Here is a 60,948-nt window from a genome sequence, read left to right as displayed (position 1 = left end):
TTCTAAAAGCTGTTTATTCTTCCTCTTTACCACACCATTTGTTGAGGGGTGTAAGAGCAAAAACTTTGATGCACAATTCCTCTTTTCCAAGAAAAACTGTCACAAAATTTTATTGAAATATTATTTCCCATTGTCACTCATAAAAATCTAGATTTGTGCTCAGAATTGTTTTTGTATCATGGTGTAAATTTTTTTAAAACAGTCTCTACCTCAAATTTCTCTTTTAACAAATATACCAAACTCACCCTCATATGATCATTAATAAATGTAACAAACCATTTCTTTCCTAAGGGTGTAAGAATTCTAGATGGGCCCAAATATCACTAGGAATTATGGAGAATAATTTCGACAGCCTGTAGGTTTGTGAGGGAAAATTGGTTCGATGATATTTAGCTAATTCACACTGAAATGAAGATCGACCTTTATTCAAAAACAACTTTGGGAACAAGAACTTTAAATATTGAAAACTCGAATGACATATCCTATAATGCCATAATGTAATATTATCATCCTTACAAACGGTAACAGATTCAAAATAGCTACCCTGAACTTGTTCTATCTTTCAAAGAAATGGAGTCCTCTACTTTTTCTAGCATTACCAATCATCCTCCCTGAGGTCAAGTCCTGAAACTCACAATGAAATGAGAAAAAATTAGCTTGACACTTCAGATTAGAGGTTATTTTACTAATGGGGCAGCAAGTTACAAGATAGCTTTGGGACAGAAAGAACATTACGAAATGTGAGGGCAGGTGAGAGCTTGATGGATCCTGTTCTAGCTATAGCACTAGGAGAACCATATGCAATTTTGATTTTTTTTTCTTACACACGAGCTATAGGTTGAAAAGAGTTTTGAATAACCTATCATATAATTGGTTGGTCCTAAATTGAGAATCCATAGAGTAATTTGATGGGAATTTTCTATGAGGAAAGCAATAGAAAGATAATTACCTTTCTTGGATAAAGAACAAGATGGCTTTAAATAAGGTTGTTGAGGTTGAAGGAATTGTACAGGTGTTCTAACTGTTTCTTTGTGAATGGAACCGAATGTAACTTGATTTGCTCTTCCTCATTTGTTGCTTGGAATGCATGAGCATCACTATTGTTGCTCCTTCTCTTCCAACCTTCTTTCTTCCAATTATGCGGTTTCCCATGAATTTTCCAACAAGTCTCTTTGGTATGACATGGTTTTCTGTAATGTTCACACCATGGTTTCTTCCTCCTGTCTTCCTCAATATCAGGCCTCCGAGATACAAGTGCAGGATTTTCGGATATAGAGTTGACACTTGTTTCCGAATCACATAGCATGATTCACCTCCGAGATTCCTCCCTTCTAATTTTGGATGGCAAAGTTTTTCGACCAAGGATTCTGCCTCTCACCTCAACCAAGCTTCTATTAAGGCCTGCTAGAAACATGTATACTTTATCATTTTCTTCTCTCTTCATTTAGCCGTTGCAATCAGCCGGACTTCCCCATGTATCATCATAGCATTGATCTAAAACCTGCCACAAGGTTGCCATTTCATTGTAGTAAACAATGACCTCACGATCTCCTTACTTTGATTTCCATAGCTTTGTCTTCACTTCATAGATGTCGGAAGAATTTTCCAAATCATAATATGTTTCTCTCGCAACGTTCTACACATCTTTAGTGGTCGCAAGGAATAGATGTGGTTTTCCAATTATTGGCTCCATAGAATTGATCAGGCAAGCAATTACTCGGGAGTTCTCAGGTCTTCAAGTCTTCCAATACGGATTGCTTTTTGTGGGTTACTTCACCTCGCCTGTCAGGTGGCTTAGCTTCCCTCTGCCATCAATTGCTAGTTTCACCGATTGAGCCCGCTCCAAATAATTTTGGCCATTCAATCGGTGATCTGTTAATAGCTCGTTAGAATTCTGGGAGAATTGCTCTCCGCCACTACTCGATTGTGCAAAGAGATCAGTTGGCTTGTTCTCTGGCATGACACCTGAAGAAGCAGTGTCCTTACTAGCTCCGGTATTCGCTGTTTCCACCATAGTAGGAGCCAAATTCAAACCTTAGCTCTGATGCCATGTAGATTTCAAAGGTTTCTTCTGTTTTTTTATTACTTATCACACATTCAGAGAACAGAACATTAAATAGGCCTAGGACAGCTAAAAAACAAAAAGAAAATAGGAGCAGAGATAGTATCATTTCCTACTTCTAATTCTAGTGATCTACTTCTTACTTATGAGGATTCAGAAACAAAAGGAAATAAAATAAATAGAAACAAAATAATTTCCTATCCCGATATTTTCTCTTAATTCTTCGACACCTCCAACCACCAAGTATTAGTTTTTTTCCTCGCCAATTGAGCAAGTGAGTGAGAGAGAATGACAATGGTTGAGTGAGTGACTGAGTGGAATGCAAATGATACTGAACAAGTCCAATTCAATGCTAAAGCTGTGAACTTGCTTTTTTGTGCTTTGACGCTGATGAATATGGGAGACGTTAGAAGTGACTTATAAAGGGACCGGCAAAGTCAAGAAGTCTAAGATAAGCATGCTCGCACGCTCGTATGAACTTTGCACTATAAAAGATGATGAGTCTAGTGTCAATTACCATATTCATAATGCAAGTCACGTGCTATATAAGATTGATTCGAAAACTAAAACTAAAAGTGAAACTGAAAGACATTGCTACAAACACAAAGGAAAAAGACTCTGAGACGAAAATTTGACAGAGTTTTGACATAGCTCGAGCTTCTATGCTCCTTCTGCATTCCTTCTGTTTATAGAGCTTGAATCCCCTTCGACGGTTACTTGACTTCTCCATGTGAGCCTCCATCATTCAATTGCTCCCGTGTCTCCGTAATTTTTTCTACTTCCACGAGCTTTAATAGCTGCCCTGTTTCTAAGACTTCCTCATTGAACCGCTCCATCGTGCTTGAATTTGCTCGCATTCAGCAACTGTTCCCGCTTTTGAATTCAAACAGGCCGAACTCGTCCTGTTCCACGCCTTGGTAGATCGAACAGCTTTTACAGGCTCTAGGTCAGGCCCTGTGACTTCTCATTTTTTTATAATCCATTCCTTTTGTCTTCGACCTAATACATGAACAATTTCTCTCCTTAGCTGACAATCATGCTGCACAATTTTCCCATAAGAGAAAAGCTCTTTCAATGAATAGATGAAAACATCATTCCCTCGACTTGGTTTTACACAGTAATTGAAGCTGATGGCAACATCTGCAGCCAAAAAGGGATGGCATCCAGCATAATTTTTCAAACCGGGCACTTTCTGAATCTTCTTACGCGTAAAACTAACTCAAAGAAACAGGTACGCATCTTCAATCTCGAGACACACAACAAGATTAATTTGACCTCATTTCCTGGTGGTGCACCCAATCGAAACCGATAACGCAAGCCTTCGAATTCTATCCAACTACAGCCGAATAACAGCTAAATGTTTTTCGCAGGTACTAGCTTCCGTGTTTTGCATATACCTCCTCCTATATTCATTAAGTTGAAACTCTTGTTGCCCTAGAGATCAATAAATCAGCCCAAGCTCATGAAGATCACGACTATTATTAGTCTATATTGATCTCCAGTAGGACTAATTTATTAGTCTATTCCATGTTTTGCAGATACCTCCTATATTCGTACGGTTGAGAGACTCATTGCCATAGAGATCCATGAATCAGCCCATGCTTGTCAAGATCATGAAATTATTAGTCTGTATTGATCTTTAGTGGGACTGATTAAACTGTAGGTTATTCATGCACTATAGCATAGCCTCCAGGCATTACAACAAATGCATATAAGGTAATCTCCCTACAAGGCCCTGCATAAGACGCTAAAATAACATGGGCAAGACATGCAAATAACCATAACTGTTTAAGTTTAGTTGGGAAGGTAGTGCTAATCAAACCCCATAAAATTGGGCATAGATCCAGATCAAGGAAAAGATATATGTTACACCTGACAGTTACAAGAAGCTGGAGAAAATCAGGTGAAGGACATAAAAGGATATTATTCATGTCAATTGAATAAGCAAATCATTTACAGGCAACACATAGGTAATTCCAAAGTCAAGTTGGCTTACCTGAAGCGATGGTGCAATAGCAGCAGAGATCAACATCAGGTCAACCCTTAATAAGGGGTTACTGGCATAGGGCAGTTGAACAATGTGCAATCTCAAGGATCCAGAAACTGCCTTGCATTTCATTGAGGCCATCCCAGTGATCACAAAGCTAGGAAGCTCATACCATCTTGCATTGCTAAGAAGCCTTTAAATATAGTGGCAGTAGAATGAACATAAAACACATGTATCATTATGAAGGCAACAGGTTACAACCCTTTGCCTTCAATTTTCTTTCCAGACCAAAGAACTTCAATCCTGATAACACTAGGTCTGTTGTCTTCTTCTGCATGTGATCAACCAGCATGTTGTCGTATACAATCACATCTGATTCCTTTAAAAGCTTGCGTTCTTGCATACTTGAAAAGACTATTCTAGCTTCTTCTATTGTCCCGTGTTTACACAATCCAGAGATGACAGCATGCACCATCACTAGGAGGGAAGCCCTCTTGCACCATCTCATCCAGGACTTCAACCACTTTCTCAGCCTGCCCTGACTTACTCTCATGGAGAATCGTCAGAGAGTATTTAAACTCCATGGGTCCACTCGTGATATTGGCCAGGCAATCACGAACAAGCATCATAGTAGCATCAATCTCGCCTATTTTGCTAAGTCCTTTAGCGAGAGCACGATATGCATCTACAGTGGGAAGACTACACATTCCCATTATCTTATTATAGCATGTGCATGCCTCTTTTATTTCCCCGATTGCAACAAGACATTCGATGGCAATACTGTAAGTCAAGGAATCGGGCTCGATTTGTGTGTTCTTCATTTCATCAAATAGAGACATTACCAATTTCACATCCCCAGACTTTTTCAAAGCCCCCATCAAGATATTGTAGATCGACACATGGCAGTAACCTTTTACTTTCAAGTCCCTGAAAACATCTAAAGCTATTGGTATCCTCTCTTCCTCACAAACAAAAGATGAGAAAAAACTAGAGAGATCGTTTATCACGGAAACACCAAACTTCTCCATCTGCATCAGCAACTTGCTGAAATCCTCCATTCTTCTCATCTCGGCGTAAGAAACCAGAATGGGATTGACTGTCCCAAAATCTGGCTGGAGATCCTCCTGCAACGTTTTAAAGAAAAGCTTGTGAACCTTATCAACCTGCTTGACGTTACACAAGCCTTCAATGAGAGAGTTATAGATCTGCAAGTCAGCTCGATACCCTGAGTCAATTAAATCCTTCAACAAGCCACAAGCAGATTCAACTTTGTCACCTGCAACAAATGACTCGACTAACACGCCATAAATTGCCCGATCAATCAAAAATCCTTTTGCTTTCATCTCCTTAAATAGCTCAAAGGCCTTGTCCATTCTCTTTCCTTTACACAATCCCGTAACCAAGGTTCCATACGCCATAACATCAGGCTCGACACCATCTCTCTCAATTTCTTCCCACACCCCTAAACATCCGTCTAAATTCCCTTTCGAAACCAATATCTTAACCATTGCCATGTATGCAAAAACATCCGGCTTGCACAAGTTTGCTATCATTTTGGCCAAAATCTCCATCATTTCATTAATCCTCCTCGCCTTACACAATCCTTTTATCAAGATCATGTAAGTGACACGATCCTCAACCAGCCCGTCATCCCTAAAATCATTGTAAACTGACAATGCCAGATCCAAATGATCAGTCCTCACCAACCCATCAATAATCTTGTCATACAAGAACGCACGTGGCTTCACGCCGAACTTCTTCATCTTCTCATACACATAGTAAAGCCTCAATCCCCTGTTGGCATCCGCATGCATCCTAATCAAAATCTCGAAATGCTTCTCACTAGGCGGCTTCCCCTGCAAGTCCATCAACTCGGGCAGCTGGTCAGCTGCTCAGAACTTCTTGTTCTTATTCAAGCAATAAGCAAATGCATTGTAGGCAGCATAGTTATGCCTATAACCCTTTTCCCTACCTGCCCAAGCAAATAACTTGGAGGCAACCGCGGGGTTATTTTCCGCCTTGAGCACCTCCGCAACAAGGCCGGGCGTCACGCGGCGGAGCTTGCCTAGCTTGGCGACGACGGGCGGGCCCCAGTCGCCGCGGTTCCGGCTGAACACATCGACAATGAACCGGGCGATCAGAGAGAGGCGGCAAGGGAGGAGGGAGGCTCCGGCGCCACGGGCGGAGACCGGAGGTGGCTGCGGTGGTCTGGGTCCCATTTGTGGAGTTGGAAGGGAGGCGGGGGGTTTGTGGGTCTGGGGCTTTGCCGTGCGGGGATGGTCTTGCGGGAGGAGAAGAGGCCGCCGTAGACGACGGGGCGGTTCTGGGAGGGCTTGCGGTGGCCGTAGAAGAAGTATGGTTTGTAGGGCTTCGGTGCCGTAGGCTGGTTGGGTGGCATTCGGAGTCTTTTTTTGGGGCGTCGCCGCCGTCGGACGGCGGAGAGACCGGCGGAAGAGACGCGCCGCAAGTGTCGATAGAAAATAATGACTGAATTAGAGGGAGAATAGTATTTTTGGTTATAGCCATTTGCTTCTTTATGTTTTGTAGTTTCTAAAATTGCAATGTGCACCCTATATTTTGGAGTCCGTTTCAAATGTACCCCTTGACTATTACTTTTGGCCAAATTCTCACCCATATTTCAATCATATACTTTCTCGTCAATGGTGTTTGTTGCGGAGGCAAATCCATCCAGCAAATTCGGCAAACTTATATTTTAGGTCCGCCACCGACCATCATTACCATTCAACCATTTTTCCTCCTCTTGTCTAGTTTGTTTCCTTGTTAATTTTTTTCTTTTCATTTTTCCTTCGTATTATGATTAATTTTTCGGATTTTACAATCAAAGTAAGGACATTGCAAAGAGTTTTTAAAGATCAAAGGCACGATGGGTGTGTTTGGTTCGACATTTAGGAAAAGTTTTGGAAAAATGCAAAGACTTTTAGATCAAATGTGCTTTTCGAAATGCTAGTAGTATTTGATTGATTGTAAATTTAAAAGTGCATTAAGAAACAACTTTAAATCACACTCTGTAAAGTACTTTTTCTTATAAAAAAAAACTCAAAATCGATGAAGGACTTGGTGATCGTCGGGCACACGGCGAGGCCAAATCTAGCCGTCGACAGCCTCGCCTTAGGTCACCCGACCTCAGGCGATCGTCACTTGGATTCCTCGCGGGACTCAGGTGAGGCTGCCGCCGCCGCTAGATCTAGCTCGCCAAGGAAATTGGCCATGGCAGCAATCATGCTCGATTTCCCCGTCCTGGGTGGGCCGTAGAGTGGTAGCCTGGCTTCCAGGCTCGACCCATCTGTTGGTAGAAGCCCTTCCCAACCTTGAAGTCGCGAAGGTCCTCCATGATGTCCCTTTTCCTCTTTGGGTTCATGGGCAATTAGAGGTGAGCGATTTCGTGTTCCATACAGGTTCCACCTGGAACCTACTCACGAGGTCAGGTTCTTATTTTTTGAAACTTAAAACCTACCCTACATATCTTGCAACCTAAAAATTACCCTATCACAGGTTCCAGGATTGGTTCTACGATCTATCCAGATTCCACCTGTATTATTAATTGAACAATTGTAGTAAATTGTCACTTTTAATGACCGCCACTTGCTTCTATGATCTACTGACCACAACTTATATTTAAACACATGAAGATATATGAAACATTAACAAGTCATAAAATGAAAACTCAAACTAATGATTCTAGATTATACACTCATCATCTGACATCATAGAACATCGCAGGATCACGCGAAGACATAACCAAGAAAAGCACAAAAAACTCGTTTGAGGTTTTAGGTTCTAGGTTTCAGGTTCTACCTATCTAGAACTTGAAACCAAACCTAAAACCAACTCGTCCAAACAGGTTCCACAATTTTTGGAACCTAGAACCTACACTGCATACATTGGAACTTGGAACCTATAGGTTTTTACCGGTCAAGTTCTCAGGTTCAGATTCTATCCTGGAATCATGCTCACCCCTGTGGCCAACGCGTGGAAGGTACTCGGGTGCTTGAACGACACTAATTCCCATGGGTGGCCCTAGGAGTAGTTTCTAGAGTTAATGCCATGAAAAACCTTAAACTGATACACTTATGATAAATTTACCCTAAATTAATTTTTTGACCACTAAAAACCTCAAGCTAGTACACCTACGACAAATTACCCTCCGTTTGTTTTCGTTAAATTCTACTATTAAATTTCTGAGTTGAATGACACATTACAGTTGACGGGTGTACCAGTTTAGGGTTTTACCCTCCATTTATCACTAATGTATCAGATTGTGGTTTTTCATAATATTAATCCAATTTAACGGAACTAAATGAGGGTAAATTTATTACAAATATAACAGTTTGGGGTTTTTTGTGATCAAAAAATTAGTTTGGAGTAAATTTGTCACAAATGTACCAGTTTGAAGTTTTTGATAATCAAAATTAATTTACAAAAAAATTATCTTAAGTATAGTAATTTATAGTTTTTCGTGATATTAATTCTAATTTTTAGGGCCAGCCCTCACTCTCAAAGATGAGAACAGTAGCCATTAAGGCCAAATCCATAAGTACAAAAAAGAGCAAGTCTGTACTAACCCGTGTGGGTCCAATTAGCTTCCGCTTTCGCACCTCGTCTGTGTCAAAACCGCACCAAGTGAGACCCATTCATTCGATTTCTTGTATATAGTATTAATATATCCATGTCTCCGCCTTTTGCGGCTTTTGAAAAAAAAAATTGAAAGAAAACATCTCAACCATCACTCCCAAACACTACAAAAAAAACATGATTTTTGCGACGGGAAATTTTTCGTCGCTAATTTGCGACAAACTTTGCGACGGATTTCTAAATCCGTCGCAAATTAGCGATGAAAATAATCCGTTGCAAATTTCCGACGGAATTTGCGACGAAATTTGTGATGGAAAATATTTCCGTCGCAAATTTGCGACGGATAGGAATTCCGCCGCAAATTCTATCGCAAAATTGCGACGGAATTCTTTTCCGTGGCAAATTTCGTCGCTAATTTGCGACGAAATTATTTTCCGTCGCAAAATTGCGACGGAATGTTGGTCGTCGCTAATTCCGTCGCAAATTAGCGACGACAAATTTTCCGTCGCAAATGTGCGACGAATTTTGCGACGGATTTATTTTCCGTCGCAATTCTGTGCGACGAAAGTCGCGGCGTATATTATATCCGTCGCAATTGCGACGGATTTTGCAACGAAAGTGGATTCGTTGCTAATTTGTGACGGAAAATTAATTTCGTGATATGCACCCCACCCGTCAATTTCTCTCTCTCAGTAGTGATTCATCACGTCGCCCGTTTTTCTCCTGCCTTCTCCCTCTTTCGTTTCTCTTAATAAGCAGTGCGCGCAGAAATCAATCTCGGTAAAGCTTTTCCACCCTAAGTATCGTAGCTAATTTCGTGACTAAACATGCGACTAATACGGTCCTGTCCTTTCTATTCATCGCTTGATGCGAAAAAAAAATTTATTGACTTTTTTATTCTGTTTTTGTTGTAAATTGGTGGCCGGTCGTCGGACCGGCGACGGCCACCAATTTGCGACGGACACACCTGGGCAAGGCCGCCGGTCGACCTCACCGCCATGGCGGCCTCGCCCAGATCTGGCGGAGGCCGACTGGCCTCACCATGGCCGCCGGTCGACCTCGCCGTCGCCCAGATCTGGGCGACGGCGAGGTCGACCGGCGGCCATGGCGAGGCCGCACGGCCTCCCCCAGATCTGGGCGAGGCCGACCGGCCTCGACACATGGCCGGCGAGGCCGCGCTGGGCGACGGCGAGGTCGACCGGCGGCCATGGCCAGGCCGCTCGGCCTCGCCCAGATCAGCCGGTCGCCGGACCGGCGGCCAGGGTGAGGCCGCTCGGCCTCGTCGGCATCATACGGTCGCCGATCGCCGGACCGGCGACCGGAGAAAAATATAAGAAATTTTTTTTTTTTAAATTCGGAAAAAATAAAAAATTATTTTAAAATGAATGTTAAGTGATTTTGCTTTTATTTAGGTACGTGTCCAATTGAAGGTCTCGCAATCCAAGTGAACGTTGCAATTCTCTTCAAATTGACCACTTTCTGCTACCAAGATTTCAATCAAATATCTGGGTAAGTCTTCTTTACATGGTAATTTTTTCAATTTTTTAAATTTAAAAGTAATTATTGCGTGAAAAATAAAATTTTAATTTTCATAATTTTATGGTTTTAATTAACAACAGTAGATATGATATTTTAAATATTTTACGAGATTTTTTTATTTTAATACAGACACAATGCAAAGAGACAGGGCTTGGATGTATAATAAGAACTTACTTGGACGTCGAGGATTGACCGATGAGTTTCGTACTGGGTTGGAACTATTTTTAGACTTTGCTAGTAGTAAATATGAGTTCATGGATGGAAATAAGTTAAGGTGTCCGTGTAGAAAATGCAGTAATGGTAAATTTCATGTGTGTGATACAGTTAGAGAACATCTTTATAGATTTGGGTTTACTCCGAATTATTATAATTGGACTTGCCATGGTAAACCATTTATATCTGATGAAGGATATCGAAGAAGTGACCAATTTTTAGTTAGGGAAGAATGTAGCTATTATGACCAATTGAACCCATACGAGAGGATGGTGATTAATGCAGCTAGTCAGAATTTTGTTTCAGATTCGAACCATGCAAGTACTAGTTTTACTCCTACACCTGAACAAGTGGGTACTAGTTATGCATCACAATTGGAAGAGATAGGAGTAACGGGTTTTGATGAGAATGTGTGTAATGGAGCTTTTTCATCTAATCAGTTCTGGGAAATGTTGAAAGCAGCAGATGAACCTTTATGGCCAGGTTGTGACAACCACACTAAGTTATCAATGACAGCAAGACTGTTAAATATCAAGGCAGAGCATAATGTGTCGCAAGATTGCTTCAACTCTTTTGTTGAAGTAATGCGGGAAACAATGCCTCGTGATAACAGCATGCCAAGTGATTTTTACGATATGAAAAAGCTAGTGGATAACTTAGGTCTTCCGGTTGTAAGGATTGATGTATGTAGTAGGGGTTGTATGTTATATTGGAGAGATGATGAAAATGCAGAATCTTGCAAATTCTGTAGCCAACCTAGGTACAAGATTAACAGGAGGCAGGGTCGTAATCAGAAACGTAGACCATGCAAGCAAATATTTTATCTGCCCTTAATCCCCAGATTGCAAAAGCTTTATGCGTCTCAAGCCACTGCTGAACACATGACTTGGCATGCAAATCATGAAACAGAAGAGGATCTAATGTGTCATCCTTCAGATGCAGAGGCATGGAAACATTTTGATAGAATGTACCCTGAGTTTGCAATAGAGCCTCGAAACATCATGTTAGGTCTCTGTGCTAATGGATTTGCCCCATTTGGGAAATCAGGAAAAAGTTATTCATGTTGGCCAGTTATCTTAACGCCGTACAATCTTCCACCTGGTATGTGCATGAAGACACCTTATATGTTTTTGACATTGATCGTAACTGGCCCGCAAAATCCGAAAAAGTTAATAGATGTTTATATGCAACCATTGATTGAAGAGTTACAACGGCTATGGGAGGAAGGTGTCCTTACATATGATGTTTCTACCGATCAAACATTTGTAATGAAGGCTGCTCTTCTTTGGACGATAAATGACTTTCCAGCTTACGGAATGTTATCTGGATGGAGTAATCCTGGGATCTTAGATGTCCGATATGTTTGGAGAGATCAAAGTCATTTAGATTAAAACATGGAAAGAAGCCCGGCTATTTTGACTGTCATAGACAATTTTTACCGATAAATCATACATTCAGAAGGAATAAAAAAGAGTTCATCAATAATAGGACTGAAAGAACATGTCCACCATTGAGGTTGACCGGCGATCAAATTTGGGAGCGGGTGCAGGACTTTCCAACTGTTGTTTAGAACCCTCACGGTACGACTTTTGCGTACGGAAGTACACATAAGTGGACAAAACGCAGTATATTTTGGGATCTATCGTATTAGAAGGTCCATCTTATTCATCATAATCTTGACGTCATGCACATAGAAAAGAATGTTTTCGACAATGTCATAAATACTGTGATGGATGTCACCGAAAAAACAAAAGACAACTTGAATGCAAGAAAAGATATGAGAGATATTTGTGATCGGCCAACACTAGATGTGGATGCAACCAGCAGGGGACCAAAACCAAAAGCAGTTTATACATTGGATAGGGAGCAGAGGCGAGTTGTTTGTCAATGGTTGAAATTTGTGCGGTTTCCTGATGGATATGCTTCGAACCTCGGGAGATGTGTTGATTTGAATGAATGCAAGTTGACAGGTTTGAAGAGTCATGATTGTCACATATTGATGGAAAGACTAATTCCAATAGCTTTCAAGGAAGTTCTACCGAACTTTGTATGGGGCGCCATTACAGAGTTAAGCAATTTCCTGCATGATATTTGCTCGACAGTGTTAAAAGCATCACACATGGAGAAACTGGAGAGAGATATTCCAATTATTCTTTGCAACTTAGAAAGGATATTTTCTCCATCATTTTTTGATTCGATGGAGCATCTCTTAGTTCATTTGCCTTATGAGGCCAAAGTTGCAGGTCCCGTCCAATTTCGATGGATGTATCCATTTGAGAGGTAATTTTTTTTAAAATAAAGTTAAAATTACTTTATTATATATTATGTTCCGATAAGTTTCTTTCTATTGCAACTAGATTCTTATATCATTTGAAGAAAAAAGTGAAGAATAAGGCATGTGTTGAAGCTTCAATTTGTAATGCATATATTGTGGAAGAAGTGACAACATTTGCGTCATACTATTTTGAGCTGCATGTGCAGTGCAAGAGACGGAGAGCAAGCAGAAATGATGAGGGCCCCAGTGATCCCAATTGCAAAGCATTCTCTATTTTCAATTATCTGGATCGACCAAGCGGCGCATGTCAGTTTCGTTACTTAACAGGCGAAGAATTGCATGCAGCCCATACATATATTTTACTAAACTGCCCAGAAGTCGAGCCATACTTCGTGTAAGTGTAAATTTGCAAATATATGTATTGTGTGTCAAATATTTGCTAATATATTATTGGTATTTATTACTATGATTTTCCAAACTTCAATGTGTAGACTACCACCAAATGAGTTTGACTGTTTGTGCGATGAACAATTTGCAGCATGGTTCAAAACATATGTAAGTTGCCTATGGCCCAAAACCAAGTTATTTAAATTTTATACATCATTTATTAAAATATATATTATTGACTTTGCGTGCGTAACCTTAGGTTCATAGTAATCATAATGAACTTGGAGAGCAAGGATTGCTACATTTGTCATGGGGTCCATAGTTAAGAGTACGAAGTTGGCCGGCATACTTCATAAATGGATATAATTTTCACACTCAAGAATATGGAATGGGAAAAGCCACAATGAATAGTGGTGTGTGTGTTCGGTCATCCAATGGTGGCAGTTCAAAAGATGATTTTTATGGCTTGTTGGATGAAACAATAGAGATAGAGTACCCTGGATCTTTAATGATGCGGGTTGTGTTATTTAAGTGCAAGTGGTTCGACCCTGTCAAAGGAATGAAGGTGCATACAAAGTTTAATTTGGTTGAAATAAATCACAAGAAAAGGTATATGAAATATAAACCATTTGTCTTGGCACAACAAGCAATTCAAGTATGTTATACATCATAGCCTAGTTTGAAACGTGACAAAGCTGATTGGTGGGCTGTATGTAAAATCAAAGCACGGAGAAAAATCGATGAACACTGGAAGGATAGAGCCTATCAACAAGAGGAAGTTTGTAACACGGTTGAAACTGAGGAATATAACATTCCAACTTTACAAGATCCATGTGGAGGAATGATAGATGTGGATCCAACTGAAATTTGCAAATTAAATGTACAAGATGGTTCAGAATCTGATTTTGAGACAGATGATGAAGATGAAGATGAAGATCAAGACGAGGACGAAGACGAAGACGAAGACGAGGACGAGGACGAAGACGAAGACGAAGACGAAAATGAAGATTAAAATTGTTGTGACAAAACAATATGAGTTAAATTATTATTGCGACAAGTGTTATTTTGGTTGTCATAATTATTATTATTGTTTTTGTTATTACTGTTATTGTTGTTATTATTGTTGTTATCGATTATTCTTATTAATTTAATTGATTGTCGGAAAATTTATCGCTAAATGACGACAAGTCAAATATTATTCGTGCGATAACATTTGCGATATTCTATTTTCCATTGGATTTGGATCGTTGCTAATTTCGTCGCTCATTTTACGACAACAACTTATTCGTGGTTACTGTTCATTGAAGAATTATCGACGGAAGTGAAATTCACGATAATTTTCCGAATCTGTCGCAAATTTGCGACGGATTCGAAAATGTCCTTTATTTTTGGAATCCGAAATAAATCCGTCGGAAAATTGCGACGGAAAAATATTGTCTGTCGAAAAATTTTGGATAGGAAAAAAAAACGTCGCAAATTTGCGACGGACCAAAAAAACTCCGTCGCAAATTTATGAAGAACAAAAAAGTCGGTCGCAAATTTGCGACGGACAAAAAAAATGTCTGTCGCAAATTTGCGACGGACCAAAAAAATGTCCGTCGTAAATTTGCGACAGACAAAATTTCCGTCGCAAATTTGGGACGGAAAAAAATCCCTCCCAAATTTGCAACGGATCAAAAATGTCCGTCGACAATTTGCGACGGACCAAAAAATGTCCGTCGCAAATTTGCGACGGACAAAATTTCCGTCGCAAATTTGGGACGGAAAAAAATCCCTCCCAAATTTCCGACGGATCAAAAAAGTTCGTCGCAAATTTACGATGGACCAACATTCCGTCACAAATTTGCGACGAACAAAAAAACTGTCCGTCGAAAATTTGCGACGGACCAAAAAAAGTCCGTCGGAAATTTGTGACGGACAAAATTTCCGTCGCAAATTTGGGATGGGAAAAAAATCCCCTCCCAAATTTGCGACCGACTAACATTCCGTCGCAAATTTGCGACGGAAAAAAAATTCCCTCCCAAATTTGCGACGGAAAAAACGTCCGTTGCAAATTTGCGACGGACAAAAAAAGTACGTCGCAAATTTGGGACGGGAAAAAAATTCCCTCTCAAATTTGCGACGGACCAAAAAATGTCCGTCGTAAATTTGCGACGGACAAAAAAATGTCCATCGCAAATTTGCGACGAACGAAAAATGTCCGTCGCAAATTTGCTACGGACAAAATTTCTATCGCAAATTTGGGACGGGACAAAAAGTCCGTCCCAATTTTGCGACGGACAAAAAGTCCATTACAAATTTACGACTGACAAAAAAAGTCCGTCGCAAATTTGGGATGGAAAAATATTTCCCTCCCAAATTTGCGATAGACAAAAAAAGTCCGTCGCAGATTTGCGACGGATCAACATTCCGTCGCAAATTTGCAACGGACAAAAAAATGTTCGTCGTAAATTTGCGACGACTAAAACAGTCGTCGCAAATTTACGACGGATAAAACAGTTCGTCGCAAATTTGCGACGGACAAACGCAAATTTGCATCCGTCGCAAATTTGAGTCGAACAAAAAAAATCCGTCTCTCTCTCTCTCCCCCTGCATGCGCACGTGCCCCCGTCAGCTTTTCTTGTTTTCTGACTGTCACGGACTGTTTTTCTCCTCTTCTTCTTCTTCTTCTTCTTCTTCTTCTTCTTCTTCTTCTTCCTCCCGTTGTCTTCGCCGAGTGCCCTGGACCACCGTCGCCGTCGTCGCCTGCCCGCCCTGCAGCTCGCAGCCGTCACCCCCGTCACCGTCGCCGCCGTCCCCGTCGTATCCGTCGACCCCGTCGCCGTCGCCGCCGTCCCCGTCAACCCCGTCGCCGCCGTCCCCGTCGTCGCCTGCACGTGCGTGGGGTCGCCGCTCGCCGGCGGAGCTCGCCGCCGCGCGCGCGCCGCCCGCGCCTCGCCGCGCGCCTCACACGGCCGCTGAAGCCGTCGCCACCCGGCCTCGCCAAGCTCGCTATCGCCACCGAACCGCCGCCCGGCCGTCGCCGCCCAACCTCGCCCGAGCACTTGCCATCGCCGTCGCCGTCGCCGCCCGAGCCGCTCGACGCCGCCCGAGGCCGTAGCCGCGCCGCCGCCGCCCGCCCGGCACCGCCCGCCTCCGCCATCGCTCGCCCGCCGACCCCGCGCCGCCGCTGCCTCGCCCGCCTGACGCCTGCCGCCTAGCCCGCCCGCCGCCGCCGCCGTCGCCGCCCGGCCTCCACCGTCGTTCGCTCGGCCGTGGCCGAGCACCCAGCCCGACTAGCCACCACTTGGGCCCACGCCCGCGCCGAGCCCGCCACTGGCCGACCGACCAAAATATAATTATTGTTTGGTTTTTCTTGGCCTTGAACCAAGTAAGCAACTCCATAAACCCTACCTACTATAATGAGTATTAATCGGATTTGTTTAGGGATTGTTTAGTGTCTGATTGGTTGGCTAAGTTAGGGGTCGATTTCAGGATTGCACGTGGCTTTGATAGATGTTCGACTGGTTAATTGTCCATTATATCGCCGATTAAGCGTTCAATGATGATCGGGTGGTTGATTAAGCGTTTATTCAGAAAATGCATTAAAATTGAACAAGTCTAGAAAAATTCAGAAAAATTTCATGAAAATTAAAAAAAGTCATATTTTAGGAAAATATTAAATTTGTTGAATTTTTTTTAAAAAATTAAAAAAAAAACCAAAATTTCAAAAAATCACAAAATGGCAAAAAATAACTGTGGCCACCCACTTTGAGTGAAATTTAAATTTTTTTAGGTGCCCAAAAAAAGAATTATAATAAAAAATTCAAAATTTTCAAAATTTTATAAAATGACTTAAAATACCTGTGGCCACCCATTTTGAGAGAAATTGTAATTTTTTTTAGGTGCACAAAAAATGTAAAAATAATAATAAAATAAAAAATTTCAAAACTTCACAGAATGGCTTAGAATACATGTGGCCATCCACTTTGAGTGAAAAATAAATTTTTTTAGGTGGCGAAAAAAAAATTAAATATTTTAAAAATTTCAAAACTTCACAGATGGCTTATAATACCTGTGGCCATCCACTTTTAGTGAAATTTTAATTATTTTACGTGGCCAAAAAAATTAACAAATACAAAAATAAAAAAAATTTAAAACTTTACAGAATGGCTTAGAATACCCGTGGCCACCCACTTTTAGTGAAATTTACCTTTTTTTAGGTGCCCCAAAAAATTAAAAAATAAAGAAATAACAAAATTTCAAAACTTTACATAATGGCTAAGAATACCTGTAGCCACCCACTTTGAGTGAAATTTAAAATTTTTTAGATGCCCACAAAAATTAATGGCTTATAATGCCTATGGCCAGCCACTTTGATTGATGATCGTGTGGTCGAGAACGAAGATCATGTGGCTGAAATTGATGTTTCATGGTTGTTCTTGCACTTGATGAATTATCGTGTGGTTTGAAAGTGGATCGTGTGGTTAATTATGGCTAATGTCGGCTTAGCATGGCATATCGTGCTCATATATTAATGTTTGATATCAAAATGAGTGCGATTCATAGTATATTTGCTCATAGGAAATTGCCCGTCATAAACACTCGGCATTGGCTAATTAAGAGGGAACATTTTCTGCTTCTGAACCAAAATGGTAAGCTTCGTCATGTACGTCATTATGTGTCCGTAATACATGTTCATATTTTTTTACATATTTGTCTAACCTTCCTACTTGTCAGTATAAACGTAGAGGTCACATGCATAGAAGACCAACCTCTTCAACGTCCTCGTCCCCGTCCCTTTCCTCATCTCCTGTCCTTTCATCTAACCCTCAATCACAATATGCTGATGGACAATATGGACACGTTAGTCCTTCCTCCAACGCTCAAAAACATGTTATGGGACTTGGCCACATGCCAACTGAATCTCCTCCAGTTCCATCTCCTTTGGCTCCCTCTCCTTCCGTTCCTCTTTATTATTTAGCGCAACATTCGCATAATGACGGAAACACAGGTGAAGAAGATCAACGATTCATGATATGCCCATTTGGAGATTCGTAAGTACTTCATTTTTTTTTAGTATATGTAATATTTATGGCTTTAGATATGGATGTCAACTGAATTGTCGATGTTGCACAATATCCATATGTTTGCAGATTCACGGATGCTCCGTTTGTTGTGAGGGAACTGAATAAAATAGTCAAAAACTATTGGATGGGGCAGTATATTAATTACATAAGTGTTCCACAAGAAGTGAAAGATTTGTGGTAAAATGAGTTCAAGGTAAGTTTTAGATATTCTATTTTCTCACCAACTAAGTTCGGTGTAGTATATTGATGGTCAAGAATGATGTAAAGGGACCAGAACAATTCTTTAGTTTTTGGTACTAAAGGGACCATATATTTTCCTGGAGATGAACTTAACAAAGTCTATCGCCGAATTGTCTGGTGCATGGTAATGGATATGTGACCATCATAATAACTTTCAGTTTTTCTAGTATTGGTTGCAGCGGAAGTTCAAGTGGGCTGAAGAGGAAGAGAATGAAGTGAGAAGAATTTTTCATAAGTAAGTCAGTGATTTTATACGAAATGTGATGAATAGAGCGAAGAGCAAGAAAGTGAAGCCGGCTTTCATTACAGCTGACAATTGGATGAAAATTAACAGAATTTGGGAAACTAAAAGGAGTCAGCAAATCAGTGAGCTGAATAAAAAGAATCGCTCTTCTAGTTCTAGTGAAGGGTCTGCCACATATGCTGGGGGCTGTATCAACATTGGGGAGCATCGCAAACGACTGGTAAGTCTATTAAATAAGTTATAAGTTAATTTAATTCAATTACTCATGTTTACATTTTGTAGGCACAAAAATTGGGGACGAAACCGACATTTGCAGCTACATTTGAACGCATATTTCAAAAGAAAGATAAGACATGGATTGGTGATCGAGCAAAATCTGTTAAGGTATGTAAGGTTATACTTTGGGCTTTATGGAAACTAGAATAAAAACCGTGAATGCTTTTAATATTTATAGTAGATATATATTTGAAGTTATTTTATTTTCATCTATATTGTTAATGTGGGAAAAATATGATGAACTTTTAATGGGCAATGCTAGTGGTAGTGATGGTTGTGCTGCGTCTGAACCATCAGTTGACAGTATGGCATTATGGGTGGAGGCAACGGGTGAGATGAAAAAAGGAAAAATATTTGGGATGGGATCCTTGTCAAGGATGTACATGCCGAATCATGCTGGAACTTCATCATCCAATGCGACTGGTCGAAGGAGGACACGACATGACGAGCATTTGACCCAAGAAGTGAATCAACTGAAAAATATAATTGTAGAGAGGGACGACGAAATAAATGACTTGAAACAACAAATGCAAATCGTTATGCGACACCTCAACATCAATCGCGGTGAGGTTCCTCCTGTACCTCCCGCCAATCCAATAGGTGATGGGCAAAATGATGAGCAACACAATGATGCTGAGATTGATGATGATGATGATGATTTTCTCGGTCCTTTCTAGTTAAAATTGCCAAAATCGAGGGTAAGCTTGCTTCACAATCTTTTATGACATAAGTGCAATTTCACCCAATATGTTCCTGCCCTACAATTACTTTTTGTGCACAACTTTCTTACAACAAGGTTCTTTGCTTGCGAAAAACTGAAAATTTAGAGATCCCAGGATGGCATGCTTGTTAAAAAAAATATGATATTTGAACATTGTAGAAATACATGCCTTAATTGACTTTGAGTCCTCTCTTCCTGGGAATTGGTGTTGGTAATTCACCTCTCTAAGTCATTAAACTGTTGCAATGCTATTTTGACAAGGATCTAATTTTTCCTAGGTGACAGGAATACGGTTTACAAGGGTGAAAAAAGTACAGTGGATGTCAACGTTGACTCATATTCATATGTAAGAACATTGATGTTCGTCCTGAAACGTTTTTTTGTTAACTCTCTTACTTGTTTTTTTATACCTAGTTCCACATTCATGCATAAACACTTCTTTTATATTCTGGACTGATTGAATATCTTTATTTATGTATCCACATTTCATCAGGTGTCGACAAAAGTGACTGCTTTTGGTGTCGTGCCGAGTACCACAGCTGCCCAATCTTGTGTCTGGTTTGTCGATTTTTCGTTTTTTAAGCAGAATCTATGGTTGTCCCGCCTCCTATGAATGTTTTGAATGTATTATAAGATTGGATATCAAATATCATCATATCAGACTTTGCAACTTTGCATATATCATTATTTTTTGCGGACTAGCATCTTTCCTTCAGTTACATATTTCAATTATATGGCATTGTGTCTGGTTTGTTCGTTTTCTGTTTCTGAAGCGGAATCTATGATTTTCTCGTGTCCTTTGATTGTTTTGAATGTATTACATGATGTTCATTAATGCGTAGCTATTGATATGGATAAGTTTTGATGGCCGAAATGGTGTAAAATTTGCGACGAATATTTAGAGACGCATTTTGCGACCATTACAGTTCGTGGCTAATTTGCGACGAATAAGTAGCAACGAATCAAGTTCGTGCCTAATTTGCGACGAATACATTTTGCGACGAATTGTTCGTCGCTAATTTTGCGACGAATTTTGCAACGAATTTTGCGACGAATTTTCTGATAAATTTTGCGACGAATAAAGTTCGTGGCTAATTTTGCGACGGATTTTGCGACGAATAAAGTTCGTGGCTAATTTGCGACGGATTTTGCAACGAATTTTGCGACGAATAAAGTTCGTGGCTAATTTGCAACGAATTTTGCGACGAATAAAGTTCGTGGCTAATTTGCGACGAATTATTTGCGACGAATAAAGTTCGTGGCTAATTTGCGACGAATTATTTGCGACGAATAAAGTTCGTGGCTAATTTGCGACGAATTTTGCGATGGATAGTGTTCGTGGCTAATTTGCGACGAATTATTTGCGACGAAATATTTGCGACGAATTTTGCGACGAATAGTGTTCGTGGCTAATTTGCGACAAATTATTTGCAACGAATTTTTTTCCGTCGCAAAATTTTGCGACGACCTATTAGCGACGGAATTTTTTCCGTCGCTAAATTCGTCGCAAATTCGATTTGAGACGGATTTTTCCAAATTTTTCGTCACAAAATTCGTCGCAAAAATCATGTTTTTTTTGTAGTGAAAGTGAAATCTTCAAGTGTAGCCATATTCTTGATGAACATTTCCATGCAATTACAACCGAACGTGCTGTTCGAACAAAAAAAAATAAAAACAATTGGATGTGCTGGTGCCGGATTATTCGTCGTCGCCATCAAACTCCTTCCCGAGCTACCATGTAGGACGGTTGACGCTGACTAAACCGTCACGTCAGCAATTTCCGATCAAAATTATAAGGCTCAGGACTGAATTAACACAATTGAAAGGTTTAGATCTGAATCGGCCATCCTACGATAAGTTTAGGTCTGAATCGGTCATCCACAAATTGTTTTGTTTGAAGGCAATTTGTGAAGAGGGTGGGTTTCTGATGTTTCGTGAAGGCAATTTGTGGAGAGAGAGAGAGAGAGAGAGGTTTTGATGTTTCCTCGAGGGTTTTGATGTTGCATGAAGGCAATCCATGGGGTGTTTCTTGGAGAGAGAGAGAGCTTGTGTCAGCATCAATGGAAAAAAGTAAGGAGTTGACCGTGAGGACGACTGCATTCGAGCTCGTAAATGACCAAGAAGAGGGTGGGCTTCTGATGTTTCATGAAGGCAATTTGTGGAGAGAGAGAGAGAGAGAGAGAGAGAGAGAGAGAGAGGGGTAGGTTTTGATGTTTCCTCGAGGGTTTTGATGTTGCATGAAGGCAATCCATGGGGTGTTTTGTGGAGAGACACAAAGAGCATGTGTCAGCACAATCAATGGAAAAAAGTAAGGGGTTGACCATAAGGGCGACTGCATTTGAGCAAGTAAATGACCAAGAAAGGCCGAGAAAATCGGAAATAGCCCTTCAAAACCCACAACCCCCACTTTCTTTCTTCCATATATACTCTCCAGCTCGCTTCCTCAGAAAAACTCACACCCAAAAAGCCCAAATCCCCCGTTTCTCCCCGCCCTCCACACCCCAGCTCTTCTACATCGTCTCCTTCTTCCAAACCCGGGAGATCTCCTCAGCTTTCACTCACGCAGAATGGCAGAAATGAAGGAGTCTTGGACATCTCTGGCCTCCCTTCTGGGCATCCTGGCCTTCTGCCAGAGCCTCATCCAGGTGGTGATCCCGCGGGAGCTCCAGCTCGCCTCCCTCAAGTTCCTACTCCGGGCCCTCGGCTGCTTCTCCTCCTACTGCTACTTCGACATCACCGAGATGGACGGCGTCAACACCAACGGGCTCTACAACGACGTCCAGCTCTACCTCTGCTCCTTCGTCTGCAGCTCCGCCAGCCGCCTCTCCCTCAGTCGCGCCCTCAACTCCAGCGCCACCACTTTCAGCCTCTCCAACAACGACTGCATCAACGACGTCTTTGACGGCGTTGCCGTCCAGTGGGAGCACATGGTGATGCAGCGCCAGTCCCGGACCTTCTCGTGGCGTCCCCTCCCCGATGAGAAGCGCGGCTTCACGCTCCGGATCAGGAAGCGGGACAAGGACCTCATCCTCGACTCCTACCTGAACGACATCAAGGACAAGGCCAACGACATCCACCGCAACAACAAAGAATGCCTCATTTATACTAATTCGCGCAGCGGTTCCCGGGGCCACCCATGGGAATCGGTGCCGTTCAAGCACCCGAGCACCTTCGACAGGTTGGCCATGGACCCGGAGAGGAAGAGGGACATCATGGAGGACCTCAGCGACTTCGCGGCTGGGCAGGACTTCGACCAGCGGACGGGCCGGGCCTGGAAGCGGGGCTACCTGCTCTATGGCCCACCTGGTACGGGGAAATCGAGCATGATCGCCGCCATGGCCAATTTCCTCGGCTATGACATCTACGACCTCGAGCTGACCGAGGTACACTCCAACTCCGAGCTCCGGAAGCTCCTCATGAAGACCAGTTCCAAGTCCATCATCGTCATTGAGGACATTGACTGCTCGGTCAATCTGTCCAACAGGTTGAAGGCGCCCCAAGCGTCCTCGCCTCGGAGGTACTACGACCCCAGCGCGCCTGAGGCAGCGCAGGGCGGCGAGGACGGGAACAACAACACGATCACCCTCTCGGGGATGCTCAACTTCACCGACGGCCTGTGGTCGTGCTGCAGGAGCGAGAGGATCTTCGTGTTCATCACCAACCACATCGACAAGCTCGACCCGGCATTGCTCCGGAGTGGCCGGATGGACATGCACATCTGCATGAGCCACTGCTCGTACCCGGCGCTCAAGATCCTGCTCCGGAACTACCTGGGAAGCGAGGCCAAGAACCTTGGCGAGGCGGTGGCGAGGTCGCTGTGAGAGGCGGTGGAGAAGGCCAAGATGACGCCGGTGGACATAAGCGAAGTCCTGATCAAGAACCGGAGGAACAAGGAGAAAGCGGTGAGCGAACTTCTGGAGGTGTTGCAGGCGAGAACGGAGAGGAACGAGAAGTACGGAGGGTTGAGGGAGGAGTGCGGGCTGAACGGGGTGGTGGAGGAGGAGGAAGAAGAGGAGCAAGAGAAGAGGGCTCCGGGGAGACCCAGAGAAGGGAGCGAGGTGAGGACTGTATCTGCAAGAAAGGGGAGGATGAAGAGGAGAAGGCAAAATTAGTGGGGAGACTAATTTGTCCTTTTCTAGTGGGGAGGCAAAATTAGGAATGAAAATAAAAAGGACCATAAAAAAAATCTTTAATTATGCCAACTGTAATATGAATACACCAAACTTTTTTTGTATAACTAAAAACCTTAAACTTGCATATTGTGACATAAATACCCAAAACTTTTTTTTAGCATCATAAAAAATCCCGAACTTATGCGAGTATAACAAATATACCTTGAATGGAATTGAAAAAAAGGGTACATATGACACGCATGTATAAATTTGGGATTTTTTGTGACATAAAAGGTTTGGAGTATTTGTGTCACAATGGGTAAGTTTAGGATTTTTGGTTATAGAAAAAAAATTTGAGACATTTATTTCACTGTGGGTATAGTTGAGGTTTTTTTTCTGGTATTTATCCAAATAAAAAAGCAATATGATCTGTTGGAAACAGATGGGGATTTTGCTTTGTTGTGTGGGGGGATTTGTCGTTTGCGAGGGCAAATTGGTAAATTGTGGGCTTTATGGACAAAAGGTCACACGTACGAGTGTCTCATTGGAACGCTCCAAATTAGGGGCGAGCAACTTGGACCGCCCATACCGGGACCAGACCGGATCGGACCGACGGGTTTGGTCCGACTCTCGGGACTATCGGTCCGGTTCCCTGCTTCCTAAGAATGGAACCGGTTCCGCAATGGTCCGATTCCTTGCCCAAGAGGAAACCGGACCGACTGCCGACCGGACCGACCGACTATTTAATATATATTTTTTTTATTTTTTTCTTTAAAAAAATTAATAAAATGTGAACTAAACTCTAAGTGAACTTCATTATCATAAATTCATTGATAAAAATTAGTAAAATGTGAATTAAACCCTAAGTGAACTTCATTGACATAAATTCACTAACAAAAATTAGTAAAATGTGAACCAAATCTTAAGTGTTTAACAAAAAAAAAAAAAACTAAACTCTAAGTGACCGGTTCCATTAGACCGGACCGGAACCAGACCGGACCGGACCGGCTGTCCAGTCCGGTTCTCGGTCCTAGAACTAACCGGTCCGGTCCACGGTTCCCAAAATTGGGAACCGGTTCTCTCGGTCTGGTTCCTGGTTCCACCTTAGAATCGGATCGGATCGGGAATCGATCACTCCTACTCCAAATTTGTGGCTTGTTATGAAAATGGAAATAAAGCTGGTGACATGTCAGTTTATCCTACTATTGTGGGTGTGCTTTCGTGTGTTTTTTTGTTCTTTTGCATAAGTGGTGTTAACGCCTCTGAATTATTGCTGGCAAATTGAGCATGCATTTTTATTAAAAAAAATCGAAAAATAGTAATAAATAAAAGAAAAGAATAATCAACAATAGATAGGAAATAATAAATTAGGTTAATTCCACGAAAAACTCTAAACTGGTACAACTGTGACAATTTTACCCCAAACTATTTTTTTACCACAAAAAATCTCAAACTGGTACATCTATGACAAATTTACCCCGAGCTATTTTTTTGACCACCAAAAATCCCAAACTGGTATACTTGTGACAATTTTACCCCGAACTAATTTTTTGATATTATTTTTTATTTTTTCAATTTTTTTATTTATTTTTTCTTTCTTTTCTTTTCTTTTTTTCTTTCATCTTCTTCATCTTCAACCTCTAGCCGATCGCCGGTCCGCTGATCGACCAGAGGCAGAAGCCGGCGAGGTCAACCCCGCCGACCGCTGGGGCGGCTCGACCTCACCCTGCAACAGCGAGGTCGGCCTCGCCAGCGGCCGGCGGGGCCGAGCCCTCGCTGGATCTAGCGAGGCTCGAACTTGCCGGCAACTGGCGAGGTCGGCCTCGCCATTGGCCGGCGAGGACAAGCCCTCGCCAGATCTGGTGAGGCTTGAACTCGCCGGCAACTGGCGAGGGCTCGCCGGCAGGGCCGAGCCCTCTACAGGGCCAACCTCGTTTACTTCCACCTCTGGCCGGTCGCCAGTTCGGCGACCGGCCAGAGGTTTAAGATGAAGAAGATGAAGGAAAAAAATAAAAGAAAAATAAAAAAAATTAATAAAAAAAATTCGAAAAAATAAAAAAAATAATATTAAAAAATTAGTTCGGGTAAAATTGTCACAAGTATACTAGTTTGAGATTTTTTGTGGTCAAAAAAATTATTCGGGGTAAATTTGTCACAGGTGTACCAGTTTGAGGTTTTTTATGGTCAAAAAAATAGTTTGGGGTAAAATTATCACAGTTGTATCAGTTTAGGATTTTTCATGGTATTAACCCTTTAAGTAAAAGGGAGAACAGTCCGGTGAAGAAAACAAAAAGAAAAGGAAAAAGGTTTTTGGAGTTTTTGAGATTTTAGAGAGAGAGAGAGAGAGAGAGAGAGAGAGAGAGAGAGAGAGAGAGAGAGAGAGGTGTGATGTATCAAGGTCTTTGAGAAGAACCACGGGATTGGGAATGGATGTGGTCAATAGGAACATTATACGGTCCAATCTTTGATGCACGCGCCATTCAAGTCTACCAAAGTAAATGGGGAAGATATCATCTTAATATCACATCCCCAAATCTGTGAGATATACAAATGAAATGTGCAAAGGATATTTTTGTGTAAAACATATATGAAATAAATTTTTTATAAACATTTTATTGGTGGGGGTGGATCGTTGGGACGAGAAAATATTACATACAACTATGGTGCCTCGTCACTTATATAATAATCAACTCATTGTGCGACACATGTCAATAATATATTTTTACTTTTTTTTCCTTCTTTTTCCTTCTTCTTCTTCTTCCAACAAATAGACTCAACTCATACTCGTAGTCAACTCAACCTTGTGAATTGCCTTCCACCACCACTTCATCGCCATCATAATCCTCCGTCCATCACCACCCTGTGGCCTTCCACCACCACAGCACCATCCTTACTTTCGCCTTCAACCGCCAATGAGATCTCTATTTCCCCCAACCACTCCCCACATATCTCCACCACTAAAGCCTCTGCTCTCGGCTAATGGGCCCTCGCCTCCGATCGCCACTAGCCTAGTTGCGGCTCGTCCTTGCCATCTCGAGCTCAAGCTCGGCCGGTGAACTTGAGCCTCAGCTTTTGGATCTAAGCTCGAGCAAGCCCTAGATTCGGGATGTATGGCTTAGCTCAACTTCGAATCTAGGTTGAGGTCAACCAAGGTCGATGGCAGCCATAGCTGGATTTTTTAGGTCAACGGCCGTCATTGACCTCTAGTGGACGAGTTCTCGTGGCAAGGATTTGATGGAAGAGAGACATGAGGATTGGGGTGGTCAAGGGCGTGAAGGGGATTCCTGGGAGTCGTCCTCGCTTGGAGGGGAGCTGTTGGGTCACCGGAGGAGGCGGAAGCGGTCGGACAAGAGAGAGCAAAGCTAGGGCTTCTCGGTCGCGAGTCAGGAGGGACGGAGAGAGCAGAGCAGAATCGCCAGTGGGGAGGGAGAGAGAGAGAGAGAGCGGAGCGTGAAGAGTGATGAGTGAAGAGAGAGGGGATAGATACTTTCAAACATGTAGGCCTATATTTACACGTGTCGCACAGTAAATAGACTATTGTATAAGTGATGTGGTACCACATTTATATGTAATACTTTCTCCGTTGGGGCGGGCAAGGTCAAAACTAGTTGTCCCATCTTCTCGATTTTCTCCCTTTCCTTCTTTTTTATCGGCGAAAATTCGCCCTGGATCACGGCACCATGCTCTGGTTAATCCCTACAGTTGACTGTGATTTAAAGCAGGATATTTGTTCCCCTTGTATTGCAGTTTAGATGTATTTAATGGACACTTTCACCGGATGGCATTTGGAAGACTTCCCCCTTGTATACCGAGCCAATAACAAGTACTCGAGTTGACGTTGTAATTACATCAATAAACAGAGCCTTAGTACGAAGAATTTTACTAAATTAGGGTCTTGAGAACCACCCATTATCAAAATCCTCGTTAGGAAGGCAATGCACAACCCGTTTTGCTGGCCGCTGTTGAATGCTCGAGATTTTGTTCTCTCTGATCCGATGATCTTCAATTTGCTCGAACGGCAACGACCCCTCTTTCTCAAAAAAAAAAAAAATTTCGCTTGGAGCCTCTTGGCCGAGAAACAAGATCTCAAGCCCTTCCTTGACAATTAATCTTTCTTTAGAGATAATGGCGTTTCCTCTCTGCGACTCGGTCCTCCTCACCATCTCTTTTTCAAAAAAGGGTCCATGCAACTCGCTCCTGGATTTAACACCCTATTTTAAAGCCCTTTTAAACTGGGATTTACCTGGTGATTATTATAAAAAAAATTTAATGTTTTTTGTAATATTTTTTGCCTTACAGGTGTCTAGTTTATAAAGGGTCAAGAGCTTGACCCCTTCAATCTACTCTCTCATCCATCCATCGAGAACGGCAGGTGTGCGCAGGGATGTTCCCAGTCCTTAGACAGTCTTAGACGTTTGAGACAGATCATTTAATTTACTGCGTTTTATTAATAAGTGTATTATTTAACAAGTTGAGAAATCGTCACAAGCCATCATCCTCACCGTGTACCGTTCGATTAAGATCGCCTGCTTACAAGAGCGAGGGAAAAAACTCTCTGCTAGGGCAACAACAAAGCAAGGAGCGACGGCACCATTAACAAGAGATAACGTCTCTGAGCTTTGTTCACGAGGAATTAAAGGCGTTAGAGAAGGTATGTCCTTCTTACTACCGTCACCTCAACATTCTCCTGTCCTTTCTCAACAAGAGATAAACCAACTAGAAAGGAGTGAGAAAAAAGAAAAATTGTGTTTCGAATCTGCCATTGGTGCTAGGGGCCGATGGATCAACCCACTCACCTTGAAACCCTTCAGGAAAAAAATACTAATATTCCTATGGACTTGGAAGGGGAGTTCACTGATTGGGTTTGATTCTGATGAGGAGGTTTCAGATACGGATGATTTTGACTGCCCAATAGTTCAAATTTTTCGGGAGGAGAAAAAATGACTACGTGTCCCTTGGTGCAAAACTTTGATTATCAAACTGCTTGGATGGAAAATTGGATACTCCCTTTCGTAGCTTAATGGCGTTGTGGAAGCTGAGAGGGGAAATGTCGGTCATTGATGTTGGTAATGGCTTTTTTGTTGCTAAATTTAATCTGGCTGAGGATCGCTAGTCCATTTTGAGTAATGGGTCTTGGATGATTTTTTATCACTACTTGGCTATTCAACCTTGGATTCCTAACTTTGATCCAGATACGGCTACCGCGAACAAAGTGGCTATCTGGGTTTGCATTCCTTGTTTACTGATAGAGTATTTTGACAAGGACTTATTAGTGCTTTAGGCAACCATATTGGCCTCCCCTTGAAGGCGGATGCTACAACACTCGCTGCAGAAAGAGGAAATCATGCATGACTATGTGTTCAAGTTGATCTCTCTCAACCTCTTGTACCCATGCTCACTATTGGTGGTCGTTGCTGCAAGATTGAGTATGAAGGCCTACACCTCACTTGCTTTCACTATGGTTGTTAAGGACATCGAACTGAAGAGTGTGAAGAAAATATTGTCTCAAAGGTATCTAAGCATGGAGAAAGGTTTCCTGATGCAATTGTTAAACTAAAAACGAAACCTCTGATGCTCCAAAACAAAATGAGTAATTTGGAGACTAGGCGGTGGTTCAAAAAAAGCGAAGGCCTCGAACTCGTGGAGGTTTTGGGCATAATGCTAAAGAAAATCAACTAGGTTCTCGCTTTGCTGCGTTACAGCCCCAATCAGTGGAAGAACATGCAGAAAACGTGGGAGTTGAGGCTCCAGTGCGTTCACGAGCCCTGAGTATTCATCCTGCTCCTCCTAGAATGAAGCCTAATTTGAGTGATAATGAGCTACGTATCCAATTTTCTCGGGAATATAAAACTCCAAATCAGCATCATTCCTGGAATTTTGAATAGGGGTTGCCAGACCGAAAAGGTTACTTCTTCGTAAAAAGGGAGATGAAAATTAAGAAGGAAGGCTTGTAACTGCAACTACAGCTATTTCACTAGTTGACTATGAGGTTTCTATTCCGATGGAACAGGAAATGGTTGGACATCGTAATGGAGCCTTGCTGTCCAATGTCTGCAAACAACGTAAACCTCCTGACCCACCATATTGATTAAAGATAGTGAGGATCCTCATGATGATACGGAGGAATTAGCTTCACTGATATCTGATTCATTTGATGTGAACATGTTGACCACCACATTACCTTATTTATCTTTTAATACTTTACTTGATATGAATATTTTAGTCTGGAATTCTCAAGGAGCTAGAAATAAAAAGTTTCTCCTCACAATAAGGGATATTGTCAAATTACATGCGTTGGATGTTCTTGTTGTGTTGGAACCTCAAATTAGTGGTGATAAAGCTGCCAAAGTTATTGCAAAACTGGAATTCAATTATTCTATCAGAATAGATGCACAAGATTTCTTGGGAGGTATTTGGTTTTTGTGGAAGGTTAATTCATTACGAGTGGATTTTCTCTGTTCTACCCCCAAGTTCCTCACCTCAAACTGACTGAGAATAGGCGCACTTGGTGCTTCACAGCTATTTAAGCAAATCTTGTAGAAAGCAAGAAACAAGAGTTGTGGCCCGTTATTACAGATTTTGCCAACTCCATGACTATGCCCTGGTTGCTTGCAGGCGATTTTAACGAAATTGCTTATCCCCAAGAGAAATTTGGTGGTGGTCCTGTCTCTATAGCTAAATGTAATAAATTTAGGAACTGGATTGATTTGTATCATTTGTTGGATCTAGGATTCACAGGTTGTAAACACACCTAGAGAGAACCTAAGTGGTCGGGACTTGCTCGAGTTTTCTAGAGATTAGATAGAGCCCTATGTAATATAGAATGACGAATGTTGTTTCCTAATACTTTTGTCAAGGTTCTACCTGATGTGGCTACAATATCACCAAGAGGGGGCAGAATTGGTGATTTTAAGAAACTTGACAGAAAATGCGGAATCAAAACACGTCAAGTTTGATACAAGCATTATACTGAATATGAACAATGAGTGATATATGCAGCATTAGGTTATACCAAGGTGCGTTGTGTGATTCTATCAAGCAAGATAACAAGATGAGCAGAAAACTAGTGGTTTAGCTTAGTGCAAGCCTACGTCCACTCTCCCGAGCTAACAACCTACTAGTTGAAATTCCATTAATGATTGCTGAGAAGTTATAGTCGAATGTGCAACTTATGTCCAAGTGCCTCCTCGCAAAGCAAGTGCTACTTATACTCAAGGTATCTCACCCTAAGCACAAACTAAACACTGCCAACACCTCTCAAGAGATTACAATATCAGTATGCTCAAAAGACAAGATGTAAGAATGTAAAGCTCTCTGATTTTGGGTTTTGCACTCAAGATCCAAACTTCCTGTTTGGAAAATCTTCATGAGGATGAATTTCCAATCTATCCGTTGGCCAATTGATTAGAAGATCAATTTAGCTGTTGGAGTCAATCAATATGAGTTCTCGTAAATTTGGTCGCCCATACAATCAAATCTCCGGCTTACAAAAATAGAGTGGCTTCAACTTGTGGAAAGTCTTCTGTCTTTGGGATGATTGTCAATCAATCATTTCCTTCCAAAATGAGAATCCATACCAGATCACTAGATGTTAGAAGTAATGCAAAATATGTCGGAATAACATAATAAGATCATGTGACAAGGTTGTTGTCTTAGGTTCTTACTGTCGCCCCACGCATATATAGTCACTGGTGATATCAGGCTTCTGCTCATATAAAACATCCGGTGATATCAGCAGCCTTTAGTCACATTGGGCTTCCCGCAATTATCATATTTTTGCTCATATCAAGCTTCTGGTGATATTAGCAGCCCTTGGTCATATCATGCTTCTTTCTAATACTCGTTTTCTGTTCATATCAAGCTTCTAGTGATATCATGCTCTGGTTATGTCAAGAATTCTGAATATATTCAACTGCTTCTTACTAAGTATTTTGAGCACGATGGTGATATAGATCCTTTTGGCTGTCAACCGTAGTACCTCTAAATCTTTATGAACTCCCCATTCCTCTAGACTTGTTCACGTAGGTTCTATCAGCTATTACGAATCTTTTCACTTTGCATATCTAGGTTCCCATAAGGCAGATATTACCTAAGGCATAAAACAATACTTGCACATATCAAGTTCGTAAACACTCATGGATTGTTTTGTCAACTTGAAAATCTATTAATATGTTTTCTCAATAATCTCTTCCTTTTTTATGGTGACAAAACCTTCCATGCAGATAACAAGATAATTTTTTGAAAATTGATTGAAGATTGCTTGCAACTTATAAAGCTTAAAACTTAGTATAAGCAATCAAATTGATATAGTCTAAGCACTAGATATCATCAATAAGCGCGAGACTATTTCTATAAGGGAATTGAGTGAAAATTTGCAACGAAGTATGAGTAGTTTCCTATAAACTTTGTATAATAATGGTATACGACAGAGTGTATAAAAATTAGTTCTGAGTATACTTCAGTATTTCCTACAAGATAAAAAGAATTAGAACTTTAAGGACTGCACATCTTGCTTTTTGCGATATATCAATATATCATGTATTCAAGATATCATAACTGATAATAAATCAATATATATCTTCAGTGTTTCTACGGTATCTGCATCAAAGATTCTCCCCCATTTTGTCAGCATCATAATTCATAAAGGAATATGGAAATTCAACACTTAGAAGTAATATTCATGTAAAGTTAAGAAAACCAATATCCAAAACTGACAAAAGAAACACTTAGAGCGGGAATGTTAACTGTTCTGTTTTCCTGTTTTTCTATTTTTCTATTCCCAGGAACAAGTTTGGAACAAAAATTTATTTCCCTGTCTCCAGGTTGCTATCTCTTTCTTCAGATTACCAACCTCGCCCTTCATATCTGTTTTCAGGGCCTGTACCTCCTCTTGAAAACCAATCTTCATAGCCTGCATTTCTTCCTTCAGAGACTCCTGATTTGCGTCGATTTCCCTTAGCAAACTGACCATCTCGCCAACAGTTTCAGGAACCTGTAAATACGCACTTGAATTCGATTGAATATCGGCATGACATTGGCTATTTATTAAACGAGATAAGCCTAGAGAGAAATGAACTGGAGGCGGTGTTTGGACTCTTCTTCTACCAGCATGTCATGTAATTATTTGGACTTTTTAACCGGATTAAGTTTAGAGATGCTTACATTGTTTCAGGGACGACCAAGCTGCCATTGCCGCATCTTTTTGCTTATTTCATTGTACAGTGGCCTGAATAGCAATGTCCGCGTCACATGATCGAACAAGAAACCAGTAGGGAACGGCGGTGCCCTCGACGATGATAGTGGCGACACGGATCAATCCAATGCACAGCAACAAGATAGGAAGGAAACAGAACAAGGAGTATAATACAATCGGGGATGAATCAAAATCAAATCTAGAATTAATCGGTGACAAAACGACTTGGTAAACGCGGCTCTTAGTCGACGGATTACTACCTGAACGCCACGAGGAACCGGCCATCTGTGGAGATTTCTCAAAGCTCCTTTGAACGAGTGGCGACGAAAGTAGGAGCGATATTTCAAAGCTCCACACTCTGTGAAAGCCAGAATCTCAAAGATTCAAATTCAGCCTAAATCTTCTCACGCTTATGTTCAGTAGCAATCGGCATCACATCCTTTCTTTTTGACTTCGTTACGAAGTAGAGATTCGTGGCTTAAGGTCTTGACTACGCTAGATATTATTTAATTCATAAAATTTGGTGCCTTTTCTCTTCTTCTTCTTCTTTTTTTTATAGAAAAATGCTTCTGTTTGACCCTCTAATTTTTTTAGGGTGACGCTTTTTCCATTCTCATTTGGCTCACATACTCCGTTTTATAATGGTCTGACCATTTTATCCCTTGCCCTTCGACCTTTCGCATGCTTGTACCTCACTGACTCAAATGTGGGGCCCATTTGTTGTCCTTCTCCTTTTACTTGTTTCTTCTCATTCTTTCACTTTCCTTATTGCTCTACTATTTTTATTTTTGGGTTAATACTACGAAAAATCTCAAACTAATATACTTGTGACAATTTTACTCCAAATTAATTTTTTCACCACAAAAAACCCCAAATTTGTACACCTGTGACAAATTTACTTTCAGTTTGTTTCCGTTAAATTTTACTGTCAAATTGATTTGTTAAATGACACGCGGCAGTTGACAGATGTACCGGCTTTATGTTTTACTTTCCGTTTTTCACAAATATATCAGTTTGTGATTTTTTTTTTTTGTATTAATCCAATTTAACGGAAACTAACAGAGAGTAAAATTGCCATAAATATACCAGTTTGGGGTTTTTAGTAGTAAAAAAATTAGTTTTGGAAAAATTTGTCATAAGTGTACCAGTTTAGGAATTTTTGGTGGTCAAAAAATTAGTTTTGGGCAAATTTGTCATAGGTGTATCATTTTGGGATTTTTCGTGGTATTAACCCTTTATTTTTTTCGGCCAGAATTCTTGCTCTACTTGTGTGTTGGAATAGTTTCGCCCGCGCTTCTCCATTTCCTTCCCCCGAGACCTCCATGCACACCAACAACTCGGCGATCTTGGTCTGCACCTCCCCTTTTTATAATTCTTTGCACCATGGTAAGAAGAGTTATCACAGTCTGAAACTAGGCCCCGTCAGGAACTTAGAGCAACTCGGCGACTGCGAACAAGGCATCGGGAAAAGCAAGCTCCCGACAAAGCTCCGAAATCGAAGCTATCCCCAAATTGGGACCGTTACGAGGAAGAAGAAATCGGTTCAAGCCTCGAAGAGGATAGTGAGATTCAAGTTTCTGATGTTTCGATGCCGAAGAGTGTCGCGACCTACCCGAACCGATCGGATTTAGGTCAAGAGGTATTTGTCTAGGACCGAGGCACTCCCGAACCTCATACCTCACGCGACAAGAATTGTCTAATTTACACATTCGATTGGAGTCGCCACTAGCCATGATCAGGGGTCGACTAGAAACCCTAATCGAGACGCGGGAGTGTCGTATCGATACGTGCGAAAATCAGATATTCGAAAATTCAGGGACTTGATTACACTAGCGATCTACTAGTGCCATTTCGGTACCTAAACTTGATCACTCGCAAACTAACGTACCGGGCAGCCTATCGAAAAAATTAAGATTCCACCTAACCGTTCTAAAAATAGAAAATAACAATCAATGTATTAAAAGTGCGCAACCAGATAATCATAAAGAAAATAAACAATCAACGACCTAGCATCGTCTCTAAAAAGGCAAAAGTGATCAAAAGCCCTAAGGTAAAACCTTAATGGCTTATCCAATTTTTGAGAATTTTTAAAGGGTTTTCTCAATTTTTACAAGTTTTAGACTAAGTCTATAATGAAATTAAACACTAATATCTAGTGAAATTAAGCCAAAAATTGATTTATGGACATTTCCTGATTTTCTGGATTTTTTGAAATTTTTCGAATTTTTTAATGTTTTTGAATTTTCTGAATTTTTTAATGTTTTTTAGATTTTTTAGATTTTTGGGTTTTTAAAACATTTTTGAATTTTTTTTGGAATTTTTAATATTTTTTAATATTTTTTTGAATTTTTTTAATATTTTTTAATATTTTAATATTTTTAATAATATAATAATTCCGGACCGGGTCCCCTGACCCGATCCGCCCGACACATGACCCGGGATTTCCGACCCGCCCGGGATCCCTTTTTCTACTTTCTTTCCTGATTTCTTTTTTGTTCTTCTTTTTCCCTTTTTTTGTGTTTCTCTTTCCGTTTTTCTATTTTTTTATTATTCTTTCCTCCCCTACGTGCTTTTTCCATGCACGTGAACTTCTTCGTACAGTTCACCACCGAGACTTCTTCTTCTGCCGAGATCACGCCATGACCACTTCTCGGCCTCCGACCGACGGCGCGCGCCGCGAACGCCAACGACCGACATCGGGTTTTCACTCTCACCGCTGATCGCCACACCCACCGAACCGTCGGCTAACTCCGGCCACGAAAAAGGACACCGGCAACCAAACACCGATATCGACTTCCATTTTTTATATCTTGACATCTCAACCACGTCTAAAACTCTAAATCTATACACACATAAAATACACAAAACAAGGATGGGAAACTGATCACGGCGGCCTCTAACCGCGGGCATCGCTCCGGCGAGAGGAGTGAGTCTCCGGAAGGTGCTCGTCCACGGCCGACGACGGGGATCGACAAGTATGCCACGAAATCACACGGAAACATAGATAGCTTCAAGTCAACAACAAGACTAGAATAAATCGAGCATATGACAAAGTTCTAGAGTGTCGATTTCACAAAAACAGATTCGGAGCTTCACTTAGACATTTTATCGAATACCTTGTAGGCGAGTACAGACGGAGGCTCAAAACTGAGATTGAGGGCCATTTTTGGCTCAAAGATGATATATAAAGCTCTAATCAACCCTATCTGGACACGGTTTCAACTCGGCTTGCACCGAAACGCCAAAGAGATGTACAACCAGGTTCGACGTTACAAAGCTTAAGTGGTCTGGTTCGGACATTTGATCAAACAGGTGTGGTGCAGCCGAAAAGTGGATTCGCAAATCTGATTTTGACAAAGTTTATGGTCGATTTTCGACATACAACTTTTAGAAAGAGTTTACTAAGTGTCAAACAAATGTTAGCCTCCGTCGACGGGCCGGGCGATCACCAAATGGACTCGGTGTGCCCGGCACCCAAGAGGCAGGGGAAGGGAGGCCGAAACAGAACAAGACCTTCTCCGGGGACTACCTGGTTCGCGACTGACTCTACGGCGGGCGACGGCTTAGCCTCCGACGGCAACTCAAGCGGATCACTGGCAAACTAGTGACTCCTCTCCGGGCTCTTTTTCTCGGTTCCTTCTCTCTCTACCGTGAGGAGCTCCGACGTCCAAAAATGAGAGAACGGCTAACTCCAGTATTCGTGGGCTCTCAATGCACAGCGGAGAGGGCTCGACGGCGATCGGGGCGGTCCTCCGACGAACGAGCGAAGCTTTGTCTTCTCTGATTCCCCTCAAGATCTCTCTCGGTGTCTCTCCTCTCCTTTTCAAAAACTCCCCCCTCTCTCCTTCACCCCACTGTCCTTTTGTTTTTTAGTATGTGCAGAACGTCCTCTTTTGGTGAATGGACTGCCCGGTCAAAGAGGCAGTGCCCTTCATGTCAGCCAAGACTTCTCCTTTTCCTTCTAGCCCCCCTTCTGGACGTGCATTCCTTGAGAGAAAGCAGATGGACTTCCCCTCTTTTGAGCCTTGGGGCCGTAATGCTTTTTTGCCATTTTCTTTCTTGTTTTTTCGTGTTCTGCTTTCTTCTCTTTCTTTTTTTTCATGAAAATACGCAGGCCCCCTTTTCTTGTCCTTTCTCACTTGTTTCTTTATTTGTGAAAGTATTGAAGGAGAGAGAGGAGCAGATCCCCTTGCGTTTCGAGGAGAACAAAGGAAAAGGCTTTATTCATCATTTTTGTCTTCTTCGTTCCTTCTTTGTTTTTTCCTTCCTTCCCTCCTCTCTACTTTCTCTGTTTTTCTCTGAATTGTGGCCGAACACCCTTTTTCATTTTGGGTGTAAGTGTGGAGAGGGAGGGCGCCTGTCTGTGGGGAAGATAGCGTCCCCTTTTGTCTTCTCTCTTTTTTCCCCTTTTTTTTTTGAAATTTTTATAATGATTTTTTTTACATAAAATAAAGGGAAAAAACCACCAAAAACCCCAAACTTTGCCACACATTTACCCCGAACTTTTTTTGTGACACCAAAAATCCTTTTTGTGACACATTTACCCCAATATATTTAGTCCATGGACATTTTCGTCTTTTTTGCTTTTTCTTTTTTTTTTTTTTTTTTTTTTCCTTTCCGGCGAGGGGGGCCCTCGCCGGCGTCGAGCGAGGGCGGCCCTCGCCGGCGTCGGGCGAGGTTCGCCCTCGCCTGCGTCGGGCGAGGGCGGCCCTCGCCCGACTCAGGCATAAAACCCAAGAGGAGGGTTGAACAAGGTGGGTCCTGCGACGGAGGGTTGGAGTTGATCATAAAACCCAAGAGGAGGATCTCGAGGAGCAGACCTCGTGAAGAAAGTTTCGGGAGGGAGGAGAGGAAGAAAAAAAAGAAGAAACAAATACAAAATAAGGAGGGACAACAAATGGGGCCCGCATTTGAGTCAGTGGAGATACAGGTATGCCGATGGTGGAAAAAGCAAGGCTAAAGCTAAAGTGGAAAAACGTGCTGCCCTTTTTTGATGTTTTTCTAAAACAGGAAAATCTAGATTATCATTCGAGGGTCGCTCGGTTAACCAAAATTAAGCAAAGCAAGCAATGATCAAACAAGGGCTGATCCGATGGACCGGTCCTCGGTGGTGCTTTATTTATTTACTAAAAAGGATGTGTCATTTTAGCCAAAACGCAAAACCAGTCTCTCTCTCTCTCTATCTCAAAACGGACTAGCGATCCTCAGCCAGATTAAATTTAGCAATAAAAAAGCCATTACCAACATCAATGACCGACATTTCCCCTCTCGGCTTCCACAACGCCATTAAGCTACGAATGAGAAGGGAGTATCCAATTTTCCATCCAAGCAGTTTGATAACCAAAGCTTTGCGCCAAGGGACACGTAGTCGTTTTTTCTCCTCCGAGAAATTTGAAGTATTGGACAGTCAAAATCATCCGTATCTGAAACCTCCTCATCAGAATCAAACCCAATTAGTGAACTCCCCTCCCAAGTCCATAGGAATATGCTGCCCACAAAAAAAAAAAGTCCATAGGAATATTAGTATTTTTTTCCTGATGGGTTTCAAGGTAAGTGGGTTGATCCATCGCCCCCTAGCACCAATGGCAGATTCGAAACACAATTTTGCTTGTTTCTTACTCCTTTCTAGTTGGTTTATCTCTTGTTGAGAAAGGACAGGGGAATGTTGAGGTGGCGGTGGTAAAAAGGACATACCTTCTCTAACGCCATTAATTCCTCGTGAACAAAGCTCAGAGACGTTATCTCTTGTTAATGGTGCCGTCGCTCCTTGCTTTGTTGTTGCCCTAGCAGAGAGTTTTTTCCCTCGCTCTTGTAAGCAGGCGATCTTAATCGAACGGTACACGGTGAGGATAATGGCTTGTGACGATTTCTCAACTTGTTAAATAATACACTTATTAATAAAACGCAGTAAATTAAATGATCTGTCTCAGACGTCTAAGACAGTCTAAGGACTGGGAACATCCCTGCACACACCTGCCGTTCTCGATGGATGGAGGAGAGAGTAGATTGAAGGGGTCAAGCTCTTGACCCTTTTATAAACTAGACACCTGTAAGCCAAAAAATATTACAAAAAACGGTAAAAAAAATTTATAATAATCACCAGGTAAATCCCAGTTTAAAAGGGCTTTAAAATAGTGTGTTAAATCCAGGAGACCGAGACACAGAGAGGAAACACCATTATCTCTAAAGAAAGATTAATTGTCAAGGAAGGGCTTGAGATCTTGTTTCTCGGCCAAGAGGCTCCAAGCAAAAAAAAAAAATTTGAGAAAGAGGGGTCGTTGCCGTTCGAGCAAATCAAAGATCATTGGATTAGAGAACCAAATCTCGAGCATTCAACGGCGACCAGCAGAACGGGTTGTGCATTGCCTTCCTAACGAGGATTTTGATATTGGGTGGTTCTCAAGGACCCTAATTTAGTAAAATTCTTCATACTAAGGCTCTATTTATTGATGTTATTACCGTGTCAACTAGAGTACTTGTTATTGGCTCGGTATACAAGGGGGAAGTTTTCCAAGTGCCATCCAGTGCAAGTGTCCATTAAATACATCTAAACTACAATACATGGGGAACAAATATCCTGCTTTCAATCACAGTCAACTGTAGGGATGAACCCGAGCACGGTGCCGTGATCAGGGGCGAATTTTCCCCGATAAAAAAGAAGGAAAGGAAGAAAATTGAGAAGACGGGGCAATTGGTTTTGACCTTGGCTGAGAAAATATTACATATAATTGTAGTGCCGCATTATTTTTGCAATAGTCTACTTACTGTACAACGCGTGTCAATATAGGCCTACATGTTTGAAAGTCTCTATTCCCTCCCTATTCACTCATCACTCTTCACGCTCCACTCTCTCTCTCTCTCTCTCTCTCTCTCTCTCTCTCTCTCTCTCTCTCTCTCTCTCTCTCCGTCCCCACTCGCGATTCTACTCTGCTCTCTCCGTCCCTCCCGCCTCGCGACCGAGAAGCCCTAGCTCTGCTCTCTCTTGTCCAACCGCCTCCACCTCCTCCGGTGACCCAACAGCTCCCCTCCAAGCGAGGATGACTCCGAGGAGTCCCCTTCATGCCCTTGACCGCTTCAATCCTCATGTCTCTCTTCCATCAAATTCTTGCCACGAGAACTTGTCCACTAGCGGTCAACGACGGCCGTTGACCTAAAAAAATCCAACTATGGCCGCCACCGACCTTGGTTGACCTCGAATCAACCTAGATTCGAAGTTGAGCTAAGTTATAGATCCCGAATCTAGGGCTCGCTTGAGCTTAGATCCAAACTCTGAGGCTCAAGTTCATCGACCGAGCTCGAGCTCGAGACGGCAAGGACGAGCCGCAACTAGGCTAGTGGTGATCAGAGGTGAGGGGCCATCGGCCGAGAGTAGAGGCTTTAGTGGTGGAGATCTGTGGGGAGGGGTTGGGGGAAACAGAGATCTCATTGGCGGTTGAGGGCATTGGCGATTGAGGGCGGAAGTAAGGATGGTGCTGTGGTGGTGGAAGGCCACAAGGTGGTGATGGACGGAGGATTAAGACGGCAATGAAGTGGTGGTGGAAGGCAATTCACAGGGTTGAGTTGACCACGAGTATGAGTTGAGTCTGTTTGTTGGAAGAAGAACAAGAAAAAAAGAAGGAAAAAAAGAAAAAGAAGGAAAAAAAAAGTAAAAATATATAATTGACACATGTCACACAGTGAGTGAATTATTGTATAAGTGATGAGGCACCATAGTTGTATGTAATATTTTCTCGCCCCAAAGATCCACCCCCACCAACAAAATGTTTATAAAAAGTATATTTCATATATGTTTTACACAAAAATATTCTTTACAGATTTCATTTGTATATCTCACATATTTGGGGATGTGATATTAAGATCATATCTCCCCCATTTACTTTGGTAGACTTGAATGGCGCGTGCATCAAAGATTGGATCGTATAATGTTCCTATTGACCACATCCATTCCCAATCCCATGGTTCCTTCTCAAAGACCTTGATACATCACACCTCTCTCTCTCTCTCTCTCTCTCTCTCTCTCTCTCCATCCCCACTCGCGATTCTACTCTGCTCTCTCCGTCCCTCCCGCCTCACGACCGAGAAGCCCTAGCTCTGCTCTCTCTTGTCCAACCGCCTCCACCTCCTCCGGTGACCCAACAGCTCCCCTCCAAGCGAGGATGACTCCGAGGAGTCACCTTCATGCCCTTGACCGCTTCAATCCTCATGTCTCTCTTCCATCAAATTCTTGCCACGAGAACTTGTCCACTAGCGGTCAACAAAGGCCGTTGACCTAAAAAAATCCAGCTATGGCCGCCACCAACCTTGGTTGACCTCGAATCAACCTAGATTCGAAGTTGAGCTAAGCTATAGATCCCGAATCTAGGGCTCGCTCGAGCTTAGATCCAAACTCTGAGGCTCAAGTTCACCGACCGAGCTCGAGCTTGAGACGGCAAGGACGAGCCGCAACTAGGCTAGTGGTGATCAGAGGTGAGGGGCCATCAGCCGAGAGTAGAGGCTTTAGTGGTGGAGATCTGTGGGGAGGGGTTGGGGGAAACAGAGATCTCATTGGCGGTTGAGGGCGGAAGTAAGGATGGTGCTGTGGTTGTGGAAGGCTACAAGGTGGTGATGGACGGAGGATTAAGACGGCAATGAAGTGGTGGTGGAAGGCAATTCACAGGGTTGAGTTGACCACGAGTATGAGTTGAGTCTGTTTGTTGGAAGAAGAACAAGAAAAAAAGAAGGAAAAAAAGAAAAAGAAGGAAAAAAAAAGTAAAAATATATAATTGACACATGTCACACAGTGAGTGAATTATTGTATAAGTGATGAGGCACCATAGTTGTATGTAATATTTTCTCGCCCCAAAGATCCACCCCCACCAACAAAATGTTTATAAAAAGTATATTTTTTTTTTGGTAAAGAATATAAAAAGTATATTTCATATATGTTTTACACAAAAATATTCTTTACAGATTTCATTTGTATATCTCACATATTTGGGAATGTGATATTAAGATCATATCTCCCCCATTTACTTTGGTAGACTTGAATGGCGCGTGCATCAAAGATTGGACCGTATAATGTTCCTATTGACCACATCCATTCCCAATCCTATGGTTCCTTCTCAAAGACCTTGATACATCACACCTCTCTCTCTCTCTCTCTCTCTCTAAAATCTCAAAAACTCCAAAAACCCTTTTTCCTTTTCTTGTTGTTTTCTTCACCGGACTGTTCTCCCTTGTACTTAAAAGGAGGTATCATTTTAGCCAAAACGCAAATCCAGCCTCTCTCTCTCTCTATCTCAAGCTTTCTTGAGACCTTTTTGCTTTATTCTCTCTTTTTCTCCACGGACTCCCCAGTTTCAACACGCAACTCTTTGAAAAATCGGATGATTGATGCAGACCAAGATTTCGGGGGAGGGGGATGAAAGTAAGTGTTGTGAAAATATGTCGGACAAGCGAATCAGATAATAGGTAGAAGGAAGGAAATAAATTTGATATCAAATTTACATGATTCGGTTAGAATATCGGAATCTGCGTTCACGAAAAGAGCAGCATAGAATTTCATCACAGAACAAGCAATACATAGAAGATTATAATAACTCGAGTACTCAAATACTCTTTAGATGTTTCTCAACCTCTAATTACACTAAATAACTCACTTAGTGATTAACCTCTCAAATTACTAATGAAATCTTGCTCAAGGAATTACACAAATTCTAATCACAAAAACTTAATTGGCTAAATCACTACAAGGTATAATTACAACAAGCAAAACCCTCACGAGAATAATTCTTTGCACAATTCCCTTCTGTGCAGTCTGAGGTCAATCTTCTCTCGGAGCTCAAAGGCACACCTCCAACGTTAAGAAAACTCCTCTATTTATAACCAAGAGAAGCCTCCCATCATTCATTGCAATTTGCAATACGAGGAAGTCTTCTTCAGTGGGTTGAAAACAGCAGAAAGTATCATGGGAGCTCCACCTATTCTTCCCTTTTTGTGCAGCTACGCTTGAAGAGAGTTATAAAGGGACAAAAGAAGCCCACACCTTTTCATCAATTATTCAATCCACTGACCCCACAAATAAATAAATAAATATTTATATAATATGTGAGCCCTTCTTCTGTGTGAACAAAAGAAGTCTTTCTACGGCAATAATGTCAGCATGCCAAAGAATCCAATGTGCAGGACAAATTGGACTTGGAGAAGGCAACAAGTTACTCGCAGTTAATTGTCTCACGCATGTTGAAATCTCGACCAATAATTCTCGTACGCAAATTTTTTACTTGTAGTCGAGTTCACAAATTTTCATGTTGATTTTCGTTCAATGAGCTCAATTTTGAGACATATTTTAACAGTAAAATACCACTTGTATCAGAGATTGTCACAATCACTATTTCATTCCTTCTGAGAGGGATAAATTAGAAGAGAACGCGCAAAATAGACCAATGCAATGTCATTCATCTCCCCAACATCCACTTCACCCATAACCCCCCATAATGGGCCAACCAACCACACTCATCCTACCCTTTCTCCTTTTATTTTTATTAAATAAATCCATTGTCAAGGGGATCGTCCTCAGTGGACCAAGTCCACGTGGACTCGACCCATCGTAATCATTGTATTATATGAGCTTATGTGAGACCTCGCAAAATCGATGGATCAAGCTTATGTGAACTCGATGTGCCTTTGAATTTCTTGCCACCAGACTGGATGTCCAAGAGCAAATGCGACATGGAACATGTGGCGAAAAATCAAAACTTTATGGAAGCCCTGTTGAAATAGTTATTTTCGAACCATCGATGGATTTTATACATGGGTCCTGTCGACGGGTGGACGACTATCGTAGAATTCTATGGTTTGGTTTTTTAACAAATGTAACCCGGGACACACTTTACAAAGTCCTTTACATATCTAGCGGTCGTGCCATGGAATTGAGCGGCCATGTTCTTGGGCACTTCCAAGAAGAAAAACAAAAATGGAAGAAGAAAAAAGAAACACCCACTTACCGAGTCCAAGGATGGTGTCTCTTCTCTCTCAAATTCAAATTCTAAAAGGTGGTGGTCGAGAAAATATTGCGTAGCGGGGCCACACTTTTCACTTTTACCATCTCCCATTCCGTCACTCTCTCTTCTCCGTTACAGTCTCTCTACACTTTCTCCTCTGTTGCAGGCCTATGCAACATTTTCTCCCCATAAAAAGCTCACCCCCAATGGCCTCAACCAACCCCAACCCCAACCCCAACCCCGACTCTTCTTGATCGTCTCCTTCTACCACACCCAGAGATCTCCAAGGAAAACCTCAACTTTCACTCCCACTGAATGGCGGAAATGAAGGGGTCTTGGACATCTCTGGCCTCCCTCCTGGGCACCCTGGCCTTCTGCCAGACCCTTCTCCGGGCGGTCCTCCCGCCGGAGCTCCGCTCCGCCTCCCTCAAGTTCCTGAAGCACGCCCTCGGCTGCTGCAACTCCTACTGCCACTTCGAAATCGCCGAGACCGAGGGCGTCAACACCAACGAGCTTTACGGGGCCGTCCAACTCTACCTCAGCTCCTTCGTCTCCGTCTCCTGCAGCCGCCTCTCCCTCAGTCGCGCCCGCAACTCCAGCTCCACCACCTTCGTCCTCTCGAACAACGACTGCATCGCCGACGTCTTCGACGGCGTTGCCGTCCAGTGGGAGCACGTGGTGACGCAGCGACAGCCCCAGCCCTCCTCGAGGGCCGAGAAGCGTGTCTTCACGCTCCGGATCAGGAAGTGCGACAGGGACCGTATCCTCGACTCCTACCTGGACTACATCATCGACAAGGCCAACGACATCCGCCGCAAGAACCAAGAACGCCTCCTTTACACTAATTCGCACGGCGGGTGGAGACCGGCGCCGTTCAAGCACCCGAGCACCTTCGACACATTGGCCATGGACCCGGAGAGGAAGAGGGACATCATGGAGGACCTCCGTGACTTCGTGGCCGGGAAGGCCTTCTACCAGCGGACAGGCCGGGCCTGGAAGCGGGGCTACCTGCTCTACGGCCCGCCCGGGACGGGGAAATCAAGCATGATTGCCGCCATGGCCAATTTCCTCGGCTACGACATCTACGACCTCGAGCTGACCAAGGTGCACTCCAACTCTCAGCTCCGAGAGCTCTTCATGCAGACCAGCTCCAAGTCCATCATCGTCATCGAGGACATCGACTGCTCGGTCAATCTGTCGAAAAGGTTGAAGGCACAACAAGCCACCGCGCCTCGGAGCTACTGCGACCCTGACGCGCCTGATGCTGCGTGCGGCGGCAGCAAAGACCGGAACAACAACACAATTACCCTCTCGGGACTGCTCAACTTCACCGACGGCCTGTGGTCGTGCTGTGGGAGCGAGAGGATCTTCGTGTTCACCACCAACCACATCGAGAAGCTCGACCCGGCATTGCTCCGGAGCGGCCGGATGGACATGCACATCTACATGAGCTACTGCTCGTACCCGGCGCTCAAGATCCTGCTCCGGAACTACCTGGGCTGTGAGGGCAAGGACCTCAGCGAGGCGGCGGCAAGCGATCTCCAGGAAACTGTCGAGAGGGCCAAGATGACGCCGGCTGACATAAGCGAAGTCCTGATCAAGAACCGGAGGAACAAAGAGAAAGCAGTGAGCGAATTGCTGGCGGTGTTGAAGGCGAGAGCAGAGAGGAACGAGAAGTACGGAGGGATGAGAGAGGAGCGCGAGCTGAACAGGGTGCAGGAGGAGGAAGAAGAGGAGCAAGAGAAGAGGGCTCTGGAGATCCCCAAAGAAGTGAGAACCGTGACGACGATTCTTGCAAGAAAGTTGAGGCTGATGAAGCGAAAAAGGCAAAATGAGATGGAAAACAAATTGGTAAAGCGTGGGGTTGGACCAACGAGGACACGTGTCGGTGTCTAATATTAAACGCTCCGAATTCGTGTCTTAGTATGAAAATATAAATAAACCTCGTGAAACATCCCATGTTGTGTCAGGTGCAGCTTTTGGAAGATGTGCAATGTGCATAATGTGATTTTAGGTCAATTATCTTATTAAAAAAAGAATTCTGCTCTTTCATCTTAATTTTTTTATTCTTTGAAGATCAAATTGTCCCTTCTATCGCATGAAATCGCGTTTTATATTCTTTATAAGATGATGAGAGATTTCATTTTACACCTGACTAAGGAAAGTATGTTGACACATGAATTCCTGCCGACAAGCCTAGTATACATTTTTTGTAAAGATTAAAAAAATAACAGTAAAAGAACAAAAATAAATGATAATTAAAAAATAAATGAACAAATAAATAAATAAGAAATCATGTATATAACACTAATCTTCCTGCTGAGGAAATCCTCTCTCTCTCTTTCCCTACCGGAAGTCCACTGCTCTCTGATTGATAGATGGCCCGGAATGGTAGTGCCGAAGAACTTGAGCATGGACCAATGCGTGTGCCTAGTGGAGTTCGCCAAGGGTACAAAGAGATGGTCCAGTTCATCTCGAGTGTCCCTCCCAACCTCCTCATCGAAGGCCCCGTGTTTGCTGCCGGATTGATCCACTAGAAAGTTGTCGTCGGAGGTGGCATTATCAGGATCTCGCCCTTCAATATTGCGAAGGAGGAGTTAGCGCCAACTCCGTGGCTGGAGCTTCAAGATGCCCACTTAGTGGACATTCGGGGATTTCTGGGTGTCATACCTCGAATCCATCAAGAATGGTGGAATGATACGACAGTCCTTCCACCAGAAGAACACAGCCTCAAACAAAACTAACAACTTGTTATCAATATATATAATGTATATATGTATATAAATTTATATATGATAAACTAGTATATTTGTTACAATATCAGAGTTTTTATAGTCCAGCAAAAAAAATTTGTACAACGCCAACTAACAACTAAACCCAACAAACCCATCTCAATCATATACGGTTTAGAAATATATAACTAACTAAGATCATCATCACAAAAGAAAGCCACTAGCATAAAACGGTAGGACCTTTTTGAGCGGTTTCCCATTTCTGAGAAATGGAAATTGTGGCCCACAATGCACCATCATCATCAAGGATGGAGGTGCCGTAAATTGCTAGCGGTTTCCATAAGAATATAAGTCCTCTCGTATTCGATGCGTGACTTGGGCTCTTATTGTGATACGTTGAAATGTCATTATCATAATCGCGTAATAGGCGGCCTACTTATAATACACAATTTGATTATGTTACATAAGTGAAACTTACGGACTTTTTGCAATCTCCCGATATCGATGGGACTATCATTTGTGATAATATTGCCGTCACAGGCTCCCACGTTTTGGACTTGCTCTTGATAGTAAAAGTAAGGGAAAATGACACAAACAATCTCTGAACTTTGACCCAATGTATAATGTGATCCATGAACTTTTAATTTATTCAATATAGTCCATTAACTTCTAATTTGTTCAATGTCATCGCTGAATTTTTTGTATATATTCAATTTAGTCCCCGAACTATATGAAAATTTTTAACATAGTCCTTCCATTAATTCAAGTTCAAGGACTACATTGAACATTTTTATATAGTTCAGGAACTATGTTGAACATGCACCAAAAGTCCAAGGACCACATTGAACAAATTAAAAATTCAGGGACCATATTGAATATTAGGCTAAAGTTCAAGGACTATATTGAACAAATTAAAAGTTCAAGGAGCAAATTATATATTAGCTCAAGGATCAGAAACTGTTTGTATCATTATCCCTAAAAGCAAATCACATAACGGAAAAACATCATACTTCCGCAATGAATTAATGACATCGCCCTGTACCTGAAGTCTTTGTTGTTTGTGCAGTGAGTATCAGTCAAGACCAATTGCGAGCAATAACGTCTTCCACTTTCCCCCATACAAAGAGACGAGTTATTTGCCATAGTCCAGTCATTTGAGGAGGAACGTTCAGTCGAAGCTAATGGCGCCAGCTGGTAAGGAGGAGTCAACCTGGCCTTTGCCCTTCGGACCTAGCTTTCAAAGAAAACCCTGAAAGCCCATTTCGATTATGTAAGATCGGATTTGCCTGCCCAAGTAGCCCATTTGGCGAGTTTTAGGTCTCAACCTTTTTGTTCAATTAAGTATCTCAACTATCGAGAATCAACTCAATGTTGTATTTTGGTTTAATTGAGCCCCATATCATGTGTTTTCTGTTGATGTGTATAAACTGAGCAGTTACTAGAGAAAAACAATGACGCGTGACTTGGCATAATCTCAAGACTTAGTGTACAACTAATGGCGACTTAATGGCAAACTCGTCCATGTTAGTAACATTAATAATTTTTGTTAATTGAAGGACCAAACTGAGCCGATTTTCAAGAGTTCAGATTTTTTTTTAAAAATTGGGTACCAGCTGAACAACGAAGACAACTTTAGTACTTGTGGTATCGCTACCCCTTAATAATTTAAGTGCCCCTTGCTGGAGAAGTTTACTATGGACAATCCTAATTTAGTAATTAGGCCTTTCTCTTTAGAGGTAGAGAGTGTTTAGAAAAAGAAGCATATTAATATCATTCACTCCAACAAACCTTTCAAAGAATATACTTATAATATCTATTTCAATAAATCCTCAAGTCATGTTGGGTAACCCATATATAGCCCTGAATAGGATTTAAATGTCAAATGGAGCTAAAAGTGCCATAATTTTCGTACAACGCTCACTTTGGTGCTCAATTTTTTTGTTAGATCACTTAAATGTCACTTTTTAAATAAAACAATCACTTAAGTAACTATTCCTATTGGGAATGCCAAAAACCGGACGTGGCAATATTTTATCAATATCTCTAAACGTGGCTCGCTGGCGAGCCCAGTCAGCATTAATTGCCCCTAAATGACGTCGTCTACATGTTTTGCCCTAAATATAAATCCTAATTTGGACAAATCAAGACATTTCCCAAATTGTTGAAACCCTAATTCAGTTACCCCAAAATTAAGAGCTGAATCTTGCAATGGAGAGCAGGAGCAGGAGCAGGTTAAGCGGCTCAAATTCGTTTGAACAAAGCAAAGACAAAGGTGAATATTTCTGCTATTGTGGGCTCATAAGCGCAAGAAGAACATCTTGGACTAGATTGAATCCTGGAAGAAGATTCCGCGGATGCGCTAGGTATAAAGAAGGGCCGAAGTGCAAATATTTCATATGGGCCGATGCGAAATTTTTAAGTCGAGTGACAGAGGTGATCTTGGAGTTACTTGAAGGACGATATCAACCTCCACCTCCATTAACGAACAAGTTGGACGATGCCGACTCAAGGCAAGCATAAATGAAGGCTTTAGCATCTTTGGCCAACCATTTGAAGAAGGAAGTTTTAAGGATGAAAAGTGAAAGAAAGTTCTCTTGAGTGTTGATTGTGTTGTTATTGTCTTGTTTGGCCTATCTTATGGTCAAATATAAACTAAATAATGAGAAAAAGATTCTCAATCTACTTTAGTTGAAGATTAGTGGAACATTTAATTGTATTTGGGGGCAATGAAAACTAGTTATTGCCTTGTTTTGTACTAGAAATGTTGCTTTTTTGTAATTTCCGCCGCAAGGAATGGTCAAGTTCACGAGTGGTAACAAGTTCATGAGTGATCGTTTGAGTGCCAAACTTTGTTAAAAGTGATCATATGAGTGCCAATTTTTGTTAAAAGTAATTACTTAAGTGCCAATTGTTGTTGAAAAATGATCGCTAGTGGTTTTCAACTATTAAAAGTGATGTGTTGTTTCACTTTTGGAACACTTCCATTACCGGCTTACAAAGAAGCATGAGGACCACTTGCTTGGCAACACAAATTGCATACAAACTTCGAAACACATAATAAGCAAGACTGCACCAATATGGACCAATTTCAACAAGTCTAGTGTAGTCTGGTACCTGCATCAGCAGCACAAAACTGCAATAGCACGTTTTTAACAAGTATAGCACAGGACCAGCCAAAATCTAGACAAAACATAACAACCATATGTAGCATTAGCCAAAAGCAAGACAGAAATTGGAACTGCCAAAAGCATAAAAAAAACATTATTGCCTTTACATGCAAGTGCTTCTTTACATTGAGTGAATCTGAATGTAACAAAAACATCCCAAAACCAACTAAAGTCTAGACAACACCATATGCGTCAATGGGTAAAAGCAAGACAAGAACATAACCACACCCCCATCAGTCAATATGAATATCCTCTCCCACCGAACAAAACCATGTGCAGCACCCCAAACAACAAAATCATATTCGGCAGAATCGGCACCCTCCCATTAGTTTATCTCAATAACCCCCCATTTCCTTTTCCTTGTGATAGACCTTTAGTTTGATTCATAATCCTTACACTCTTTCTAATTAGAAGTAGAATTGGAACTGCGGGTAATTGAACTGTCATTCCTTTCCCATATATCTTGTTCTTTGTAGCAGCCATTCTCTTTCTAGGAGATCGAGACTGAAAGGTCATTTGAGGGGAGCTCTCTCTAATTGATATTGGCTTTGTGGCAGTGGTGTTAGGGTCATTGTTGGTGCCGGTATCAGTTGATTGAGATGGAACTAATGTTGGGTTCTTTGTTGGTAACTGTTTTGAAGCTCGACTTAATGTCGTCTTCTATAGAGCCTCTTCTTTGGAGCTACCCCTTGTATTTTTGGAGCTGCCCCTTATGTCTTCTGTTTTGGGGCACCATTTGATTGTTTCTTATTGGATTGTGCTCCACATGCCCTTGATTAATTTGTTTGGGCTTGTCTTCGGGTTTTTTTTCCGGGCGGTGCCCCTGATTCTTGACTTGGGCTACCTTGAGAGATCAACACCTCTGAACTTCTCCCAAACTACAACAACATGACCATGTTCTCAACAAAATCAAATACCATAAGTTAAATACACAAGATCTACAAAACTTACATTCAAAATGATCATGCCAGTATTAAAGTCTGTAAACAACCCATAATTATATTGGCTTATCATTTTGCCAATAGTCCCTCTTGTTTGTTGTGGTACCAAACTTTCATAAACATGTTTGTATTTTCTTCTTCTAACATAAGAAAGACGTAACAAACTTAAATTTTGCCAACATAAGGACATACAATAACACTAACACAAATTGTATAGCTTGTGATTTTTTCCTCGTTTGTACAATAGTCGACTCAACGGTTGCATTTGGCCCTACATTAGGCCCTCCAGTTGGCCCTTCAGCTGGCCTTACATCATGCCCTGTAGCTTGCTTTTCAACTAGTTGCAGCTGGCCCAAGCGTTGCCCCTTCAACTAGTCTTGGGGATAGACTTACAGCTGGCCCTACATCGTTGCCTTCTTTTCGCCATATCTGCTCATCCTCTTACTTGTCATCTCAAACTCCTGCATTCTCATTTTCCGTTTTAGACTGCCTACTTGCTTCTTCAACGATAAAGTGTGAGGGGCTTCATGATTTGTTGGGTCCCAAAATTTGCTACTTCTAACAGGTTACGACAAGAATTGGTACGAAGCAAGATATGTGCTTCTCTTGTACCAGTCTTCTAGGCAATCCTCAGGATAGGGAATTCCAGTTATTTGCCAAGCTCGATATGAATACTTTCTCCTCTTCGAGTGTACATCATACTTATCAGTATTGTTCATGATCTCATATCCATTATCCCTATTCCAAATTGGATGACAAAACTTACGAGTAGCCATGTTGTCAATTAATCTCTTGATATTCTTAGGACCATAATGTCTAGTCCACTTTGCAACCTCATCTCTCAGTCTTTGCAGCCTAGTCATAATCATTGCTTGTATATCTTCAAGCATGATGATGATTGATTTGCATCTAGCCTCTATGATTTTGCCATTGAATGCTTCAATAAGGTTGTTATCAATGATATCACACTTGAATTCTTCATTGAAAAAGGCTCTATATTAATGCTTAGTTTTAGTATGAAATAGTACTTCAAAACCTTCTCTTGTCAACTCAAACAACCCCTATGTGTGAATTCTTAAATCTATCATGTTTGTGCTCCTTGCGAAGAGCCAAAATTGCTTATGCAGTTATCCCCTTTATACTTTTTACATATGGCATCAACTCAATTAATGTAGGAACAAGCCCCTACAATAATTTAAACCAACAAATACTTATAAGCAATAATATGTGACTGATATTAAAAAGACAATAATTGACAATGGCATTACCTTTTGCTGGTTGCTCATGAATGCCCAACCTCCCCCATTTGTTATCTCAAGGTTAGCCATTATATTTTTAAGAAATTAGGACCAAGTGTCCTTGTTTTGTACCTTCAAACAGCCTAGGCTATTGGAAACATCTGGTTATTTACATCTTTCCCAATGGCAGCCAATAACTCTTCTTTGTATAAACCCTTTAAAAAGCATACATCTAACCCAATCACTATTCTATAGCTAGCCAAGAAGCCCCTTCTGCATGCATCAGAACAAATACATATTCTATCAAACTTAGTTCTATAGTGAAGCATTGACCTCTCTACAACCTCTACGTATACTCTATTGGATAGGTTTTAAAGCCTACATTCCTCAACATAATCCTACATCTGTGCATATTCATTTTTGTATGTACTCATCACCATGTGCTTGGATATTTTGCATTGATTTCTAGACACATTAATCCCTACCGGCTCTTTCACTAACTATTTTAATGATGACTCTTGATCTCAAGCACGGCCTTAATAGTGTTGAAGAAGTTCTTGGCCAACCATACACTAGTTACCCTTGTATTGTCAAATACAATGGCACAAGTATGTTACTCCTAGATGGACTTTATCTTGAATGAGCTGCTCATCCTACTCAATGCGCCATATAGCTTTCACAATTTTGTTGTGAACACTTTGCTCTCACAAAATTCCTTGGTATTTTTAATGAATTAAATATCCCTCTATTGAGCAATTGAGTACTTCACAATGGCTTTTTTAAATTATTTTCCAACATCAAATTTCATAAATACTCAACAGAAGACATCCAACAGTCGGATCATAAGAACGATACTTACTTTTCCTTTTATGCACAGCTACTTCATCATCTTCATTCTCATTCTCTAAACTACTCACTCTCGTCATCACCTCCACTTTCTTCGTATTCAATCTCATTACCATCAGCCACTGGAGCTCTTTGGTCCATATTTATAGTTTGAGGTTCGTGCGATTCCCTAAGTGCTGCAAATTGTTTTTTTCTAAAATTTCCTCTTGTTTTGCCTTGATTGTGCAAGTTCATCATCTTAATCATCACTTGGGAAATTTTCATTTGGCAAAGATTCATCATCCTTCACTAGATAAAGTAACTTCCCAATCCACTCTACTCAAATTTTCATCACATGTGTGTTCACCAAAGACTCTAGGACATTTTCCCGTTTGCTAAACTCTCTCTAACACACAAGTTGTATGCCTTGCCTCCCTCTCTTATGTTTCTTTTTTTAAAATAGATCCATCCCAACCTAAGTATATGTTCGATACCATCTCCTACTTTTCTTACATGAGTGCTTTCATTTTCATCATCACCATAATACTCAACATACACGTAAATTTCCCCACCATGGAGATAATGGTAAACAAGATTCCGAATACCATTATCATCATGTAGGTATCTCAAATTGCCCTTCAAGCTCTTACTAGGAAGCCATAATGCAATTTTTCTATTTTGCATCCTATCCATTTCATTACATCATTCACATATTCTTTTTTGACAACCTACTTACATTGACAAGGACAATACCAGCATTTCCACCAGCATATTCCCACTCATCGCTACAAATAACAAGTTCCCCACCGTGGTAGACAATGATAGGTGTTGAAGTTGCACCTAAGCTAAAACAAATTATGTTATGGGACCACAATGCATAAAGGACGATAACTTCACATAAGGTCTCCACAATAGCATCCAATTGAATAAACAATCACTGACTTTGTAGCTCAGTGAACAGAAAACGACATTGCATATCTCACCAAACACAATAAATCACTCATCTTTTACCACTTACGAAATTCTCCCTCGATGCCAAGCCTCAATTTTTTCGCTCCATGCATCGAGCCCTAACTTTTCCCTCTTGCAGATTTCAAAGAAGAAAAGTGGTTTCTTCTGTTTTTTTATTATTAATCATACTTTCAGAGCATATAACACATGTTGACACATGATTTTTAGTCGATACATCTTAAAAAAGGTAAAAACTTGAGATTAGGGTTTCTGATCGCGACAGAGCCCATTTCTCAACCAAAAATAGTCATTTAACATTTTTTATAGCATTAGCCTTTCATTTCCAAGCTTTTCGCACTATAATCTCAAAAAGTCGAAACGTTGACTTTTAAGTTTTCTTTTTTATCAAACTTTGATCGAAAAGTCCACCCTAAGTCAAAATTTGGGTTTTTGCATGGAAAGCCCCAAAATAGTGTCAATTTTACTTTTGCATTATCAATTTTCAAAAAATTCAATGTTTGATCCATTAATTGACATTTTAATAATTAATTACTAAAATGTTGACTTTTGGTCAACACTTTGGCCAATAAAAAATTGAAAAAACTCAAAGCCATTAAATCAACTCCTTTTTACCTTAATTTCACTTTGGCATCATCAATTTTACAAAAATCGGTTTAGAATCAACTTTTTCCCAATTCGTGGATTTTGGTTCAAATCGGCCAAAAATGAAATTACTTTATTTCTAGTCATTTTTTAGGATAGTTTCCTTCACAACATTTGATCTAGAGGTCATCTCAGATTCAATTTTCAAGCCAAATTTAGAATTCCAAGCCGAGGGTAAAAACCCTCAATTTAAGCCCTAATTAGGGATTCCGGTCGGTTTATCATGAGTTGCGGAATTGAATCACGGGTGAGTCCAATTTCTTATATGCAACTCAAACCCAAAATCAATTTTGACAAATTCACATGAATTTGAGTCAATTTGATCAATTTAGCTAACCAATGACTTGTAAAATCAAGCTAGCTTGATCCAATTGATGCAATTTTACTTGACCCATTCCTGTCTAGGATTTAATTTGATAGATTGAGTTTCAATTTAATGATTAAGCTCCAATTTCCTTTTGGGGTTTAGCTCAAGCCAATATGTGAAAGTCAATTAGAGTGCATTGAAGTGTTTTAAAACCATTCAATTGAATTGATTGAGTAGTTTTCAAGTAAATTGGGTTTAATTGAAATCAATTTTGTCAATTGAGGACAAAAATTGCATCAATTGATTGAAAATCCCCAATTTGTGTGAGGCAAATCAATTGAAATGAAATTGGCATTACCCATAATGTAATTCGAACAAATTCAGTCAATTGAGATGTCGCAAATGAGTTTGATCGAGTTTATAGTTTGGATTTGAGTTGTTTTATTTCAATTTGATCCATTCCTTTGATAATTGAACAGAAATTCTTTGCAATTAGGTCATTAAGAGAGCAAATTAGACTAAATTGTACAAGATTCTTGCCATTGAACTGGCCGAACCGGCTTGAACCGGACTGAATCGATCCAACCGGCATGACTCGCCCATCCGGCAAAATTGGCCAGATCTTGGCCATTTTCTGTCTACCTCCGATCACCTCAAGCCTTGGCCAACCAAGCCTTCTCCCTTATGCATGAAATTACCAAATTATCCCGAGTGAAATTTACCAAAATGACTTAAATACCTTGTCATTAATCCATGTCATTACATTTAGGCCAATTAGAGCATTTCCTTAATGACTAAGCAAACTATCTTGGCTATTCATTATGAGCACATCTTAGCCATCCATGATACCATGTCACCTATCCTAGTGATTCAAATTCAATCAATGAGAGATAATATTAGCCATTAATGAAGCAATGTGCGCCATTAGATCAATTCAAGGTCCAAGATTTGAACTTAAGAGGACATATAAGCTTTTTTCCCACCAAAGCCAGAGGCTGGCCATTTGAAATCTGAAAATTCTTTCTAAAGGATAAACACTCTCAACTCTCTCTAGATTTCTCTCTCACTCCATCGGTCGGATCCTCCAAGCCCTCCTTCGGCCAACCGCCAGCCCTCATCCGGTGAACCACTGCCACTCCGAAGTCCCTCAAGGTCTCCCCTAGCTGGTCGCAAGCTTCCCTTGGCCGGAGCATCGCCAGAGCTCCACGAATCGACGCCATTTTCTTCTTGTTCTCATCATCGGCTCACATGCCGATCTTGCTGTCCAGCGGTTCAAGCGGCTGATCCAGCGACCTCCCTTGGTGATCCAAGCTTCACGTCCAGCTCCCTCGGCCTATCCTTGAGGCTGTGGTGGCTGGCCTTTCTCGAAACAACGCCACTAGATTCACTTGATTTCGCTAGTGTTTACTTCTTTCTAAAACTTCAAATTATTTTCTCACACCGAGCATTTCATGTTGTGATCTAGATATTGAAGAGTTATCCTCGGCGCCTTTGTGAAGTCTATTGGTGGCCGAATAGCTCACATGAGCTTGATAAGTTCATTGTACAAGATATGTGCATTTAAAACTAAGTTTAGGATGAGATGATCAAATGAGATTACCAAATGCATGTATGAAGTAAATGAAGGCCAATTATGATGATATGTTTGCTGATTGAGTGTGTAGAATGTTGTATGTTAAGCAATCTATGTATAGGAATCATTCAACGAATGTTTGGAACATGTTATGATTATGCAATTTTCGTGCTATACTGAGTTAATCTGCTTCCATTACTAATTTGAGTTCGAAGATGTTGAAATCTGGAAAAGTTCTTACTTAATAATTTGAAAAGTACGTACTAAGCTTCGATTTGATAGGTCGTGTGTCGAAATTAAGTACCATTTACTATGTCAAATGATCTTTGAAACTTCATATCAAAATCTGGAAAAGTTAGTCCTCCGTTCTGTTTCTATGCTTCCCAACCGACCTTATATGGTTCAACGATATTTCTGATTTTTTTGTGTTCTTCATTTGAAAAAACTTTCTTCATGAAAATTGTAGAACACATCCTGATCTATGAAACCTAAAAATTTCATGTAATTTCATGCTATTTAGAGTAGTCCGATGCATGCTTGAAAAAGACGTGACTAAACTGTATTTTGATATGAAAATTTCCAATTTCAGTGATTGATTTTGTTTTGCAATTTTCGTAAAGTTTAAGTTCTTTTCTGCAAAAACTCAAAACTTCAAAGTTGTTCATTGGGGTCTTAATTTGAGAAATAGAAATTTTGAGGATCTAATGGCAACATTTGGGTGATCAATTGACAAAAAGTTCGGATAAGGTGAGTCCAGCCTTAAAAAAAGTTTTGCAACTCAGTCCCAGGTAAATATCGATTTACTGAGAAAAATCAAGAGATTTTAGCCAAAACGCAAAACACGAAAGTTGTTCGTCACACGTTTTCCTAACTACCTGCAACATTTCACGCGGTTTGAACATCGTTTACTATTTTTTTCCACATTTTTTCAAATCACGGGCTAAAACCGGGTCGAGTTTGGGGTATCCACGTCAAATCTAAATTTTCGGATGAATCGAGTAAGAACAAGTCGAAATGGTCTAATGAACTTTGAACTTCACATGCTAAGCTTTCTAATGATGCCTGAACCATATCAATCGGACTTCATTTGGTAAGCTAATTGGGTCTAAACAGAATTTGCTTGAATTTGAACTGTAATTGAATAAGTGATCCTCATAAGGTTTACTTCCCTTTGTGTGATTGATTGAGAAACAAGGTCACTTGGCCTAATTGCATGTTTAATTCCTTGCTTATGCATGTGATTGCTAGATGAATGCTTAAATTCATTGCATGTTCGACGAGTAGCCTATGGTGGACACATAGAACCAACCTTAGGGGTTAAGTGATATCGATCATCGTTTTGTGAATACAAATCGTGGCCGATTATCATTAATCTTTAATCAATCAATATTAGTTGATTAAGTGTTTGGGTGATCGAAATGCATGAATGGCAAAAGTCGACCCCGAGGCCAATTCAATGCTTTGATGAGTGAACGTTATTGCCTTACTTTGATTGTATGCTTGCACGTTATTTGTTGGGGTTCACTGCAATAGAAGATTTTTACTATGTCATGAAGGAAGAACTTTCCATTTGTACTTACTGGATGTAAATGTTTCTCCTCCTAAAGTAAACTATCTACGAGATTGAAAAGAAGATTAGGCAATTCTTATGGGCGGTTAACGCAGAAACCCACAGATTCCATAAAGTTGCATGGAAAGTAGTGTGTTCACCAAAACAGGTGGGAGGACTTGGCTTGCTTGATATGAAACTATGGAACAAAGTATTGCTGGACCGAATGCTATGGAGTCTCATGAGGCATCTTCCATCATCCCTATAGAGTACGTGGGTCCATCACATCAAATGTAGAGGTACTCCGCTTATGCAATTAGACATAAATGGTAGTATGGCTTGGAGTTGGAAATGTATTCTCAGGCTGAGACTTGCTCTAACATTTATCATCTCAAGCCAAACATATTGTTGCAAAGAGATATATAAGGAACTCAAACAGGAGGGACCGCTTGTGGACTGGTATCACCTGATTTGGACTAGTGGTATTAGCAAGCATAACTTTATAGGCTAGCTTGTTTGTAGAGATAGGCCACCGACGGCAGTAGCCATATCACGTTGGCTGCCTTCAGTTGATACTAAGTGTAATTTCTGTATGACGGATATAAAAAACAAAACCCACTTATTCTTTGAGTGCTCCTGGACCAGTAGTATATGGCGCAATCTAGTGTTTTGCAGGAGATTTGAATTTTGAGCTTTAATAGATGATCAAGGCCATCAAGGGCAAAAACTTAGAGGTGAGACTTCTCAAGTTGTCCTTCTTAGCAACTATCTATTGTATTTGGATGGAATGCAATCATAGATGATTCCAAAGCAAGTCTCTTGAGGTTCATCTACCATTGGCTAGGATTCGTAAGGTTATAAGGGGTAGGGTGTCACGCCCCGAACCCTATGGCACGCGACAACCCTACCGAGGTCGGTTCAGAGCGACGTCCCAGGACGCGTCGCCGACCCGAAACCCAAAACAGAGAACAGTGCACAAGTGGAAGCAAACAAACACCTGTACCAATTAAAACCACATGACCAAGGATAGCAGTAATACTATAAATACAACTTGCACTAATAACGGGGATTTACAAAGTCTATTACAACAGAATAAACATATAAAAGGCAAAACGGGTCAACAGTCACCAACGTCAAAAGGGGGGTACGTGGCTCGGCGGTCAAGCACTATATCGCCTGTCATCTTCAAGGCCGGGGGTCTGAAAAGTGGGGTTTCAACAACAGTGAGAATAAATCTCAGCGAGTAGGCCCCCTAAACCTAAACTAGGCTAACATGCACCTCCTGACGAGCACTAATCAACATACCAATCAAACTATAATTGACTTAGGCCCTCGGGCCCAAATCCAATACTCACCTTGCCCTGCAAGCTAGGCACTTACAATTCAAAAATAAAACACAGGACCCAATCACAGCACATGCACACATCACTTGGTCACAACGCATGTCATGCTTATGCTCGTGCTCATACGCGTGCTCACGCCCCATCAATGCATTTTCGCACGCTTGCACTGCAGCACACTTGCAATTATCAATTTCTCCTCCGATCCGCGTTAAACGCATCAGGTCCGACCCGCGTAAAACGCATCAAGTCCATCACTTTGAGATTGATCTCCGGCCCGCGTAAAACGCATCAGGCTCATGACACATAACCCGCGTAAACGCCTCAGGTTGGTCATCTTCCGGTAATCCGGGCATCGTCCCGCGTAACACGCCTCAGGACGGGTTCACTACCCCGCGTAAAACGCATCAGGGCTTTATGTGATCACTCATTCACAAACACCAATTGTTATCTGAACCCCGCGTAAAACGCATCAGGGCATTTTAGGTGATCACACACTCATGTCATTCGTGCACACTCATATATGCACATGCCATGCCAATGCTCGAGATGCACACCCATGGCCATGAAGTTCACACTTGGGCACTCACGAATTTCACAATGAGCATTCAATTGCACAACGCCACTTATTCAATTCACAACACAATATGCTCAATTCAATGAATCACAAGCCCAATCAATCAATTAATTCAAATCAGCCATGGTACATCATCGGCACACGAAAATCACGCGATTAAGCCATTAAACTTGCATAAGTCTAAGGTCCACCAAGCATATCCTTTCTCGGCCACATAAGTACTCAATCCTGGCATCATGTAACCACTACCAAGCCATAAACAATCAGCCGCTTAAAGGACAAATCAAGCACACACGGCCAATTCACAATTAATCCTCAATTTCGCCGAACAAGGCCCGATAAATTCCACTATGGACAGCCACTGAACAGTCCCCTCTAGACCTCCAATCCACTTCCAAATCATCACATTAGGCTTCCCAAATCCACCACATAAACAGCCACTACACGGCCCGATTGTTGCACCCATTATAGTCCGCATTTAGACCACGATTAATCAACATAATAATCCAATCGAGCCTACACTAATCGATCACCAACCAGATCAACTTAGGCCACTAAATCACTTCCAAATCACCACATTAAGCCACAAGAATCACCATGAAAATAGCCACCATGCGGTTCACAAATCACATCCGCCAAATCCACATAATCACCTAAATTAATTTCCCCAATGAACAGCCAACCATCAGCCCACTCTAGACTATCAAGTCATATTTAAATCATCACATTAGGCTCTCATAATCACCACATTTCCAGCCTAACTCGCAGCCCACGCATTGCGCCCATTTAATCCACATAATGGCCCGAATCGAATCCACAATAAACAGCCACCGATCAGCCCATTCTAGGCCATCATATCACATTTAAATCATCACCCTAAACTCACAAATTCACCACATAATCAGCCACCACGAGGACCAGACTAGGCGCGCTCTATAACCCACAATTGAACCCGAACTTGACCCGAACTCGGGCCGATTCAATCCAATACTTCCAGCCATCATACAGCACATTCCAAGCCGCTAAACCTAATTAAAATGATCCCACTAAATCACCAAATCAGCCACAATATCAGCCCCTAATGTCCTTCGCACGTTAACTCCTAAATTACCCTAATTAACCCCTAAAACCCGTCTAGAAATGTAAATTAGCATAATTAGGGTTTAGGGTTGTACTCACCTGGAATCCTAGG

The 60,948-nt window shown here is 41.5% G+C and overlaps 3 pseudogenes; 2 read left to right on the top strand and 1 right to left on the bottom strand.

Moving 5' to 3' along the window:
• Positions 1 to 3,970: 3,970 nt before the first annotated feature.
• On the bottom strand, positions 3,971 to 6,495 carry LOC115679341 (pentatricopeptide repeat-containing protein At4g20740-like; annotated as a pseudogene).
• Positions 6,496 to 22,170: 15,675 nt separating this feature from the next.
• LOC115664779 (AAA-ATPase At5g57480-like) lies at positions 22,171 to 23,762 on the top strand (annotated as a pseudogene).
• A 20,376-nt stretch (positions 23,763 to 44,138) lies between these two features.
• Positions 44,139 to 46,061, top strand: LOC115679322 (AAA-ATPase At5g57480-like; annotated as a pseudogene).
• The last annotated feature ends 14,887 nt before the right edge of the window (positions 46,062 to 60,948 follow it).

The sequence above is a fragment of the Syzygium oleosum genome, unplaced genomic scaffold (genome assembly GCF_021117445.2).
Source record: "Syzygium oleosum isolate NSW1041296 unplaced genomic scaffold, Sole_v2.1 Sole_v2.04, whole genome shotgun sequence".
In the NCBI taxonomy this organism is placed as follows: Eukaryota; Viridiplantae; Streptophyta; class Magnoliopsida; order Myrtales; family Myrtaceae; genus Syzygium; species Syzygium oleosum.
This window is presented reverse-complemented; position numbering and strand designations above follow the sequence as displayed.